Here is a 72,089-nt window from a genome sequence, read left to right on the forward strand (position 1 = left end):
AAAGTAGATGTGTTAGAAGCAGGAATAATGGGCAAGCAGATCTGAGCGACTTTGACAAGGTCCAAATTGTGATGGCTAAGCAACTGGGTCAGAGCATCTCCAAAACTGCAGCTCTTATGGGGTGTTCCCGGTCTGCAGTGGTCAGTACCTATCAAAAGTGGTCCAAGGAAGGAAAAGCGTTGAACCGGCGACAGGGTCATGGGTGGCCAAGCCTCATCGATGCACGTGGGGAGCGAAGGCTGGCCCGTGTGGTCCGATCCAACAGACGAGCTACTGTAGCTCAAATTGCTGAAACAGTTAATGCTGGTTCTGATAGAAAGGTGTCAGAACACACAGTGCATCGCAGTTTGTTGCGTATGGGGCTGCGTAGCCGCAGACCAGTCAGGGTGCCCAAGCTGACCCCTGTCCACTGCCGAAAGCGCCTACAATGGGCATGTGAGCATCAGAACTGGACCATGGAGCAATGGAAGAAGGTGGCCTGGTCTGATGAATCACGAGTTCAAGGTGTTGACTTGGCCTCCAAATTCTCCAGATCTCAATCCAATCGAGCATGTGCTGGCCAAACAAATCCTATCCATGGAGGTCCCACCTCGCAACTTACAGGACTTAAAGGATCTGCTGCTAACGTCTTGGTGCCGAGATACCACAGCACACATTCAGAGGTCTAGTGGAGTCCATGCCTCGATGGGTCAGGGCTGTTTTGGCGGCAAAAGGGGGACCTAAATCAATGTTAAGTGGTCTCTTCATTTTTTCCAGAGCTGTATGTATTAGCGCACAATGTTTCTTTCAACTGCTCTGTCGCTTTGCATTGTAAATTATCTTATTCCGTATTATGCTTGGAAATTGTTTAGCTTCACACAAACATTAACACAGAAGTGCAATTAAGTAACTAATTGTGAATATTAAATTAAACAATAAATATATACAGTGAGGGAAAAAAGTATTTGATCCCCTGCTGATTTTGTACGTTTGCCCACTGACAAAGAAATGATCAGTCTATAATTTTAATGGTAGGTGTATTTTAACAGTGAGAGACAGAATAACATCAACAAAAATCCAGAAAAACGCATTTCAAAAAAGTTATACATTGATTTGCATGTTAATGAGGGAAATAAGTATTTGACCCCTTCGACTTAGTACTTGGTGGCAAAACCCTTGTTGGCAATCACAGAGGTCAGACGTTTCTTGTAGTTGGCCACCAGGTTTGCACACATCTCAGAAGGGATTTTGTCCCACTCCTCTTTGCAGATCCTCTCCAAGTCATTAAGGTTTCGAGGCTGACAGATTTTCTATGGGATTAAGGTCTGGAGACAGGCTAGGCCACTCCAGGACCTTAATGTGCTTCTTCTTGAGCCACTCCTTTGTTGCCTTGGCTGTGTGTTTTGGGTCATTGTCATGCTGGAATACCCATCCACGACCCATTTTCAATGCCCTGGCTGAGGGAAGGAGGTTCTCACCCAAGATTTGACGGTACATGGCCCCGTCCATCATCCCTTTGATGCAGTGCAGTTGTCCTGCCCCCTTAGCAGAAAACACCCCCAAAGCATAATGTTTCCACCTCCATGTTTGACGGTGGGGATGGTGTTGAGTTGATGCCAAAGAGCTCAATTTTGGTCTCATCTGACCACAACACTTTCACCCAGTTCTCCTCTGAATCATTCAGATGTTCATTGGCAAACTTCAGACGGGCCTGTACATGTGCTTTCTTCATGGCGTAGTGTGTTACCAATTGTTTTCTTGGTGACTATGGTCCCAGCTGCCTTGAGATCATTAACAAGATCCTCCCGTGTAGTTCTGGGCTGATTCCTCACCGTTCTCATGATCATTGAAACTCCACGAGGTGAGATCTTGCATGGAGCCCCAGACCGAGGGAGACTGACAGTTATTTTGTGTTTCTTCCATTTGAGAATAATCGCACCAACTGTTGTCACCTTCTCACCAAGCTGCTTGGCGATGGTCTTGTAGCCCATTCCAGCCTTGTGTAGGTCTACAGTCTTGTCCCTGACATCCTTGGACAGCTCTTTGGTCTTGGCCATGGTGGAGAGTTTGGAATCTGATTGATTGATTGCTTCTGTGGACAGGTGTCTTATATACAGGTAACGAGCTGAGATTAGGAGCACTCCCTTTAAGAGAGTGCTCCTAATCTCAGCTCGTTACCTGTATAAAAGACACCTGGGAGCCAGGAATCTTGCTGACTGATAGGGGATCAAATACTTATTTCCCTCATTAACATGCAAATCAATGTATAACTTTTTTGAAATGCGTTTTTCTGGATTTTTTTGCTGTTATACTTGTCTCTCACTGTTAAAATACACCTACCATTAAAATTATAGACTGATCATTTCTTTGTCAGTGGGCAAACGTACAAAATCAGCAGGGGATCAAATACTTTTTTCCCTCACTGTATATATATATTTTCCGTAATACAAATTTGTATTAATCTATTTAAATAAATAACTATGTAGGTATGTAACTGAGTGTATTAACGGGTGGGGAGTTATCATTAAAATGTTTTGCATTATTTACAAATTTAACCACACATGCTCCTTGTAATGTGTATCGACAAGCAGGGAAATATTTATGAGTGCACTGTCAGAAGCTGAAATGACAAAAGATACCATACGTTGTGTATACTTCAAAAGTATTGCAAGTATCTGGAGAGAAAGAAATCTGCAATCCTGTTTTATCATTCAGAATCTCAATTTAGAACAAATGATTAGTAGTAGCAGTGGTATTGGGTCGAATTTTCATAGCTTGATGACAGTGGAAATAATTACATGTCCATAAATGTAGGCTTTAATTTTTACAATTTGTTGTTGATAAAGATTAAAGTATCTATATGCATCCTTTAACAAAGCATTCTAGGATCAAACAGCAGACACAAAAATGGTAAATGCTTCCCAGCCTGTATTTAATCTAGGGCATTTGATGTGTTATTCCAGCTAGTAAATCTGAAAGTTATCTGCAGTTGAAAGGGATCAGCCCGAGCCGAGTAACTGTGTCAGAGGTAGTTGTTTTGTAGCTAATGGAAGGTGTCCAGACTTTTCCTGTCAGACTGGCACCGTTTACAGCCTCTTTAATGAATCAAACGGAATGAGATTTGAGAAATTCAATAAACATCTAGCATAGTGGAAATCATTTGGCCTTTGTTTTCCACTTATGAAAGTCATCTTGTGCAAGTCGCTTTATTTACGGAGGCTAATTTCAAAAGCCACAAGGCTAAATGAGAAGAAAATCGCGTTGACGTTATTGTAGAGAGACAATGTGTGGCTGATTATAATCCTCAAGTTACAATATAAACCAAAATGATTACCCTCAAACGCAAGCAGCTTGCAGCATTCGCAGTTTACAATAAGAGTGGTTTATACCATGAAGCCTGGGCTACTAGTGGCTAATTTTTTCAAACATAAAGACAGATTGCACGTGCTTTAAACAAAATAAATAAATACATAAAAATAAACAATGCATATGTTATAAATTGCTCTCACCATTTACCTTGTTGAAACTTAACCTGTTGTAGCCTTAAATTAACCTGTAAACAGGAGTTTGATACAGACGCCTGACCCCATTAATATCTATATAGTATAAAGTATATTACCAAACGGATCTAATCCTGCACCCATGTGTTGTACTAGAGGTCATCTGCTTGGGAATAGTGTGTGTGTGTATCCAAACGTGTACACCTTTCACAGCCAATACTTGCCCGTCTAGCACATGGATTATTGTTAAGAACACACAATGACTGTTGGGTGCTCTGTAGGACACATCAATTCCATTGCAGAGGCTTCTCAGTTCCTGTGTGGTTGGGACAGCAGTCTCGATTACCCTTAGATCTGCAGTTCATTGATCCGTGCGGTGTGGAGATGACAGTGGCTGCCAATTCCTATTGTAGTATTTGGGAGAGTGCTGTGCCACCAGCCTTGATGGAGTCTACCAGCAGTGTGGGAGTGTTATGTTATGCAGTGGTTCAAGGAGAGGTTTGGGAACCCACTTTCCCCTTTTTTCTCTGCTTCAAAGCTGATATGCACACTTTACTTTTTAAAAATGTCAACAGTAGCGATGCTGTGCCATCTTGTAGGATTGTAGCATGCAATCTCATGATAAATGACCCAGAGCGCTCTGCAAGAGTTGGCTGCTTAACTTTCAAATAGTTTGGCAGATGTGATCTAATTACCGTGTACTGTAGGCTGCATGTGTGAACTACACCATGTTGATGTCTGGGGATATCTGTCAAATGATCATGACTCAGTGCCACCATCCATTTGCCACAGTTATGAGTGATAAACCAGCAATGTCTGGGTATTGTGGTTATACTATGTAAGGTGTCTTCTACGAAACAATGGCCTGTGAACTGGCCCAATAAAACAGAAATGAACTTCTCAAATTATGAAATGTTTGGTTTAGGTATTAATATAATTATTAACTCTGAACATTAAATATAAGTCTACAGGAGCCTGACCTTGCCCTCTCAGGTTTTCTTGTTTTGTCCAAAGCGCGCTCATATAGAGGTGGGTTTATAACTGAAAGACCACAAGAATCTGTTTCCTCCTGTGCTATAAATACTTAAGTGCTCCATTTTTATGTAGTTAAGAGGTGCCTTTGTTCTGAATGAATGGCCGCAGAGACAATTCTCAAAATGATCCAGGATTATTAAATCATGAAAGCTGTTCAGCTGCACTTCTTTTGTCTTTGAAGTCAGGTGAGTTTAAAAATTTAAAGTTTAAAATGTAAATGCACATGGAAACGTACCTTACATGTCCTCATAATGAGGCTTTATAGGAGCCTGAGTCGTAAAGATGATGGAGTTGCCGTATTCTCCGTGCTCTTATAAAGTGTGCATTTTTAATTGCTATTATTTAATTAAATTCAACCATTTTCTTTATATATTTTTTCAGACAAGCTTTCAAATGTCCTTAAGGCAACTATTTGCTTATATGTTTATTTGCAAATGTCTGGCAATTGATGTGAAGTGCCTAGCAATAGACTAATGTACTTGTCCAATAAAATAAATCGCTTGCTGTTGAGGAAAGGCAGTGTCGGTATTTAACGTGGCTGTCAGGTGCTCTTTCTCTTTAGCCCGGTGAGAAGTGATAGATTTGTTTTAAGAGCTGGGAAGAAACTTAAAAAAAATAAGTATTTAACTTCTATCCAACAAGAGCGGAACAGTTGTTATTTATTATGATGTAGCGCTACGGGTCTGTCAAGCAAAGAAAATGCTTTTTAATGTTTAGATTAATTATTGATCAAAGGAGCTGGCCTCAGATTGCTCCATCATGTGTGCTGACATAAAGGCCACAATACACGGTGTATTGCCAAGGCTTTGTCTCTGTAGACACCAATGGCACCCAATTTATCATTTTCTATTGAGAGCTAGTGAAAGAATAGATTTACCCCCTGCTTCTGCTGGGGGACTACCAAGGCACAGACCCCCACTGGGTCTTGGGGGAGGATTCAATTAAGCTGTCTCCACATAAAGGCCATATTAATCCACGCCCTCTTTATCTCAATATCCAGTCTCTATATGCAGAAACGCTGTGTTTGGATCTACCATTTTCATTCATTTTATGTACCCCTTGATGACAATTCCACAGGTTTAATAGTTTACGTCCCTCTTCCTCATGAAGGGATTAGGAAGATTGTGCAAAGATATGAGGGTTACTCAGCAGCTTTTGGTTGCTAAGGACAGTCTGCTATACTGCATTTTGTTTTTAAAGCTTGCATTTGATTATAAATCAAAATGCCTGTCGAAGATTTTGATCATTTTCTACTAGCAATGCAATTCAGATCCTTGTATACTGCGTTAAGTGTGGTAAAGTCAAATTGCTGCTTTTTCATCCGTTTTCCTTTTTTGGAATAAGTTATCTGTGTAAATAGCCATTATAGTCTTGTCAACTACCTCCTTTTAAAGACAGGATGAGTCAAGACAGTTTGTAATAGACTGCATGTCCATTAGTGAGTTACTCCAACAAGTTCTGAAATGAGCTGTCAGAAGCTAACCGTCTGCTCTGCCCTGTATCAGGAAAATCTTTTCTTCTGTTTTTTTCTGTGCTTTTGTACAGCCATTAAATCATACTGACTACAAAGTTTAAAATGAGTTCTTGCAATCTGAGAGTCATACTTCAGCTGGTTTATGATCCATCCAGCTGTTAAGTGACTACAATCCAAGGCTACAAGGCTAAACTTGTCAGTGTTTGCTTCTCTAAGCCTGTCTCAACCTCAGCTTCTCCATATCAGTTCTCCAGATTTAAGTGGCTTGAGCGAAGTTAATAAGCTGCCTTATTTCTGATTTCTTTGTACAGTTTGTTCTTGGACACATCGTATAAGAAATTAAAAGGCGTCAGAATTTTATGGCAAGATCAGTACTTTGCATTCAGAAGCAACTCCGAATCAGAAAAAGCAAATGCAATTATTAAAACTGATAATATTTTGCTTGATACTACTATTATTATTATCAACATCATCTCCACCAGTTACAGTAGTGGTAAAAATACTTGTTGTGGGTGAAGATGACACATTGTTACATACATGATTTAACATTGACTATTTTTGTTCCCAACATACGGTGACAATGTTAAGGAATGTAGCCCAGTGGGAGTGAAAGATAATCACTTTTGTGCTTCGTGGGGAGAGATGTCTGTACTATATAGGTTATACAGTGAGTGGCCTCTGTTAAAATAATTAAATAAATCAAATAAAGGACCCATCAAAATTACACTTGGATAACAAGTGCTTTCAACTGCTTGACTCCACTACAAATCAGATGGCAAAGTTGATTGCTGATTGCATGTTTCCACTCCTGGTTCTGATTTAAAGATATACTATATTTGTGTTATTATTATTATTATTATTATTATTATTATTATTATTATTATTATTATTAACATTTCTTATGCACTGTTGATGAAAAGGAAAGCATTTTTTCTATATGAAAAATAAATAAGCCCTAAGGGAAAATGTAATGTAATGAGTCCATTCCCATGCAGTGTGTGTGTGTGTATGTGTGTGTGTGTGTGTATATATATATGTGTGCGTTTGTGTTTGTATAAGTGTGTACACACTTAAAAGGCTTAATAAGCAATATTGACACAACTCATTTTCATAGGCCTCTTCTACAATAAATGCTCAACTGGGAAATGAAACATATGGAAACTACCCCTTTCTCTGTTCTTTATTGGATTCTGAACCCAACTGAATTAACATTTCAGCTGTGAAAGAGGGTTTGAGCAAAATGTAAACTCATGCAATCATCACAGCAAATATGGAAAAGTAATTATTTGGATTGAATTACACGTTATTGACACTGTGACAATTGAATCAAAATACATATTGCTCCACTTTCACTGGATGTAAATGAGTTACCAAAACCCTTTCAACCAGATAAATATAAAGTGACCCTATTGTGGCCATCTTAATAATAATTTACATAGTTATTTTGATACAACAGGATAATAATAAATGCATTTTACAGAATAAAATCATTGAATTTAACATTGCATTTTGGAAAGCTGTTTAATTTTATTAACATAAGTTTACTTTGTTTTGTAAGTTTAACAATGTGGATTTTTTATTTTAAGTTGTTGTGGTAAATTTATATCTATGTTTCGAATATTTTATAGATATTTCACTAACAAAACCTTGAAGGTCTAGCCTAATTGCTAATCTTTCTGAAAATAAAATTCTCTGTTTTGTAAAATGGATATTTCTGTTTTGTAGGGGATTTGACAAAAACTTTAAGTGTTAAATTAAATTAAACAATAAGCCTTATGTTCAAACATAACAGTATTGAAAATCAGTTTTATTTCAGAAAGAGACATCAATTACACCTTATAACACTATACATGTGTGTATTACAACCAAAAGTGACAAATGTGAAATATAAGCAGTCATTTATTTATTGAATTTCTATTTTAGTCTTTGATATGCTATACTTGGGGAAAAAAAAAAGGAATCAAGTTTAACACTGTGCTCTGAATGTTTTATTGGTATTGGGTAATACCAGCATTTGCAACTGAAAATATATTTTCTTGTCTGCATATAAGAGGCAAAACTGCATGCTGTAGTTTATATGTTGACTTTACATAAAAAAAGGTGCAGATTGGCAATTGTATAGACTAAATCACTATCCATTTAACTAATTCTGCACTGCATATTAAATATTCTAGTCTTACTTACATTTGTCACTATGTGGCTTTGCTGTCTATTAACTTCACTACTGTTCTCCTGTAATGATGTGGATTGCTAGGCAGACACATTTGAGACTCCACTGTTTGTGCATGTACAGGTATGAAACTGATTTGTCATGCACAAGAGGGCAACTGAAAGATGCATACAAACTTGAGATGTATTAACCCTTTCAGTGGTGAGTTCTAAACCAGCCCGCCTGTGCCCACAGAAGTTTTTTCTACCTCTTGTCCATGCTTAATAACTTAAAGTTTTCATTTCTCCCTGAGGACCCCAGTACTTCAGACGTACCTGTACATACTTACTGCTCAAAGGGTTAAAGCCTCAATCTAGTACCAAAGCCAAATCAAGCATGCAGAACTTCACAAATCATAAATAAACCTTTTTTGTGTGTCCCACAAAAAGAATAAAATATGAGCAAAAAGCATGCCATGCTGCTTGTTTGTCTGTGCTAACAGATTCCTCATATGTTTATCACACAGGATCTTCCCAACTCTCTGAGCTTCAAGCCAAACGCTGATGTTCTGAAAGTGAAGGGATCAGAGGGAACTGTCAGTTTGCCAGGTGAGGGTTATATGAAAAGCAATAGATGTCTTCACTGTTCAGAAAAACTGCTTATATTGTCATAAAAGTGAAAGAAAATTGCAGCCCTGATGTGAACCAGTTAGTCTCCAGCATGAGGGAAATCTCTCTGGAATCTCTGTCGCCACAGGGAGAACACGATATTAATAAAAAAAAAAGTTGCTGAATGAACTCACAGCTTGCAGAAAAAATAAGCCAGCTGGCCAGCAATGAATGTTCAGTGGAGATCTGTAAAAGTTCAACAATCTTACCACTGGGTCTATTGGACTTCTTTTTAGGGCGACATCTGTCTAATGAAAGAGGGTAAATATAACAGGAAAGCAGCATCTGACATTGGATTCATTAAGATTTTCCTGGTGATGTTACTGATGTGAATTTCATTATCATCTGGATAACCTCATGTATGTGGCAACTATTCTGTTTCATTCATTGGAATTGTTTACATCTCCAGTAAAGGTGTAAACATAATACACATAGAACATTTATTGAAACCAATCTTCAAATTCCCTAATGTTTTTTATTACGTAAAAGAGAAATTGCCTGCAGTCATGTGCAAAAATTGGTTGAAACTTACATGTGTGCTATATATGGCTGAAGTTAACCTACACTATATTTGTGGTTTTATCATGTGTGAATGTAGCATTTTTTTAGCATTCTAATGTGAAAACAGGTCAGGTACTGTTTTGTGAAGAGAAGTTTCCAAATTAAAACAAATTGTGTCAGTCAATGACCTGAATTGTGAGTTGGCAGGCAGTACATATTAAGCTTCTCTCCAGTTGAAGATATTGCTCCAGTGATTGTTGTTTAAAGACAGAGCTGTATTCAAAATGCAGATGGGGCAAATTTAAAACCAGATGAATATAAACTAACCAATACCGTGAGTCACGCAGAGACAGGGGGACAGAGAGTAGTCAGTCAGTTTTGATGTAAAAGTCAATAAGCCCTTGTATGTTAATGATTTGGTTTATTTCAGTCTTCATAAAATGTCAGAACGAGGGTGGTTGTAAAATTGTAGACGTGGTCTACCTATAATGGCTTTTTTTTTTTTTTCCTATATCAATGCCTTTCAGTGATATCTTCTTATCAGGTCTGACTTGATATCTTCTTATCAGGTCTGACTTGATGTCTGTTTGAAGACTATGTGGATTCAGTACTTTATGCTCTTTTCCCAGGGACAAGGCAAAAATCTTTCTTTTTATGTATATTATGTATCTGGGAACAATTGAATTCTGTTCTATTTTATTAATGTGAATGGCTTCCCCTCAGTACTGCAGTGCAATTTGGCGTTACTCTGTTTGAAAGTGCTCTGTTTGTAATTATCCAATTTTATATACACCATGAATCTTGCATTTATGTTACATGCACTTCCTGTTCAAATTCAACTTATTTTCCAAGGGAATCAACATTATATTTCTGAAATATGTATATGATAATCTAATATATAGCCACAGATTTTTTACATATAAAAATAATATTGTTCCCACAGCCCAGGTTAATTTCTTTCTTTCCCTGCACATTGTCATTTGTGTAATAAAATAATACAGAGAGACCGGTGACAGAGATACAGATGATTAATTAGAACTTCATGTTGCATTGATTCGTATGCATGTCTAACAAGACAATCAAAAGTATTTAGATAAAGAAGGTAGTCTTCATATTGGTTGTAAAATTGTAAAATTGCAGTAACCTTATAGGCAACTCTTGGAGACAGCAGGAAACTCTTCCACTGACAGTTAAGATGGTTAACTGTTTTGAGAGCATAGTGGTGGGGTCTGTACCAGGTGTATTGTGTGAAAGAATCAAGAGTACAAAGTGAGGAGTGAAGACACCTAAGAAAGCAGGCCCCTCCTTCTCCATCACAATCTTCCACTGGCAAAGAGACTAATACAGGATTTTATATGTACTCACATGCTTTTCCATTGGGCATTTCCCCTTTCTGGAATCATTGCCAGTATTTGTAAATATTTGTGATACAATATTCCAGGCAGCTTACTCTTTTACAGTTGTGGCCATAATGCTGTTCCTCCACTGTGGGCTCATCTTTGAGGTCTGGACCAATCCAAGTGTCAGCCGAGTCATAATTAGGATGGCCCCCACTGTTTCACACTAAAGCAGTGTTTTGCCATATACACAGATGGTCGCCAAGGACTCTTAATTGGTGATGTAGATACAGTATGTAGGCTGTGATGTACATTTGATCCTGCTGAATAAGAAGCTTTCTTCCTCTCAATCTAAAACTGGAGGTTAACACAGTTATTTGTTCATATAGTACATGCATAAAGATGACATAAAGAAACAATACAGCTTTATCTTATTTATCAATAAGGTTTATATCAAAGTATAAATATAAGTGTCTTTCCCTGTCTTTAAAAACGGTATGGGGGACGAATTACCACATGTCTGTCTGTCCATCCGTCTGTCCCCCGTAAATTACGCCAATGAATCTAGACATTTTATTAGGGACTGAGGCTGATTGTGTTTACTGATCTTTCCAAACTTCAGTCATATTTGCTAGATTCCTTCTCCTGCTGTAGATAAGGTTAATAATTGCTCTCTTCATTGTGCAGGGTCGGCTACTCTGCAGTTCTCGGTTTTGAGCAGGGTGGCAGTAAAATGCAGCAGCCGCACACTGAATCACTCAGCCTGTTAGTGAGTTAGGGTGCTTATAGTCGTAGGGTGAGACGGTTGAGTCATGAATGAATAATCAAGAATAATAATTATGCAAATAAAATAGATACGATTAGCTCTGTCTCTGGGAAATCAAAAAAGATATTAAGGATAAAAAAAAAAAACAGGTGAAATCAAAACCCAGTGCCTTTTAGATCTACATAGACATAGTCTTTCATTTGTTCAGCTATAAATATACATACATATGTAATGTATTGCCAATTTAATGGTGCATCGTGTAATAGCCCTGTGTGAAGAACAGTGAGAGAAGTGTCAGAGATATCCATCCTAATTATGAAATGTGTGATTGTTTGTACCCTCTGTTTCGAAAGACAAGCCATGGAAATTGCTGACAATCCAGCTAGCCATGCTTAATTAAATTTAAGGTCATCTTTGACACTTCATAAACTCTACTGAGAGGTGTTTTGTGTGTGTGTGTGTGTGTGGTGTTAATTGTTTTGCAGTGAGATACCTAAGGTGTTATTTAAAATGTCTGCAGCCTTGTTTCTGCTAGGCTTTCAGTTGAAATTTGTGATGCTGGTGATGGAGAGCCGTTGGGAGAGAGACATCCAGGAATATTGCTTCAGTGCAGTGATTGCATTAAGGATAGCCTTTTAATTGCAGATTGATTAACCTTAATGGGCTATTGATTGAATTAAGTGGAATGTAAATTGTTTGCTACAGCATTTTGTTTTCAAAGAGACTACCAGTGTTGTTGGCAGCATTAAAAGCAGTGATTTAAATGGCTATCATTGCTAGTCAGTACACTAATATTGTGTGTCATTCACTTTACTTTGTCATCTCCCTCTGGAGACCAGAACATTATAGCTTACTGTGTCCTTAAATAAGCAAGGATTACAATGGGCCTCTGTCAAGATAATCTTCACTTCCTTCTGTTTTCTTTTTTGTTTAAATTTGTACCATCAACTTTTCTCCTTCATGAAAACCAAGACCACAAGTCATACTGACATCATCTGAGCTACTCAGAGCTTTACTACTGGCTTCTAATGTGCACAATGGCTGTGTGCCAACCGATGACTACAGTTCTCCCAGTGATCTCCATCTCACTTGCTACAGCAACTCTGCACTCAGGGGAAGTGTCCAGTTAAATGGTGGCTGAACAGGTTAAACTACAGTTACTAGATTCAATGGGTGATATAGTCTCATGCCCTATCAGTATTACAGTGTATGTTTATAGCCTCAGACAGCCTTCATATTTCTTAATAATGCTTGGACTAGTTTGTAGAATTCTTTTCTGTTTAAATAAGCATCTAATCAGCCAGTTTGAACTTGCATCTTCCTTGCACTTAAGTCCATATAAAGAAAACCTTTAGTACCCATTATAGGTCTTACGTGAGAGTGAAATCTGTTAATATAAGAAGCTTTCAGAAACTGAATGGTTTGCATGATTTAAATTAGCAAGCCACATTACTAATTAAATTCTGTAGGAATTCAGTCATTCTATTATTTAATTCTGTAAGTCTATAATGCATTACTTGCCATCATTGTAATGAAAACTCTTTTCAGTGGATACTGTAACAGCATTTGGAGAGAAGAATTTTAATATTGCAGCTATGTAGTAGAATGTACTATTGCACTGTGGAGAGTTGTGGGTTCAGATCCTGGGTGGGGCAGTGCTGTTGTACCCTTGAGCAATGTACTTCACTTAGATTGCTCCAGTAAAATGCCCAGCTGTATAAATGGGTACAAATGTAAGTCGCCCTGGATAAGAGCGTCTGCTAAATGACAAATAATGTAATGTAATGTACTGTAAAATCTGTATTTTTCATTTTCTATTTTGGATGGGTCAGCACTGTCAACTTAAAGGGGTAGTTTAGCCGACTTTTGAGAGTCAGTGTCTTGTGACCATTAGCTCCCAGCAATTGTGCTAAGCTAACAAAATTGTAAATTCAAATTTCTTCAAACTGGACACACAGAATTTAAAAGGTTTCCATGGATTCATATGACTATGGGTGAGTACGCAATCAGACTAAAATGCCAAAATACCGAAGTATCCCTTTAAAAGAAAACAAGACCTTTTCCATTGCTGTGTGAGATCAAAAACTAAAGTTGTGCTCTGCAGTCAAAAGAATGGTGGCACACACACAAATTACAAATATCCAAAGGAAGCAAATATATTAAAACCCCATTGGTGTAAAGAATCCTTTGTACTACCTTTAATGTATTACTTGCAGTTGAATTACAATGCTTTCCCAGTATGTTCCCATTGCCTGAAGATTACTACACATTTCTATCAGTTCAGCATAGGCAGGGTTGAAACCATGGTCTCCAGGGGAAAAGCACTAATCCACTGTGACATGTATACTTGGGGCTTTAAATATGAATGAGGTGATCTTCATACTGTCCTGCGCTTGTACCTGGATCTACATTTTAATAGGCTAATTATTGTCGTGGCTCAACGAGTGGGCACAGTGAATGGTTTTTGCTTAAGAAAAGGAAAAAAAAAAAAAAAAAAGTAAAGAAACTTGTATAAAATAAATGGGGAAACCAGTTCTAATCCTATTTTCAAGAGTCGTATGGCATTGTCTGAATGGAACATGCCGCGCATGTGACATGGCTGATAAGATGGGGCTCTTACGGCTCTGAGATGAACAGACCCGAAACCAATCTTAATCATAAATTCTGAATTACAAAACCCCACTACTGGACAGAACCAGGATATTAGCATAAATCAATGTGTTTATTCGTATATATCCATCAAGTATGAATTATTTTGGGATTCCTCCTTCATTCCAGCTCCACGCCAGCCCACCGAAATTTCAACCACTAGTTTAATTGACAAAGCTTTGTATCATTTATCCACTTAAGGTCATGGGTAGGTGCCTGCTGGTACACAATGGCACTGTACAAAACCAGGGCTCTGCATTGGAGTGGTGAATGTGGTAGTCCCACTAATACCCATAAAGCACTGTGGAAACTTATGAGTTAAATGCAATACAGTCAGTGATCTCAGTGCAAGATTATTAGTCTAATAACGCATGTCAGGTCTCCTATAATCACACTACCAAAAAGTTCAGTAAATGTCAGCAACAAGAACACTGATGCTGGTTTGATTAATGTGTGTTATGAAAGGTGAATTATGTTGGTGATCAGCATATTATCTCTAGATAGAAGACCCTTCTAAGCGATTGCACATTTGTAACAATTACAAATATGGACACCTTTATTTATTTATTATTTATTACTTAAAACATGAATTAATACTTCCATTTTTACACCTCTTGTGTTTTGAGTTGTGGGGTGAGCTTGCAACATTGCATGTGACCTTCTGGCCTAGAGGTGAGAAGCCAGAGGCATAAACAACTGATTCCTCCCTGCCGTTTTGATCAGTTAGTTAAGGGACTGTTTGCCTCTAGACATAACAAGATAACTTTAATCATAAAAAATAATGGCCTTCACCATAGAATTGATCTTGGTAGATGTTCTTATCCAAAATGAATTGTAGAAAAAAATACCTGGACTGAACACCAGACGATCAGGTTATGTTTAATTGGTACAGACATCCTGGCGATGTTTTGAACTATTTTAATTGTAATCCTCCCTCTGTCCCATCCACACATCGTTTAAGGGCAGCATGAAATAGAACAAAGAAGATTTAACTAGGTTTGGGACCTTTTTGTCATTCAACTAATCTAGTAGTGTTTTTTTGTTATTATTATTATTATTGTTATTTGTTAAGTCAGATGTGTTTTTTGTCTTCCTTTTAAATGTTTCCTGATACATACATAGCATATCAATAACAACATAGACATGCCATCATATAGGGGAACTGACCCAGTTAAGCCCACTTGCTCTTTTATTTCGAAATATTAATCAGTTGTTACTGTCATGTTACTTTTTATTTGGAGCCAATCACATTTGTTGTTCTTGAGTTCTGTATGACTTTGTGCCACCACTGTGCAGCAGTATTTTTAGAAGTCACCCCAAAACTTTGCTTTATGAGGGGCCCTCCCAAGAAACAATTTTTCTGGTATTTGGTGACTAAACTTGGTGAATATTGGTAAGAATTGTAAAATTAGCAGATGAATAAATCAAATGAAACCTTATATGATGAATTTGCTTGGTATTTAAAAGCACTCTTTTGTATTTGAAAATATGTGTACTGACTATGTTTCCGGAGCGAGAGCAGGACACGTGCGAGAATGATGGTCACACAGATGGATGCAGTAGAACAACAACAATTGAGAAAAACTGTTGATGACCATAGTAAATCAAAAAATGTTAGATGCTTCTTCAGATAAAACAATATATAATGTTCTATCTATTATTATAATCTACAAATTTAATTGTTCTTGACATATGGGCTTAAAAGCAACAGCGCCCTTGAAAAGCATATTAGCACATGGCTTGAAAGCAGAACAATTATTTAATTTGTTCTACCAACAATAATAAACATGGTGTAAATTTTAAAAAATAATGTGTTTTATTTATTATAAAGATATTACATGTTTACATTAACTCTATACAAAATATTGAGGTTAATTTCCCATGGACCAATCTTGTTCTAAATAAGCTTTTGACGCAATAAAAACAGCACCATCAGTCAGAAATATCGGCCATTTTAAAGCAATCGTTTGACAGCCAATATAGTAATTTTTTTCCATTTTGGCTTGATACTGATCGGTGCAAAACGTAATGGATGAAATCTGTGCTGCCATTCTTGTGTTAGCAGGGACGAAATTTGAGATGAGGAATTCCATGCGAAACTATATGTGCTTTTTCCACGGCTCTCAAGCCAGAGAACATTCCCTGTCCCTGGAATATTCCCTGTGAGCCAGAGCCGGGTGAACAGACAGGTGTCCACAAATCATGCTCCTTATTCTGACTTCCACAGCCCCAACAGCCCTGGCTCCAACCGAAACAACCAGCACACCAGCAGAGCAAACTGCCTCCAAGTTGGCTACAAGTGCAACAAATACATATGATGGAAATTAGTCTCAGATCATATAAAAATACAATTTTAATTGGTTAGGTTGGTTATTTGAGGTCTGAATTCAATAATCTATCAAATATGAAGTGCTTAATCAATACAGTTTGAAGTATTTACTGTTAAAACTCTTATGGGCTTATTTGGGACACGTGGGCTTAAAGGGTACATACGTAGTTTATAAGCCCACTCCGGACTTTTCACTTTTGCAAATATTTAGTCAATTTATGACAAAATCTACCACAAGTGTTTAGATGAGAGATTAATATTTGATTTACTACCCACTGTTTAAAGGAAGCAATTCAGTTATTTATAAGAAAAACATGTAAAACTTAGATTTTGGTGGATTTAATTCGGTAATTTCCCTACTTGTTTGTTATAAATATGTTACACCCCATTGGTCCTTCAATTACCAAATATAAAAGCAGTTTATGATGTAAGTTTGTCCAAACACCTGTCACTTTCAGACCTGACCCATGAGACATGCACTGTACAATTCTCGAACTTGATTCCCTTTTCATTTTGAGAGAGGCTCCCTGTATAAATTGTGTTAAAAAATAATTACAATATAAGAAGGCTGTAAATTTCTAAATGAAGCTCTAAAGTATTTCTTCTGGACCATAAAGCAATGACTCCATCAAATCCAAGCTCTGTGTTTAATTTGCTTGCAGGTCTGCAAAACAGATGGTTTCTTGTGTGTTTGTATTCACAGTAATAAAAGCTATTCTCATAGTCATCCCCCAGCATCCCCAGGCAAGGGGAGATGTGCCCTTCTCATAAATGGCATGTAGGAATATTGTATCCTCCTTTCAAGCTTATGTAGGTATAGCCTCAGGTGAGCTGGAATGGTACAATATAATTTGCATTTAGTTATTTGACTGATAATAATACACACCAGCCGGCCAATAAATGGATATACTTCATCCAGAAAGTAGTGAAAAAATAAGAGGAAAGAAGGATGGTTCAGTGCATCCCATGCTTAATTCAGCTGTACAAATAAACTGGAATGAATTAAACTCGGGAAACTCTCCATATTTACTCAAGAGTAGACTTTATTGCCACCCCTTTTTCCAGACCAAGCCCAAGGTCTGTTGGACTCGCATTTTCTTCTCAAAGCAAGCCTTCTGTTGGTGCCAATGGCAAGTTGTTGGCATGACATCACATTCTTACCTGCTCTAGTTGGTCTGTGGTGTGTTCCAAGAACTATGAAACTAAATATTAAACCACCTTTTTACACAGATTGAAAGAAGCCATTTCAAATGAGCTTTGTCTTGAGCAAAAGGCTTAGTAGGGGCTGCTCTGGTGCATTACACTTGCACCTACAAACAGATGCAGAAATAGCTAGAAGCTAAACCCAGCTGTGTTTTAGATTCTCCCTTTCCCCTGCACAGCTTTGATTGTTGATTGTGCAAACACAAATGCATCCTTTATGTTGACTCTGCATAATGGCATGATTAATACTGCAATGCTAATAAATGATACGCTACAAGAAATTGAATTAAATCTCCTGGATAAAATCTATAATTGATTAAAGATGTCTAAGCAGGCTGGAAATCACATTTGTAACACACCCAATACTGTACCTCATTTCAAATATGATTGTAAATCATGCGATGGTACTCTGTTTTTCTTCCGCCTGCCCTGATATATTTGATCTAGAATTATATTTTGATTGAATGGGTCGAATATTTAGTTAAGCAACTGATCATTTCATAACAGAAGAGCTTTTAGATTGGCCAAATCAAGCACAGAATCCCCTTGGCATTTCTACAAATGTACAAATGCCGTTTTATTTGGGACATAGCAGCAAGAATAGTGTCTATGAACATGTCCTTAAATATTCAGACCCAGATGACAATTAAATAAGCTATTGTCTGGTTGGCCAAACAATTTCATTTGGCAAACTGCTTGTGCAGAATCTTCATTTACTGCAGCGGAAACTGTTTTTAAATATTTGTTTTAATATGTTTTCTTTTATTTTATTGAGGATGGCGCATATGAGTGAGAACTTGCTGGATTTATCTAGCTGCAGGCTAGTTTTTTTTCCCAGATATAATAACATTTATTCCCAAAGCCAAACCTCCAGTGATTCTGTCATAATGAAAAAGAAAAGGATTTAATTTATTTCTTATTAAACATGTGCAATTAGACTCCTTTAGTAATATTAAAAACAAGCCATAACTAATAACAACAACTCACTCATCATTATCAGTGTTTGCTTTCTTTTAAATTACTTTTGTTATCTTCCAATATCTGTGTAGTGTTTTGTACGTAAAGCACTTAATCTAGGAGACCAGTTAATGGTAAGTGAAATACACAAACATTCGCCAGGAATATGTGGCTTATGAAAATGCACTGTACGTGATCATTATTTCCATTCTTAATTGTTTCCTTACTTACACAGCCTTCAGGTTAAGTGTTCACCTACTTAGAGTGTAAAGACTGATTTTTGTTCCCTTAATGTAAATATCCTTGTGAGAAAGTGTGACAAAAAAAGAGGATGCAAACAGTATACGCCTAAGGTTACAAGATTTCCAGAATTTTAAACAATAATGTTTTCTGTCTCCTATGATTCAAGCAGTTGCAAATATTTCAATTGCAATCAAAATGATGGAATCCTATAGACTGATTACTGCAGTTGAACCAAGAAGCGATAAATGAGAATACATTTGATTTGGATTAATCTTTGTTAACGTGAAAGGAATTCCTGATGTTGTAAAATTACCTTTATAATGTGTTTCATTAATGAATTCACGTTTATTCTCAATCAGTCTGTCCAAACGTGAGCGTGTATGCAGCAATATAGTATACATGTGTGTTTGTGGGGTGTGAGTCTGTCAAATGCTGGAAGTACATTTCCATTGTCTGGATTCAAACACATACTGCCTTGAGTTCTCTTCAGAACTGATATACGTGTGTGTGTGTGTGTGTCTCTCTCTTTGACATTATTATGCTATAATTGCTAAAAGCTTAATAAAAAAAAAAAGGAAATAGTCACTTCACCCAGGTGTTTTTTTTTTTTTTTTATATATATAACCAGATTCAATATCAACACTATAAATTATTGAAGAGAAAGAAAAGAAAAAAAAGGTCCAGATAATATCCTTTGAAGGGAGACCAGAACCCTGGGGACTTAAATATCAATAGGCCTGCTGCCTCTACCTCTAAGCAAATATGGTATATTAAATATGAAAGTCCTATTAGCTCTCATCTAATTTTCAATGAATAAGAATTACTTTCTAGCCATGTCTCCGCCAGCTTGGATTGTCCTCAACCCTCCATCAGCCCTTTGATTGCTTGAAACCATGCCCCCCTCCACATACCCTCACAACCATCGACACAGTAAGTATGAGCATGTGTACGCATTATACATTAGATAGTTCGCTTTATAGGTTGCATGGATTTCAGCCTTAGGCTTTGACTTGAAATGCGCTGCCATGAAAACCCCCTTCTAGTCTTTCCAGACTGCAGGAATGCAATTTAAAAAACAACTGTACCATTTCATTTGGATTTAGTGAAATTCAGAAAGGGTTGCTTCCAGTCATAAGCGGGGATCCAAAAAATTCAGCCTGGTCTTAATAGTGTCGACCACGTTGTGCAATGTGGTGGTTGTGTGACATTTCATTAGCAGGGGCTGTGTAGCCTCTTGTTCATGCTGGAATGATATTAAGACATAATGTCAACTTAATATCCAGTGTTCTTTGAGGTTGTTTGTATTCATTCAAAAACACAGGACTTTAAACCTTGTTCTCGCGAAGCAGGTTTGTAATAAATATTGTAACAAAACTGGTGATAATTAATGTCACATAAAACACATAGGGCTTTGTATTTTCATTTGTAATGCAGCTAGTTAAAGAAATCTGACATTTTCTGAGGGCACCAATAATGGATGAAGAGAGTGGTCCAGCCCAGACATCATTTAATCTCAGAAGTGGTTGGGCAGTCCAACTCTCCTCAAGCCAGCGTCAGTGTTTAATAATAATTAAAAAAAGGAGCTCAAGAGCTGCTGTAAATGACTAAATGTTGAGTATACAAGTCACAGACGATACCCTGCCACTATATCAAATGATAAACAAAAAAGACCTTCTATGAACATTTTTCTCATTATGGATCTAGTTTTTTCCTTTCATACTTTGAAAACGGCAATGAACAGATGCTCCCCTTTTCTTAACAAATCGGTTTACACATTTACCAGTCAGAGAGGCTTCACTATTCCCTATTATGGATAGAAAGCAAGCACTGATCTCCCCCTTGATGCTCTAGCTGTAAAGAAACTTGTAAATGTATACAGTAATTCCCAGGGGGTAGCCTTGAAAAATAACTTTAGGAACCCATTGGACAGTTTTCCGTTTCCATAAAAGCAACGTTCTAAACACCCGCTCCTGTAATTGACTGTGGACAACCAACATCTTTGACATGTACAAAATGGTCCCAGAGTTTCAGGAGTGGCAATTTGTGTATTGCTGATCTCCATAAATGACATGCCTGTATGATACAAATTGCTCTGCATGCTACAGAAATGGTTAAACTGCTTCTTTTGAGGTCTTGTCTTCATCTTTGAATCTGCCTGCAAGTGACATCTTCGTCCACTCAATTTGAGCAGTTTAATGTGTTATTATGTAAATGAGGGATCTCTGCTGCAGAGGACTACTGTACACGTACTTGTCAGGTTTGTCACACAATTTATAGGTGTTTCCCTGTGATACCGACCCTTCTATTTCTACTGTTGGTATTTGAAAGGATGGCAGTTATTCACTGAAGACTGCACAGATATGAATAATTAGTAAGTATTCTCTTGCAAAGTGAGCAAGAAATCGAACTAATTGAGAAGCTGCAAATGACCCATACCGCCGCCCCCCTGCCCCCTGTTCTAAAGACATCCAGGGAAACTGTTTCGGTACATTACCATTATTGGAATTGGCACCATCTGAAGTTTTTCCATTGTGATAATTTTTATTCTTTTAACAAAGTACTCTCTTGCTGTAATAGTCTTGTAAATATGCCATCAATGTTGGTTGATCTCTCTGCTGTATTCTGCCTGGACTATTGTGCCGAATAAATAAGCAAAATGCAATTTATTCTGTGCTGTGAAGGTTCAACAGCTCTCTCACTGATCTGTGACAACCATTATCATATTTACTGTCAGCATTACACACATAAGTGTGCGGGTGATGCATTGTGAGTATTACATACTGATAAAGCCATCAATAATTCTGTGGGTCCCCTTCGCTCGGATGAGCCCACACAGGATGCTGGCAGGGGGAATTGACCAAGTGCCAGATTTAAAAACACTGACTGGATAGGGGTCGCTTGAAGTGACTGGGTCCATAATTCACCCCCTCCAGAAAAAAAAAAAGATGGACATACTAATCCTCACACGCAAGCTTGGAGTTCCCCCAGTTAAGGAGAAGGCCTCATTCAGTGGACCTGAGTTATGACTTTTGACAGCTCGTATAAAACATTTACTACCTTATCATCTGGATTTAATTCATTTTTACCATGATTAAATTGAAAAAATGAAATAAAAGAGGTGTTTTAGTGCTGTGTGGCTTCCTAAAGAAAAATTGCCCGTGATCACCGCTGGTTTAGTAGGCCACAATGAAATAATAGGGGATGAGACGAGACGTGTTGGTCGACTTGCAAAACCCAGGTGGAGGTTTAAAAAATATGCATTGAAAAGATACACAGTTTACAAAACAACTGTCAATGTCTTCCCTTGTAACTCAATTATTTGCGTATATTGTGTCCATGTATTATTATTATATACATTTAATTGTTAAATATTTTTTCTTAATTTAATACAGAAAGCCAAAAATAGTATGATGAAACAATATAATGTTGTTGTTGCTGGTAATTTAAAATGACCATTCTTGCAAAGCAGAACGAGTTTCTGAGCTTGTTTTGACATTATTTAATTATTTTCAATGATGCCTCCAGTTCTTTTAAAGTACATCCATTGACTGACTGAAACTAAATTTAATTTGGAAGCTACCCTAGCGAGACAGCATGGTGGATTTTTTTTTTTTTTTTTTTTTAATAATTGTGGCCGCCTATGGTTTTCCAATCAGAGCTTTACACCTTTTTTGAATAAATATGAATACTTGAATTTAGCAAGTGGTGAAATACTTGACTTGAACAGATTACAGTGCCCAGAAAGCCTAAGATTGTTTTTCAATTTGTATTTTTTTTATGTACTCGGCAAAAAGAGGTATGAGTTTTTTTTTTTTTTTTTTTTTTTTTTTTTTTTTTAACTTGGCTTGCATTTAAAACCCTGTTTCTGATACTAGCTATTCTTCTGTTTATTGGTACTGTGGTACTTGTCTTTCAAAACATATGGTAGAGCGACTTATTTCTCTTTTGGACAATGCAAGTTCCCTTTGGCATCCTGGCTGCTCCCCAAGTGACTGGATTTCATTTCCATCATGTTATTACAGATTTACAATTTAATTTCCCATATACTACGATCTCAGAGACTGTGCTGCTTTAGTATTTGTGCTGCTCTTACATGTTTTACCCTCTACTTTCTAAGACATATCAAATATGTTCACTAATTTATCAGCTATCTTGGAAGATATAAGATTGTTTATTGAAGTATTCTTATTATTGGACTTGAATGATATCCAGTGAACACTATGCTCATGCTATGCTATTTGTGTCTGACTCGTAGCGATTTGCCACATTTGCTGAGCCATTGATTGGGAGTGTGGGAGTACATCTCATTGAGATAGGGGGGCTTGGCCCTAAAAAACATAATAGTGTCGCCAGTTGGTATGACAGTGCCCTGATAACAAAAAGCCAAGGAAGAAGATCAGCTATTCAGATCAGATCTGCAGAAAAATAAATTACAAATGCTGGACTTGACACCTGTTTTGTAAATTGGGCCATGTATTGTTTCAATTTTTTTATAAAGTATTACCTCCTACCTACTGGAAGGCAACCAACATGAATAATTGTGAGTAGAAAAAGTGAAAAATTGATTATGGAGCAGAGCAATGCGAGGCGGGGTCGGGCCACTGCAATAAAGCGCACTTAGGGCCTGGTGCTACGTGATATTTCCCCCTTGTTGTCAGGAGTGTGACTGCTCGTGGTCAATTACTGGGTAATCATATCTATCATAGTACAGACTCTGCTCTTCTCATACGTCAAAAAGCCAGGGAAGACCATGCAACAGGGACAGACTGGATAAAGATGAGATCAGCCAGCATCCTAGCTCTTGATTGAGGGGATCATCAGCTCCTGAAGTTTCATTTAGACATAGGTGCTTTAGGTGGCACAGGCCCATAAATCCTGCCACGCCATGTCCTTGAAACGGAGCGCGATGTATTGATGCACATCACTCCATCATCATTAAACACCGGCTCGTTTCTAATAGAGGAAAAGTGGGTTTTGTCCTGTTTCTTCCTCTTCTATTTCGATTCCCGTTGGGTACCTTTCTTATGTATCAGGGTTAACCAGGCGTAAAAGATACAATTATTACTTGATTTTTAAGCTGCTTATTAATATGCAGCTCTTGAAGGAAGGCTTTGTATTTTACTTTTGTTTAGTCACAGAATAAGCAGGCTTCGTACGGGTGCTTGAAATCCTTGAAAATGCTTGAATTTTAAGGTGGTATTTTCAAGGTTGTGAAAGTGCTTGAATTTTGAATAAAGTACTTGAAAGTGCTGGAATTTTTAAATGTGGTAATCACTGTCATAATAAATCTGATTAAATGAATTAACTGCAGGATATAACTACAGTGGTTGTAGAGCCAGTTGATTGATTGCTTTATGCCGCGGCCAGTGCGACTCCTGTTTGATGCGCTGCGAGTGTGAGCCGCTGAGACAGCGCGGCATCAGCTCCCAATGTTGCAAATATGCCGGAAAGCTGCCGTTTTAAACAGAGCTGGCTCGATAAAATTGAATATAAACTATAGTTAAAACAGGGTCCACATTTGTCCACATGCATTTGATGGTGTGACACTTCCTCTTTCTGTGCACAGCAGCGTCGTGTGTGCGCGCGCACTGTGCACTACGCGTGAGTTCGCCCCCCGCGCTTTTTGCATTTTTATATATTTTTTTAGGTTGCTTAACTTTCCTTTGTGTATTAAGACTTAACAAAAATAGTGTATAGCTTTTCTACAAGTATATAATATAATAATTGTGCTTGTGGATTTACATAATCAATGTAAATTAGACAAAAGAAACATATAAAAGTACTAGAATACAACAGAATAAGCCTTTATTCTTCAGACGTGCACAGCAATAAGCACAACCGCAACCAAGAGACGGAATAATAATAACATTTGCATATGTGTATTCAATTGATCATTGTACACAAAATACAGTCAATAAACATGGATTTAATTACAATTAAATAACTAGAAAGATAGATCGATAGAATATGCTTTTTCAGAGTTGAAAGGCAATAAGCATACCGGTACTAAACAGTTTCTACAATTAGGTCATCGCTTAACCCTAGCAAAAACAACATAATGTGTCCAGTACAAGGTATTTACAATGCATATTGCCAGTATGTGCACATGTTGATGGTTTAATATTAGTATTCAATTATTATAATGTGTAATTCCATTTAAAAACATAAAACGGCACAGACCAGCCGATACTAATGCAACGTATTTATAGCTGAGGGAGATTCCGTAACATAAAGACCGTCACCGTTTACTAGGTTAAGGATATAGGAACTGAAGAGAATAAACATGGTGATGTGAGCATGCTGAATATACATGGATTGACTCGTAGAGCTTTGTTATGCTCTATTTTACATTTGCTCGTTGAATGTACATGGAAGTTCAATAAAGAAAATTATTGATGTAGTTTTTTTATGTTTTGCATGTTTAAAACAATTGTCACTAAAGCTTTCATTCAGACTGAAGTTACTGTGTACTGGTGTTCACTAATTTTGACTGATTGCAAGATAAATTTATATTGATTTAATATCAACCTGATTTAAGCCAGGTAACAGCACAATGCCAAGTGTACATGAAGGCGCTCATGAAACATGTTTGGTGTTACAGCATAGTAACATCTAATAGTGTGGTGAAATTATAATTTCATGTGCTTAGTTCAGTGCAGCAAAGTGTGCATTTTAGATGAGAAGGTTTAGTTTACCAAGGCTGCGAGGTGCAGGAAAAGCTTTGACCGTGCACCTTGAAAGTACTTGAAAACTGCTTGAATTTGACTTTTGAAAAGCTGTATGAACCCTGAATAAGGATTTGTGGTTTTGAATCTATACTCTAGCCTAATAAAGTGTCCAGGAGTGAATGGGAATGAATATCGTGTATATTCACCATCTCCAGTTAAAAACTACCTTGTCTTGAGTGAGTGTGGAGCGGATCTGAGTGAAGTGCTTTAGTCTTTGTTGAATATATACATTGAAGTGGTGCTCTTTCACATAGTCGACAAGGAATTCACATTAGTGTATTAATCTTCAGACATTGCTACATATTTCATGAAGTTCTGTGTACAGCCTAGTATGTAGTTGTTTGTTTTGAACACCACTGTTTCAGTTCCTGTCAGTCCTGTGTTTATTTCCGCATCCTATACATTACTTCAGATGTGTGTGGTACCTCGGAGACTAACTCCTGAAAGGTCGTGCTCACAGCTCCTTTGTTACAGAACAAATAGTCGGTTTTAGGGTCGGATGTTACGCTGTTATGTATAGGTTCGGGTGTATACAGCAATATTTTAATCAACTTCTTTAGTATATCACTTGTATGTTACAGGTCTGTTTTCTGCACCCAGCTCTTTTCATCTTCCAAATTATTACAAACCAATCCAAAAATAGTCAATCTGTATGCAATATTATAAATATTAAAGGAATAGATTAAAATGTTAGCAGAGTTATTATACTATTATTTTAAGCTATAAATAACAGATCGCTTTTGGCATAGCTCCTAGAAATGGTGCCACAAATTAATTGCTGGAGATAAGCAACGCTGCCTAGGGAAAAAAAAATAATCTGTGGATGTTAGGAATGTGATAAAAATGAGGTAACAATTAGCCTGAATCAGGCTTAAAAAGACTATGGCAATTATTTTGAGTTAAAAAGTATCAACAGTACTGTAATGAAAATGCATTGCCACGAGGGCACACTGAACACATTAAGCAGAGACAACATTAACCCGAATTGTCTGCTATCAGATAGAAACATGCTTGACTAGCTTAAATGTGTCTGAACATGGTGACATTTGACATTTTACTTAGTATGATAAATGATAAAGAAGAATGTGTTTAATACATATTTTATATCAACAATCAATAGTAATTCACTCCTGCAAATTTGGAGAGTACCTAAAGCAGCAGACTTGATACTTTTTTATGTTAGCCCATTGAGATCTAGGAGTTCTTGACCTGATAGGTATAAAATGCTCTGATAGTATTCTCTGTTCTTCAGTTACCTGATTGTAACACGGATGAGCAATATTAAAATCAAGCAGGGATAGTTTGCCCTTGGAATACCGTCTATATCCGAGTTGCATTAAAAAATCGACTCGATAAATCACACATTGTATGACATACATTTACAGCATGCTGTAGCTTGAAGTCTCTGCGTTCTTTCATTCAGGGATTCTTGTGGTTTTTCAAAAGCAGGTGATAACATTTTTACTTACCTACAGAAGTAGTTCACACTGATGGTTATGTTTTATGCAAGGATAATCATTACCTTTATTTTGGTTATCTGATTATTATTCATTGTGCCTAAAACGTCAACAGTGTTCTTGCCTCCGACCATCCCTTTTTGGGCAATGTCTAAATTAATGATAACCGGGGGGGTACATATATCTAATAATGTGGATGCTGAGATGAACAGCAGTTTAATTTAAGTTTTAAAATATTGATATCCTGGGGAAATAAAAGTGTTACCAAGAAGACTACAGAATATATGGTTTACAATAGCTCCTAGATTTAGTGTTTTAGTATATGTTTTTAAAAGTAGGCTATATCTTCTTTCAGTGTATTGTAAAATAAATAGTGTTTTGTACACACCAGATATATGTACAGTGCCTTGCAAAAGTATTTACCCCCCTGCAAAGATTCCAGTTTGTTGCCATCTGATTGAGGTGAAAACATTTGCAAGGCACTGTATGTATCGATGTATGTACATGCATATATATGTGTATATGGATATAAATGTGCTTGACTAGGATCGGAGTGAGATGAAGGGACAAATGAGGCAAAGGAGCCCTTCTGGTGAAACATTTAACATTTATTTATGTCAATGTGCTAATGATCTAGTAAATTATATTCTGTGAATAGAAAATGAAAATATCCAATCACATTATGTGGGAAATGTTTCAATTTGGTTTGGAATAAACATGTCCTTCTCAGAGCTCTCCATACAGCCAATCTGTAAACTTGCCTTGCTTGGCTAAGACTGCCTAAATGGATCACATGAAAACCAGCTCTCTCTCCTTGCCCAAATGATACATTGTGCCAGTACCAGGGAAGAGGAGATTATGTGAAGGTTTTGTTTGTGACTGCACTATAGCAAGCCATCAGTTGCTTCAGCCGAAAGCTCAAAACTCAATTTACTTGTGATACTAGAAAAGCTCGTGAGGAATAAGCCCATAAGTTGAAATCCCAGTCTTTTCTCAAAACACTCCAATACCCTGGTGTCTAATGTGAAGCGTATCATCTAATTACATTGAGTAACAGGATGTTTTTTTCCTTTTCTTTTTTTCTGACAGGTAATCCAGCCACCTTATATTCGCTACATTAACTAGCATTGTCAGTCTTACATTGCCTTCTGTACATCTGTGGGCCAAACAGCTTGTGTCCATTCGAGTAGAGCTTTGTTGCCAGGCTGGGTTTTATTAGGTTTGTTAGATAACCTCTCTGTTTTGCGTGGCAAAGGCATCTCCCGGGACGCTCTTTAGACACTATGCATTCCGTAAGATAACAAAGAAAAAAACGACTGCGGAGGACTCGACATGAGCTGGGAAAATAATGGCAAAGGAAGGCCCCCGCCTGCCCCTCTCTCCCAGGCTACTCCTCAGCAGAGTCATATTTTAACAACATCTCCCACTGGGGCAAGGCGGTTGGAAGTACTTATAATGATTATGATTAATTTCATCAGCTCTCAGTTCACTTTTATATGTTCTTTCTCTGTCTTCCTCTCTCTCTCTTTCTCCTCCATGTGCGGAAGGAGATAATTTTTCTCCTCAAGTAAATCCAGTATGACAGTTTAATAGGTTCAGACATGCATGGGTCTAAAATGAGCCACTAATATTAATACCCTGTTGACCATCTTTGCATTAAGCAAACGGGGGATACCCTCGACACAAAAGACTAAATGCTATCATATGGGAGAGCGACTGTCATGTTTAGCCAATTGTATTGTTTTTCAAATTTGTTTTTTAGAAGTTTTAAGAGGCAGTTTATTAGAACGAAATGGGTGGACGATTTTATTTCCAGCTAGCCAAAAATAATTTGGAAACAAATTGAAGCAGATGTGCTCTATCATTTTTCAGAATGATTATATATGTTTTATTCAATATTAATCATTTTAGTATTGGCTATCTGGTTCCCAAAATCAAACCCTGAGTCCTCTGATGTATTGAAATTGATTTGTTCCATGCAGGCACTAATTCATATAACATATAAAAATGGTGCTGAGTGTCTCCACTGAGGTTTTTTCTTATTCAGTCATGTCTCGTTTTATCAGTAAGGGTTGTATGAAAATGTTCAAATCCCCCCCACTAAGCAGTACAGCACTAGCAGCAACATTTATTGTAGCATATGGAATTCATAGGAGGTCTACCGCCCCAAGATACAGCCAGGCCCAAACCTGCTTAGTTCTCGTGTCCTGATGAGATCAGAATTTGAGGTAGTTAGCAACTTTTTTTAAAATAAGTGTGAGAGAATGTTCTTCCTTATGTACATCTTAACAAATCTTAGGTTGATTGCCTATGCTGCAAAATAACTCTTTAATTTTAAATAAAATGTTTTGTCTAGTGATGACTTCCCCCCACTCCTTTTCCAATGCACTATTTAATAAGTATGAGACCAGCTGTGTTTCTAAGGTTGCTGTGGCTTTGGTGCCCTAAGCTCTTTTTGAACTGTGGTTTCTGAAATCCCGAGTGAAGCTCAGGAGAAATACTTAATCTTGTGACCTCAGACCGAATGCAATGCAGACACATCCCAATTAACAACTGCAGGCTTATATCTTTGCAAAACAAAATGTGTATTAAATTAATGTAACGCTACAGACCCTACCATATTAATACTATTCAGGAGTTATTGAGTTAGTATATTGAATAATTTATACAGATTGATCAATTTAAATATTTTTTGACTTGGTTTGTATCTTAAGTTTCCATGGTATGTCATACTGTGCCCAACCTCCTAGAATACTACATACCTACTGAGTGCAAAATAAGTCCCTGTTAATAAATGTTACAGAAACTGCAGATGACACAAAGTAACATGTGCAGATGGATTCTTGGAATAACAAGAAGACCTAGAAAATGAAGTGAATGGATCCGGGAACTGTCATGGAAAAGAGAAGCTGTAGACCAATGCAAGTTGAAACATCTTGGGGAGGCCTTCACCCAGCAGTGATTATATATATATATATATATATATATATATATATATATGTGTATGTGTATGTGTATATGTGTGTGTGTGTGTGTATATGTGTATATATATATATATAGATATGTGTATATGTGTATATATATATAGATATGTGTATATATATATGTGTATATATATATATATATATATATATATATATATATATATATATATCAGAAAATGAACTCTTCCTGCACAGGCTTCTGAATGTCACGTTAGCTGCTGTGATCCTTTATGTTCTAGAACATCTATGCTAATTGTTGACATTTAAAATGCTCTTGTGTAATTTATGTGTAGACATCAGCATTATTGCAAATTTGACTCAATTATAATTATGTCACGTTTCTTCTGCATAGCAAGTAGTAGCATTTACTTTACTTCCATATATTTTTTAAAACTTCTCTTTTATTAGTTAGTATCTTAGTATCTTCTTAATTCAGGAAGAGCCAAGACGAAAGGAGAGATTTGTCCATGATTGTAATATATATATATATATATATATATATATATATATTATTTATTTATCAATTTCAAAGTGATAAATGTTCTTAAGACAATTCTGTTCTCACTGAAACAATCCATTAGCAAAGAATTTGAAGAAATAATTTGCATTTAATCAAATTATTAGGCATTTTCCTTTGCTTAGTTAACTATTGAGATGCATTGCAGCTTTAAATGTGTAAATGTCATAAACAGACATGAAGGAATTACATTTTGCTAGAAAACTGAAAGAGGTTGTAAAGCACTCATGTATGTGGGTTTCAGGAGGGATTTGCATAGTTTAATAAGTGTCACACAGTTTCTATGTATGGCTTTATGAGACCTTAATCTAGTGTCTTCTGTGTTTGCACATCCAGAGATAATGCAACTGTATTGCATTCAGTGCTAAAAACGATATTTGATGGCATTATATTATATTCAGATTGCAGCCTAGTTCAAACTAATTTCTGATTGTATACATACCTTATTATTATTTTATTATATATATGTCAATTGTTTTTAATAATGAATGAATACGATCAGCAGGAAGTCTTAATGTTTATAATTTGGAGTCCCCCCTTAATTGTAGATTTCAATTTTAATGCCCAAGAGAGCAGTCTAATATTTTGCTAATCATGTCCGTGAAAATGCAGCCTTTTTGTTTACAGGACCACGTTAAAAAGGCCAGACATCGCAACAAGGGCCCTAAGTGTACATGAAAAAGCCCTTTGAAGGTTACTAGACACACTAATGGGTTCCTCTCTTTGATTCCTTTTGGGGCAGTGGATGTTTATTTAATTGTTAGTGCAGTCTGTAGCTTTTAAAAAGAAAGCATAATTAAATGCATTGCCTTTTATTTTTCAATGTATTAGAGCTCAGTATGAAACCACATTTAGTTTGCTGTTTCCATCCAGCTGGAACTGCTCACCCTACACAAGGTGCTGTGAGAATTCAATGGCACTTTGCTCTTTGTCACTTAATTGGTAGATTGTGGATTGGATACGGATTGAATTCAACATAATGAGCCATTGTAGATGACGACAGTCATTTGAGCACTCCCAAAAATGTACAGTGCTACGGAATGTTATGCTTTCTTAGTGGAGGTATCCAAATTGACTAGAAATGCATTTCTCTTTTTTCTTTCTTTCTTTTTTCCCCAGTGGTCCATACTATTTCTTGTAAGCAACTAACCTCTACTGGGAGAATGCAGTGTGGATCAAATTGTAAATTAAAGGCGTTTAATCAAAATATTAAGTAATTATCTAAAAGAAGCTCTTCTAAAATGCTTTCTAACAATTATCCTTAACATAGTAGGCCTAAATAGTCTTGGCACAGGTTATTATTGTGGTATTATTAATTTGTCGAAAATCTTGATTACTCTCACTATGCATTGGCTAGAATGGGTAGAATTGTGTACATGTTGATTTGTGTTGTTGTCAATATCACAATAAGACCTTTTTGATCAGGTGTGCCTCAGCATGACTTTTGCTGTCTGACGTGTTTTAAAAGGAACTAAACTGTGCCTTTGTTTTATTGATGAATTTTAAATATACTGTGCATAAAGGAAGTGATTTAACTCTTCACATTGCTACCTGATGTGTGGAGAAAATTTACATTAACATCAGTTTCTTTACGCTTTAGTGACCTTTATAATGATGACCTAGAGGTTAATTCTGTGTGTAGTGTGCAGGAGATGCACGCTTTTTCATCTTGAGGGTTTTAGGATTATTCTGTTATTGAAATAAACTGTGCTACTGTCTCAATACTTTTGTACATGTTATTTATATTTATTCCTGTTGTCAGTTAACGTGTCAACACATTATTCATGATTAAAAAAAGAAAAAGATAATAGCAATGTAAAAACTCAAAGGTGTCCAGGGCCCATCAGCTAATTAAAACAAGAAGCTGTGAGTGCAATGCAATCTAAGAATAATAAAATTCAAATCTCATTGGTTCCACTTCAGCATCTACGTGTTCATAAAACTTTATACACAGAAGCATCTGTGTTCAAATTGGGAGCTGAAAAGACAGCGTAGAGACACTAATTCAATTGAGGTTCTTAAATGTATTATACCATGGGCCTTCATTTGCCTGATTCCTCATCCATTTTAAATGTCTTTCATATAAAAAAGTTTGCAAACCAGAGATAAAGCCACTTAATTCAATGAAAACGGGGCTGATAGGCCACTGCTGTAGAGATTTGCTAGACTTTACACACATGCAAACACACAGTTTTTATTGTTGGTACTTTAAGCGTATTAAAGTATATCCGATGTTCGTCTTTATTGTTGTGTAGTAAAGAACAATTGGTCTATTAAACTTTCATAATTGTATTTTCTAAATGACATGGGCAGATATATAAAAACCTCCTTTTTAAAACTGTTTAACTAAATGCAAGAACCAGTGGTTTTAACGTCTGTGCCGTAATAAAGAATATTACATTTTTAGGGTTCTTTGTTGTCAGCGTTTATATATTTCCATTATATATGGTTTTAAAACTGTAAACCACAGTCATTAAGAGTCATCTACATTCCTAGCTATCACGTCAGCAACCACATCAGTGGTAGATTAAACAGCTTATTTTTATTAGGTTTTATTATTTATTTATTTATGTAGCCAACAGCTTGGAAGGTTTTGTTTAAAAAAGGCATAATTACCTTGTCAGCAACTGAAATGGATGCTTTGTTTTTGCTTTGCATCACTAACATCTTCACCATCATCATATGTAAAGGGGTGAGTCAAGCTATGGAGCGGAAAGATTTTAACTTAATTACAATTAATAGCTAATTATGCAGTCTAATTACAGAACACACAAACATGTTAAATTGCATTTAATAATAATAATAATGATGATGATGATGATGATGATAAACATCATAATGTATGTTTATGTTAATTGTGAATCCTGGATATTAATAATAACAGGAGGCTAGGTGGTCCAGTTACAAATGGAGGACGTGTCAAAGGGAGATTGAATAAAAGACTCACTGTGTCACGCTGAGCACGTTACTCTGAACCCTATCCTTCAGATACGATGCAAAACTGAGGTCGTTTTCAAGCGCAGATGCAGTTAATGCATAGTTCAACCCACCAGTGATGTGAATATTCATATATTTTTTGTATACAATTGAATTGAAAAGACATTCATTGAGTATGCAGAAATAACACACATTCTTTTCCAGAAGGTTTTCTAGTTTTTATTTTATTTTATTTTGCATTCAGGCAGTGGAAATTCTGTATCTCTTAGTATGAGGATTTTATTAATCAAGCTTGTGTTTTTAAACTGGATCAAGAACCCACAAAAACCTTGAGGGCACAATACCTAAAGCATGCATCATTTATTTGTTGACATTCAATGACAGATGAAAAATGCAAATGATAAATAGCAAAAAAGAAATACACAGAAAAGGATAAATGTAGTCTTCCCTTCTCAGCATATAGGTTTAATTTTAGTAGTTGTATCTCTTGAATTCACTCTGTATCGTAGGTATTTTGCTGAAACATGCCCTTTAGAGCACAATCAGTAATGATTCAGGAAGAATTGCAGAATCACATATTCATTTTAGGGCAAGGGTGCACTAATGTTCCAATAAATGTGTAATGTAGTTTCAAAGGATTCATGGTGAAGTTATTATTTTGGGACTGAGAGGTGAGACAGGCAGAGACAGAAGATATTTCCAACACTAAAAACAATTAAATATATAGACTATATACTATTTTTTTGGGGGGGAAAACAGTCATCCATTTTTTGGACAGACGCATTCTTACAGAGGCCTTACATTCTAGGACTAAAGTCATTCGTTTTAATTTGGTTTTATAAACAGCACCACCACTCTCATTCATAACGGCCTAGATTTTAATTACCATTAATTATAATTTGCATAAAGCTTTTAGCAAACAATTCCTGAAGCGCTTGTAATAATTATACATGTAAATTATGGTAAGCTGATCAACGAATGAGCACAAAAGCATGCAAAAAGTGAAGGCTTTGAAGCATCAGATAAATAGAGGTCAAACTTTAAATGCTAGAGATGTCCAGCAGTAATTTTTTTTTCTTTTCCATGCACATGAACAGCTTGCTTCCTTGTGCATACCAAAACGTGGTCTGCAAATAGTTCTGAGTTTTGTAATTAATCTAAGGTTGATAAAAAAAGTCATGTAATCTATATTAATTAAGTGTTTTCATAATTACCAATTACCAGCTTGAATTGGTTTCTTTCTATTTTTTTCGCGTTTGATGCTTATCCTAAAATTAATGTATACAGAACATCTTGCTCTGAGGTTACGCTGTTCTTCGGCTTGTAGCGAATTCTGGTAGCATTCAGCATTGAGCTTTTTTCTTACTCAAATCATATTTTTTTTTGTCAGCCACCAGATAATTACTATAATGATGTTGTAGGGACTCAATTGCCTGCCTCTTATTTTTTGTATTAACAAGCAGTCTAGGTATCCAAGAGTAAAAACCTCAAGAATGGTGATTTTTTTTCTCTGTATACTTGAAACTGACCTCAGAAGTCTGAAGCCAGCTGTACAGCAAGCACTCATTTTCTATTGGGTTTATTGCTATTGTTCACAGGGCTATCTAATGCTCTTGCAGCTTTGTAGCAGCCCAAAGTGAAAGGAGATGGATACACGGTGAGAAATTGCACCTCGAATTTACTCCAGCTCTTCCCTGTGGGATAATTCAATGTTTTAAAGAGAGTAAACAACAATGCCACTTATGTCTCTGTGAAGCCGTCTTCTCTGCCAAGGGCAAGTTTACCATAACTTCAGCGATGTCCTCCATCCTGACAGCTGGATTGGGGGGGTTAGACAGTGTTAGACTGAACTATAGACTGAGGAGATGAAGATAGCGTTTTCAAAATCCACTGATTTCTTCAAGTGAAACTCGTATGGATGATTAATGGGACTGTGGTGGGTGATATTAGGTGTTCATCATCAAAAGTAATCATCCATTCTTACATTTTCAAACTTTTCTTACAGCAACCTCATCTGCGGTTATCTTTAATTTTCTACCAGTATCCACAAGGTCATGCCAAGTCAGCATAAAATATTTAATTATGCTATAATATTAATATGAATACTACTATTAATACTTCCCAGTGTTTAGTTTAAAGGTTTTATATTACTGCATGCATTGTTGCACCAATCGCACATCTCATGCAAAACCCATTATGGGCCAGGCAGCATGGAAACAGTTAACAGTCCAGTAGTTAAGATGAATAGTGTTGTGTATTGCGCTTCTCCTTTCTTCTATTTCCCATCCACCACTGTGCATTAACAGGGTGTTTTCCTGTGGCGTGTCAGGGAATGACCCTGGAATGAATAGCTGGGAAGCAGATTGGAGCCTGCTTGCATATGGAAACCAAAAGTATAGAGTAGGATATTACTCGCAAGTTCAAAGCAAAAATAATAACAGTCCATGAAGCCAGTGCTATGTTGCCGTGCCCTCTTCAAGAAGCACCATTAGTCACTGGGAGCTGCGGATGAGTGATTTATGAACCGCAGACAAGCTCTTTCAGACTAGTGCTACCTGATCTGAATATTTATTCACTGTCAGGGCTTCAGACAAATGGCCCATCATTCGGAAATGATGACTACATAATGATTTCCCAGAGATCAGCAGAGGAGCCCTTATAAGGCAATGCCCTTTGCTGAAAGAACATTGTGACCAATTTGCAGTGGACTTATGAGTTGTTCTCATTGCTATTTTTGTTTGTTTGCTGGTCTTTTTGCCTATTCACTTGTAATCTAGGAACACAAAAATAGCTTTTCATGTTATAGTGGTTTGCTTTGGTTCAAAGTTTGCAAACATGATCCTCTTGTGATGGTTATACATCCAGGAAAATATGACTGGAGATTGTAATATGGGTGCCTCTGTTCAACACCCAATCTTTAATGCATTGGAGGCTTACAAAAGCAATAATTGTAAGGACTGCAACTCGTAAATGCAGACACAAAGCCTCTGTCTGAGCAAAAAGAGTACTTTATTTATTCCCAGGCATCCAAAGGTAGCACATTAAGCTCATATTTCTGAGCTGATTCTGGGGACCTTTAGCATGTTTTCTCTTCCTTTAATTAATTACTTTTAATTACATAATCAACACTTCTAGCTTCTAAAGGCAAATTAGTTTGTGCAGAAACCTGATGATGTTGACAGCAGCCAGAACATGCTGACTGAAGTAATTGAAGTAATTCTACTTTCACTCAGTGGTCTCTTTGGAAATCAATATTTCCCTTGTAGTTCTTAAAAATACCCTTAATCGTAAATAAGTGCCTCAGGGATAGTTCTTGTGTGTTGAGTACCCTGCCAGGGATAACCAAATCAGCCCTTTTTGATTAGTATTTAATTTTTTGTTTTCCAATTCTGAAATTATTATTATTATTATTATTATTATTATTATTATTATTATTATTATTATTATTATTATTATTATTATTATTTCTTGGCAGATGCCCTTATCCAGGGTGACTTACAAAGAAATTACAATGTTTTTTTTTTTCCTGTCACAATACCAACTCTAAACTCTGTTCAAAGCTATGTGAAGATGTTCCACGGCATTCATTTTTATTCATATAACGGAATGAATAAAAGGTGTTCTGCTTCTGGAACCCAACATTGTGTGTTTTGTGAATTGGTATTTAAATAGTAGCAATCAGGCCCAGCAACTAATCTAAATCTAAAAAGATTTAAGGAGTACTACCCCCCTATGATGCCTCCTCAAAACTATTGAGAATACACGTACAGAGTCTAAAGATTTAGCCCTCTGCTTTGTGACCTATAAATCGCTATCATCCACACTGGCTCCACATCAACAGAAGAGCAGAACGTAGGCACTTTTCTGTTGAAGCCTTGGTTCTGCTATCTGCTTCCTGTTCAAGCATATTGCAATCCTTTGCCACATAGACTGTGACTGCTGTTTCTTGCACTTTTATTTTTGCTTCTTATAGGGTTTTAATGGATGTGTTATTGTTGATTTTCAATCCCCCTGGATGAAAGTGTCAGATAAATAAATGGGAAATGAAACTAGTAACCGGAGATCAATGAAGAAACAAGAACAGCACATTAGGTGGTGTTCGCTTTTAGTGATGTTTTACTGATTCTTAAGTTCCCCTGTCTTCTTAGATGGAATCACTTTTAAAAGGTCCATGTAAGATTGTACTTATGACGTTGGCATCTATTGTTGTTTTAGTTTTCATAAAATATGCTTTTCTGTTGGAAAACATGTTAGAAAATGCTTTTCCTGTTAATGTGTGTTACTAAACCAATTTTATAATATTGGTTGACATGTTATCTGCTTAGGGATTGAGACAAAAGCATAATGGAGTGCAGTATCCTTACAATAATAAGTGACATCTGCTTAAAACATGTTAAAACACACTATTCAGAGATAAATAAATAAATACAATAAAAATAAAACAGTGCATCTATCAATGCCAGGCTTTTACCATCAAAGTGACCTGCTCTTTGTGGCACACAATGCAAAAGCCTTAGGCAGGCAATACATCTGACAGTAGTGAATATTTTACACGCTAATAATACTATCTTTGTTGGAAAGGAGCCATGTTTATTAATACATATGCAAAGATATGATAAATGGCTTAAAAAAACCTTTATGTCAAAATCTGGACAGTAACTATCGCACATGTGACACCTGTGGAAGTGCATTTACCTTTACACAGTTGCAGCCAGGTTATTAGTAAGTTTTTATACACCCCCCAATCTAAACACCCTAATAATGTTAGTTATATATTGCATTTATATAAGATATTGTTTTAAAATGTGTACCCTTGGATAAAGATGTCTGCATAATAATAATAATTAATATGCAAAATAAGAATATAGTAACATACAATATTACAAAACTCATAGTGGCCCAACATGCTGAACAAAGACTAAAGAATAAAGCCATGCATGAATTAGGCTACACTATGTTATGATCTCCTGCCGTGCTTTCTCAGTTGTGCAACTGGAAGATTGCTTGCCCGTAGCATCTCTACATTCATGTTATTTAAAATCCTTTCTCTGTCTCCAACATGTCCATTGTGTTTGAAGGATCCTTTAAGACATCTGCAGGACACACGGGCATTAGGACTTGAGGAGATGCCCGATTCCAATCTGTGCTGTAAAGTTTGATAATATTCTTCCATTGGGGTCCCTTAATCCCACATCATACGAATTTAGACTTAACAGAAACAAAGATCACCAGCTCTTGCAGGGCTCTGTTTTAGATCACCCGACTGAGGACAGCAATTAAGGCTTGGGTGTTCATGGCTTCCTTTAAAGGAAACTAGTGATATGTCATGCTATTGTTTTCCCCATGTACAGCTTTCTTATTTACAACTGCAGCCAAGCTTTTACTCAGCGTACCTCTCGTGTATCTCTGTGAAACACAGCTCAATTTGTACTTCCTTGCATCAAACATTGTGCCTCTTTGTAATGCACTGTATAGGTTAATTTCGTTGCAACCCAGATAGTGTCCTGGTCAAAACCTTTTTTCTATTTTTATTTTTTAGTGTATTTATTTATTTATTACAAAAATATTATGAAAGATCCATTTAATCTTAATTAAAGTTTCCTTATTTGTTATGCCCTCCCCTGGATCCCTTCCAATACAAAAATTCAAACTCCTTTTTGAGCAATATGATGCTTTCAGCAATATAAAGAAGTCCAACTGGGTCACAAATTTAGAGGGAGAGATAATTGCCCATAATGACTAAATTATCAATTGACAATACACAAATAGTGTTTGTGGATGCTGTGTTTGTTGTAACTATGCAACACTCTCTAAAGTGTGATGAATGGAAGTTACACATCTGTATGTGTGTGTGTTTGTGTGACATTGTTGAAAGGGTGAAGATGTTAAAATGGCACTGGGCTACATTTATTGCAAACAACAAAACAAGAAAACAGGTTGCCTATGGACAGACAAAGTTAGGATCTGAAGAGATGAAAAACAAACCAGAAGACTACATTGAAAATGGGAGGATGAGATCAGTAGTTTTCTTGGAATAACACTGTAGATCCAAAGTGGAGAAATCTTGTTGATTTTTGTTCATTGTTGCTGATGTACATTTTCATCTCTGCTGAAAAGCAGGTACAGGAAGCATTCTGATATCAGCCTCTGTTTCCTAGTTTGTGGTGGTTAACTGAATGAATGCACCTCAAAGTGAATTGTTTGAGTGTTTTGCTTGCACCTACAATTTCTCTTTGGCACATTTCCCTGTAATTCTAGAGACGTATGTTCCATAGTAAAATGAAAAAGGGTGGGATGATTTGGAGAAGAGGTGGAAATGTTAGGTACCTGAGAATCCATTGATTCTTATAGAAATCAACTTAAAATACAATTAAATTGACAGATTGATGGTTTATTTACTGTATTGCATTCATAATTGACCTATGGATAGCTGTGAAGAATTCTGTTGGTCTGTTATTCATAAGATAGTTTTGGAAATGTATTGGCCAGGAATTGCCGCTCTATTGTTTTCATGCTTGTTTAAAAACTGCTCCACTGCAGTGTAAGGTTCATTAAAGCTCTAACTAGATTCCATTAGTAGAGGATTGCATCTTGTTACAAATGTATCCCCACCAAAAAAGTCCTTTAGATTTAAGATGTATTTAAGTTAATTATTTTTTCTTGATTATTTGAAAAGTCAATACAGCAATCTTAATTAGAATTGCCCTTAAGCTGCCCTTCTCGTTATCTCTGACAGCTATAGACTTTTAATTACTTGGAATTGTCCACTACCGAATCATCACGTTAACATCCTATTAACATTCAGCCATTCAAAAAGTCCATAGGGTGTGTGCCAAGGGCTGCATATTTATTTTCTGGAGTTACTTCAGCCATGGCATCAACAGTAAAGACCAAAGTAGCTTCATGTTTCATGAACCCTGACTAATGGAAATCTTGTTAAACATAATACTAATATTAGTATAAGAAATATTAACTTTACTATGCTGTCATCCCAAAATTTAAGTCATAAAAACTGATATTCTGTTTTGGTATCCAACTTGCTCCCTGCAGAGTTTAATGGAATATCCCAATGCATATTTAAGTAAAAGTCCAATGCTTAATTTATGTACAGTACATGGTGAAAAGTATATGGAAACCCCTTCTAATTACTGGATTCAGCTATTTCGGCCACACCCATTGCTGACAGGTGTCAAGCACATAGCCATGCAATCTTCATAGACAAACATTGGCAGTAGAATGGGCCGTACTGAAGATTAACTTTTAACGTGGCACTGTCATAGGATGCCACCTTTCCAACAAGTCAATTCGTCGAATTTCTGCCCTGCTACAGCATATAGTGCTATGTAAGTGCCATGTAAGTGCTATTGTTGTGAAGTGGAAACATCTAGGAGCAACACCAGCTCAGCCACGAAGTGGAAGGCCACACAGTCTCACAGAATAGGACAGCTGAGTGCTGAAAATCATCTGTCCTGGGTTGCAACAATCACTACCAAGTTCCAGACTGGCTCTGGAAGCAACGTCAGCACAAGAACTGTTCGTCGGGAGATTCATTAAATGGGTTTCCATGGCCGAGTAGCCGCACACAAGCCTAAGATCACCATGTGCACTGCCAAGCGTCGGCTGGAGTTGTGTTCACCGCCATTGGACTCTGGAGCAGTGGAAACGCGTTCTCTAGAGCAGTGGTTCTCAACCTTTTTTTAGCGAAGGCACACCCAGACACTTGGAATAATCCTAAGGCACACCACATTATATAATCTTAAAACTGCAGTTTAATCACAGATTGTATTGCTTTATATTGCTAATTGTACATAGGCAATCATGACTGACACAAATACAAAATAGGCCTACCATTATAAACTTATCAGTCCAATTGTAATGGACAGTCTGAAACAAATTGATGTTTAGACTTGATTTTTCGAACAGATGTTCTGTTGCAATTGCACCATCTTGTTTCAAGATAAACAATGTATCCATATTTTTGAATAAAGACTGACTAAAATGTAACAATTGACAATCTTAAACACTGCAATGAGCACTCCTATTCAAATCAAGAAAAAAACACTATAACACAACTGAATTAAGCCAATGTAGCATTGTATTCATTTAAAATTATTAATCAAAGTATTAATTCAAATAAAAACTTGTTTAACTTTATCTTGCTAACTAGGCAATATAAAAGCCAAGAAAAATCATGTCAGAATACTCAAAACTGAAACCAATGTCTTTAACAGGGTAAACATATATATATATATGTGTGTGTGTTAAAATAACTTATTTAAATGGAAAGTTTATTAACAACGTACTGTACTCATATGTGCTTGTGTAGTAATTGAAGATTGAAGTGAAATAAATTTAAAAACAATTGGTTGACAAATACTGTGTGTGCTGCTATTCTTAGTCTGTTGTGAAAAGTAATAAAATCAATACAAAATATCAGTGCAAGGTATGCCTGTTTTGTGGCACAGGTGTTTACTCTTTGGGGGAATTGTTGACAGTGAGTTCTTGCTCCACAGATTGCAGCCTCTCTTTGCTTGTTCTTGATGTTTTGAGACCTTATTTGCTCACCTGTAACCGTTCGGTTGGTTTCAAAAGTGATGTGCTGTTGTGGAGCTTTGGCGCTTGCAGCTGCATAGCAGATCCTTTTTAGAGGCTGGCTGACATAATTTCCTTTTAGACCTTATATACTAAATAAATGCCAGCCTAAAGTATGAAGAATAAAACATTTCTAAAAAGTTAAGTCTCTTACGATTATAATAAAATCAATGTGTTAATCAATGTGGGGGGAGACATATTTTGAATGCAAATGATGTTGTAAGTCACATATATAAAGTATAGCCTATATATTTAAATACAGACGTGCTCAAATTTGTTGGTACCCTTACAGCTCATTGAAATAATGCTTAATTCCTCCTGAAAAGTGATTAAATTAAAAGCTATTGCATCATGTATATTTGCATGCATTTGGTATGTCATAGAATAAAGCAAAGAAGCTGTGAAGAGAAATGAATTATTTCTCATTCTACAAAGATATTCTAAAATGGCCTGGACACATAATTGGATTATAGTGAAATTCCAAACTAATTAGTTTCTTTAATTAGTATCACACACGTCTCCAATCTTGTAATCAGTCATTCAGCCTATTTAAATGGAGGAAAGTAGTCACTGTGCCGTTTGGTATCATTGTGTGAACCACACTGAACATGGACCAGAGAAAGCAAAGGAGAGAGTTGTCTGAGGAGATCAGAAAGAAAATAATAGACAATCATGGTAAAGGTAAAGGCTACAGGACCATCTCCAAGCAGCTTGATGTTCCAGTGACAACAGTTGCAAATATTATTAAGAAGTTCAAGGTCCATGGAACTGTAGGCAACCTCCCTGGGCGCGGCCAAAAGAGGAACATCGACCCCAGATTGAACAGAAGGATAGTGCGAATGGCAGAAAAAGAACCAAGGATAACTGCCAAAGAGATACAAACTGAACTCCAAGGGGAAGGTACATCAGTTTCTGATCGCAACATTCGTCGATTTTTTTAGTGAAAGTGGCCTTCATGGAAGAAGACCTAGGAGGACTCCACTATTGAAAGAAAACATAAAAAAGCCAGACTGGCTTCTATGAGTCCTGATCTGAATCCTATCGAACATCTATGGAAAGAGCTGAAACTTGCAGTCTGGAGAAGGCACCCATCAAACCTGAGACAGCTGGAGCAGTTTGCTCAAGAAGAGTGGGCCAAATAGGTGCAGAAGTCTCATTGAGAGCTACAGAAAACATCTGATGATGTGTAGTCAGTCATCAGCAAACATTTACCATAATTTCTTTATTTTGTCAATTTTGGAAAGCGATTTAATTAAATTTTTAGTTAAAATTTGCTTCTGTGCCACGGTATACAGTAAACTGCATAACGAGAATAAAAATTAACCGAAGCATACTCAAATGCAGCATCACTTTAAAAAATACTTTCTATTGGTTTAGAGGGTTTTAGTAAAACATGTTTTTATTGGTTAATAAGCCCTATGTTTGTCAATGGAATGAGTTATGAGCAACATTGTATTAACTAACTTGAGTTTACTATTTCAAACGTGAATGGGGGTTTAATTTAAATTTTAACATTAGCTTTTAAGTCATTTTTATTCTTTTTTTCACAGAACACCTGCACCCATCCTACGGAACACCGGTTGAGAAACACTGCTCTAGAGTAATCAATCACGCTTCACCATTCGTCTGACTTACGAATCTGGGTTTGGTGGATGCCAGGAGAACGCTACCTGCCTGAATGCATAGTGCCAGCTGTAAAGGTTGGTGTAGGAGGAATAATGGTCTGGGGCTGCTTTTCATGGTTCAGACTAATCCCACTGAAGGGAACTCTTAACACTACAGCATACAATGAAATTCTAGTTGATTTTGCACTTTCAAAATTGTAGCAACAGTTTGGGGATGGCTCTTTCTTGTTTCAGTATGACAATGTCCCCGTGAATAAAGCGAGGTGCATACAGAAATGGTTTGTCGAGATCAGTGTGGAAGAACTTGACTGGCCTGCACAGAGCCCTGACCTCAACCCCATTGAACACCTTTGGGATGATTTGGAACGCCGACTGCAAGCCAGGCCTGATAGCCCAACATTAGCCCAACATCAGCCCAACTACTCCACACTCTCATGTGACAACATATATTCTATATGCAGTCTGCAGTCTTGTAGCTCACAGGAGCATTATTGGACCAGAAACCCTGGTGGGAACACCTTCCATAACCTGGGGAGTAAACTGTTGTGGCTGTTGTTGACATCCCACTCTTTTATCTCAATCAACTGAACAACCTATGTACTGGGACTCTGTATAGTGTGGATGCAATCTAACTGATGCAGATGTAGTGCGGAATTCCTGGTCTGTAGCAGAAAATAAATGAATTGTAGCTGCCACATTTAAAATCAGAAATTAGGTAAATCATACCAGCAATTAAGCAATTATTTGGGAACGTTGTTGTTTAAACCTTGTCAAAATACTATTTTTGGAGACCAGCTTTGGGAGATATAAATGAACATGCAGGACTGCGCAAGCATTTTGATTCTTGGCAATGGACCAAGCAGAAAGAATTGAACTCCTCCAAACAAATGAATTTAAAGAAAGATGTGATAATACAGCTCAGCTGCAATCAACAGCTGGCTGCTAATTTGCACATCCAGTCTTTCTTGAAATATGGTGGTGTTTACGCCTTAAAATATTACAGTGACAGTAATGACTTCTTTTTAAAACTAATCTTTTAAAAGGGGGATTCAACACAGGGTTTTCAACAAAAGATCTATGTTCTATTTTCATATGGCAAAGCAATCATATTATAAAATATTAACTGTATTTGCTAATCGCAATCCAATGGGTTGTTTTGCCTTTTGCTCTTCTCTTCTACTTCCAAATACACTGTGATGAAAATAAAATGGCTGTGCCTAATATGCATCTGCTGTGGAATTTTATTTATGCATTAAAATAACATAAGCAGTGTAAATGATCCAAAACCATACCCGAACTTGGATTTAAATTCCTTGTGATTCAGTTTAAGAATAGGCGTATTGATTTGTTTGAACAAACTTAACTGAGATACGACTCCTCGAGAACCCCACAGCACTATAAAGATTCCTTGTGAGCAATCGATATCGGTAATTGTTGAGAGAGCATATTTATTGATGGTAAAATGGTTATGAATTTGTTGTGATCCATCTGACCTGGCAAATGTTACCCATGGATGTACTATCAATAGGTTAATCTGAAAGAAAACAAAGTCAAGGCTCTCAACAGAAGAACAAAAATATGGTTTTACCTTTTTATAAAATGCTTGTGTTCAATATCAATCACACAAATATATGGGGTTATAAAAATATATACAAATATTTTTATTTATTTTAGAATAAAAATGTACCCACCGGTATTTATTCAGATTATACTTTAATTGTTCCTTATAAACAGAACAACCCTACTGATCTGGAGAAAATAAAGAATAAAATAATCCATGACACCAACAACTTTTTAGAGTTACAGCCTGGAAAACATCCAACCCGCAAACCCCGCGCTTATATACGAATCAATCTTCCGCAGTAAAACAACCATTTCATTAATAACGCAATAGGTGGCAGCACCAGTAACAAGCATCTGAATACTAGAAATGTATCACGTAAGCTGAGGTCATTCATATAGTGTCAGGAGCAATCATTCTGGATACATAGATTTACAACGAATGAACAAACTAACCAACCACAAAAAAGTGCATGACTGCGATATACAAATTGCAAATTGCTGTCAACAATGTACATAAATGTGACACTTGTAGTTTCCCAGTATTGTGTGCTGTAGTTTGCCTTAGGGACTGTACCCATATCTTTTTCAAGCTTTCAATAACGTGGAATTGCAAGCAATTACTGTGTCTTGATGACACAGTACACCTCTCTCCACCTCTTTCCAGAATCACCGTCCTGTCTCCCTTCTCCCCTTCCTCTCAATGTGATGAAATCCAATGTAACTCAATGTAAAGAACAGAAGATGATAGACCACAAGCAGCATGGGAAACTCATTCCACACAACCACACGGATTGAGTGTGTGGTAAAACATCTGTGTGTGTTGGATCTAAAACTTCGGGCAAGCAGTGGCCTTAATTACTGAAGTGTGAAGATCTGTGGCTTTCTTGCATGTGGTAGTAGCCAAGACGTTAATGACTGAGTTCTGGTTAACACCTGAAACTGTCAAATTGAGCTGCTTTTGTGTTTCGGGAGCTTATTTTAATCACTGCAAAATAAGAAGACTAGAGTTGAGAGCAGTTTTCTTCAGTAGTTGTCGCTTTTGGCTGACCTGGTGATTTATATCATCCATTTGTTTTCCTTTTCAAAACAATCACTGAGCATTGAGAAATATGTTTGAACTTGCCTTGCACATGACCTGCTATTATAAAACAGATTCATAGATCAGTGCCAATTGACTAGTAGTGTTTCCATTGTCTCAGAACAGGCCTACTTTGTTTTATATATGACAACATGATGTGTTATTGTAGCTGCCATAATGGTCTATCTGCATAATGTCAATCATTAAGAAGAACAGAAGGAATAGTTTGTTTTAATTGGAACCAATAGGGCTTATAGTAATGGCTACAGCAGTGGTCTCTCTCAGGTGTTTCTGAACTGTCCTCATATGCAGTATCTGCAAGAAAGATAAAGCCAAAATGCATGTTTCTCTGAATTATCCTACCAAAGACATTATCTCCCCTCATGTACTAAAGGTTGTGTGCTAAAGTGTGAACAATTGAGAGAGAACTTTGTACCATACACACTCTCCCACTATGACAAAAAGGACAACACAACAGTTTTGTGTGACAGTTACATGTTCAATTGTTGTTCGGTTGTGTTCTTCTGTCCTGAGGACTATAAGGAATGAATAACACTCTTGTTTTTTTTGGAAAGGATAACTTTCCTTGTGTGTGTGAAAAAATGCCTTTAGCGTTATGTTCTCTCAAACATACTTTATCTGCCTGTAATTGTTTGTGTCATTCATCAATTATGCTGTGTTATGATAAACTAAATGCTTCAATTAATCCTGTAAATATTGATTTAGTGCGAGTTTGATAAAAAATGAGTCAGACAACGTCATGTGGCATGAAGATTTCAGTCTGGCAGTATTGACTGATTCGCCTCATTGACTCCAATTACAAATCCCTTTAGGTTACATTAAAGGGATCCTCAATCATTTCTCTGAAGCAACACCAAAATTTTTATCTTAATATTTCCCATTTTCTAAACTAGCAGGCCTGTATAATTTATCAGCTCTTTTTTTCCCACATCTAAAGCTATTAACACCCATGAAGTAAAGTGAAATGAGACTTGAACCATTTACATCATTCTTAGATTAACATTACTAATAGCAATGTGCTTCACGTAGCCTTTCCAGCTTTGCATTCAAAATGTAGGAGAAAACAGTAGGTTAACCATCTATGATAGCTCATTATTATTCACATTAGGCCAAATTTATCAAGGTCTGTCCATGCAATTTTAACCGTGAGCATGTTGTTGATAAATAACACTGAAACCTAGTAATGCTGTGAAATGTAAAACAACTGCTGCTCACAAAATACAATTAATACAACAAACTTTAGATTCTAAAATCCACCTCTTGGCATTGCAACCTGTAATGCTGTAGTTTGGATTTAAGTTTAGATTCTGCTGCATGCTTGCCATTTAATCTTATTATACTGTAGTTTGATCTTGTACTGTATTTCTACATCAGCATAACCTTTTGCATTGTGCCTTATTATGTTAGGTTTGTTCTCATAGCACTTTTGTAACTTTTTTTTTTACTTCTTCCAAGGTGACGAAACAAGATGGATGTTGCAGGGATACTGGCAGCTTATTGTGTGAGAGATTTGGTAGACAGGATAGGATGTTGAATAGCTAATTTTAGAACTAGGGTCAGTGTATGGTCCAGCGGTATCTTTGCTTTATACATTATATTATATAGTTATGTTGGTTACAAAATTAATGCATGCAATGCTTTGGAAGGAATGACTACATTTGAAAATCAATATAATACATATTTTTTATATTCCTGTATTATGAATTAGTAATAGATACTTCCCAGAACTGACAGAATAAAATATCCATTTCACTGTTCATTTCCTCATTTATTTAAAGGCTGAGAGAGTTTTTTCTTTTATTCTTTAAATGAGGTCATCATTTGCAGTGGCCACTCATGACAGATGAGTTTGTAGTCTCAGACAGTTTCAGATTGTACTGTGCAATCAAAGAGGGATTAAAACCTTCAGAAACTCACTGAAGCATTGCTGTCTTCTGTCTTTTTGTTTCTGGTCAAATTCCAGGTAGGGGATTGGATTGATTGTGTATTATTGTTTGCAAATCCTCAACCATCAGAGGACCTGAAATGAGTGATTTGTTCAGCTTTAAGTTTAACGGACAGCATGACCTTGTGTCACCTTTGACCTTCAGTGGTTAAGGACAAAATATATCTGAATATGTGATGAAGTGGTACATTTTAAACATATTGCACTCTTTGTATTATTGCTTTTTTTCCAAAGTGTTGATTGTATTTATATGTACATTAATTATTGTATCAGTATTTATTAAATTAATTATTAATATGCTCTTTCTAATAAAAGGCAGACAATATCAATGCCATGTTCACTGAAATAACTGGCCTATAACAAAGCGTATTTACGTGTCCTTGAAAATTACATTTATGTTATAATTATGTCTGGCATCACACACTAAGATTAATAGTAACCTATGAGTTATTAATCTAATATTTGCAAGCCTGATTATACTACTAATGGGGCTTTGTGAAACCTGATATTGCTGTGTATGAGCTTGTCTGATTTGATTAACTATCTGTTTAAAACATGGGCGCAACAGCTTGGAATGCACTAGTTTCTAGAGTCCACGAGTAGAATCATAAAAATCAGTTTTAAAAAATAAAAACTTAGTGACTGCATTTTGAAAAGCTTGTAATGAAATACTCACAGATATGCAAAAGTGGAACAATGTACCTAATGTTTCCTTACATCAAAGGGTACTATTCTTTAATATATCATGTCTGTATCTTTAATCATTTAGGAGCCAGATGCTTTTGAAACCAAGATGGGCATTGTGCCCTTGGATCTTCATTTTTTGTTGGCTTTCGGTAGACTAGAGTTTGATTCCTTTCTGAAAATGAAGTCCTTTACAGTTCTATATTTCAGTATTGTCAAAATCCCTTATAGCTTCCATATGTTGTCTCTTTAAATGACTAAGAAATAAATAACAAACGGTAAATGTTTGTCCAGGGGTTTATTTACAAATGTTTAATAGATCACATTATTTCCACATTGGGAGCCTACTACATTGATCAAATATGACAAAGACGCTTCTGGCCTCGTATGCTGTTTTCTACTGGAATTTATTAAGCACTTGCACATTTTGCATAACGATGATCAATTCCCTACTAGATCTTTTTTTTTTTTTTGAAGGCCTATGCTTAAATCAGAAATTAATTACAGTACCATTGATAGATACGGGTACTATAACAAATAAAACCTTTAAGATCATGGAACCAACCCATTTCCTGTCTGGAAGAGAAGATTGATGATCTGGAGCAAAGGTTAGCTTTCACTTTCACTCCTCTGTAATGATGACTGTGAGGTAACATAGATAGATGGAACCTCCATTTTTATTTTTGGGGGGGTTACAATGAGTTTAGGTTGCATACTTAGGGCATGACATGAAGCATAACAGACAAATGATGAATGTTGGACAATTAAAGGGGTTTGTTATGTGACCCGATGACCTGTCAGATCTTACTGAATTTTAATAAAGTGGGTGAAAAGTCAAATGATCAATGTGCATTAATATATGAGTGTAAACAATATGTGTGAGAATGTTCCTCCTGACCAAATTATGGGCCAGGGTCAGAAATATGAAACCTTTGGTCTTCCCAAAGTACAAAATTAATTCAGAATGATGTTTCATGACTATAGGAGAATACTAATGAAAGGGGCCCTATGTCTTTTGGGGTAGATTTGCCATTCTAAATAACCTCAACCCTAATGGTACCTAAGAAAGTTAATTGAGACGGCCAGTGAGGACAAAATAAAATGTTGTTACATTGGCTCCATCATTCTGCTTCTTTGTATTTTCTGTTATGTTGGAATGTATCCCAAAGTGTAAAAAATAAATCCCCACATAGGTTTATCTATTAAAATAACTACAAATAGCATAATATTATGACTTTGTAAATGCACACTTATTCAGAAGTTATGCAGTCACAGCTTTCTCATCACACATATATTTAGGAAGTGCATATCCAATATTTCATTTCTAAGAAGAGCATTGAGCCACAGCCATACAAAATGAATGAATATTAAATACTTCCAAGCAATCTTTAATGTTTTTTAGGCAGAAGAACAATTAAATTGACTACCCTGAGATATCAAATATATAGAATTAGCAAAGGGGGAAATAAAAATAACATTACTACTTACATTTGTAGGTTTAGTACTTTCCTTGGAGATTTCCAGAAATAACTAGTGTTTAATTATTTTCACAGCAGTAATTGAAAAATACTGTTTCTGCTAAGATGATCTTGAAATAAATGCAATAAACGGTATCTTGTTTTATTGCAAAACATAAATGAACAGTTATGTGTATAATAAATACACTGAAGTGCATCAGACTTTATTAATCTGTAAAGACAAGTGATGCAAAAATTTGAAATTATATGAAATCAAATAAAAATATAACCAATTTCAATTAACTGTGAGCTATTATATTTTAAAAAACAAATAGAAAACTGCACATTTAAAGTGTTGATATAAAGCAATGTGAATACATGTCTAAGGATAATGTGTGTGAGATGGTTGTTTTGTTAAACTAATTCTTCCCACTGCAATTAACTGAAAAAATTCAACTTGAGTATGGGTTGGAAGCATATCTTGGTGGCATTGTAGGGAACTCAGTGAAAGAAGTTAATAGCTATTCAATATGTAAATTTGTTCACCTTTCTCCTAAAGAAAAGAGCACCGGCACTCTTTCTTGTTAGTTCATTTTCCACACAGGGGGGTCTGCTGTGAGAGCTGTCCTGTGTTGGTATTTGCACAATGCATCTGCTGTTCTGAAGAGGCCTAGCGCTGCAACAACAGCCTGCTTGGATAGGATAGCTCATTTACAGTGGATAAATGTCAACAAGGTTGCAGACTTTTGTTCGTCTCTCCTTTGAGAATGCAAATGACCCCCTTATCTCTTTACTGGCCTTTTATTAAAACAACAGCCGTGGCATGACTCATAAATAAACAGATGTAGGACAAGGATGATGCAATGTCTTCATGCTCTTGGCATTGACACCCAGTCACCAGTTGTCCCTCTGAATGCCACCAGTCCCAGTTGAAGCGGGTGGCATTATTTTGACAGGTATCAGCAGAGGAGGTGCTGCTGACCTTTACTTAACTAATGGCTCTTGCGTTGTTATGTTTCATCATTCTCTGCAGAGCTTGAAGTAGCCCTGTATTTATTACTCTTTGTTTTAAATTAAATCTCAGATGGCGTCCATTCATCATTGGAAGCAGTGACCTTTACGAGAGCAGATAACTTGTTAAAGCTGTGGAGACAGTCTCCAATTAAAGGAGCCGACCTTAGTGGGAGACTCCGTGAGATTGTACTTGCGGTTGAGTCGCAGGAACGGGGAAACCTACCCTCTTTTTCCATTTTGAGCTGTTTGAGGTCTCGCCTTTGCTTCAGTCTTCTACTTGTTAAGACATTTTAACACAGTTCATTCAACAGGAATCCTTGTGACTTATGCTGAATTTCTGTTGAACAAACTGGGGGAAAATATTGTTAAATACGTATAATCAAATAAATAATATAAAGTATATTCTCTCAATCACCTAATATTCAGGGTATGAATAATTTCAACTGTGTTTTCAACATGGAACTTGCTTAACCTTCAAGCTAGATGTGACAGTGAATGGAAATTGAGGAATGGAAGTAAAAGCACTTTACAAATGTAAAGGCACAGAGAACAATTACACGCAAGGTTGGAGCACTTTAAATTGAGGACGGTCTGCCAGGGGATATGTTCTTAAGACTATAGAGAAAATGTCAATATTTGGTTTCTCAACTGAATCTTGGGGCCAGTTTCCTATACATTAAAGAAAATCGGAGGCTGGAGTGGAGGTTGATCCTACTGCTGCAGAAAGGAAGAGAGAAAATTACTTCAGAGAGCTCTATCGGCACAGTTATTTTCAGGGCAAAAGGGTATGTGGAGTTTTTCAAAAAGGTCACACAAAGACTCTAGGGGAAAACTTTATAAGTGAGTACAAAGCAAGTGATAAACACTGAGAGTTTCATGCTGTTAAAAAGTACACAATACAGTAGAGAAGGTGTATTCTTTGAGATTTACTTTTTGATGAATGGCCCTTTTAGGCAAGAGACAGTTTAAGAGGACTTTAAAAATCACTGGTTGGACTATACAGTTGAGTAGTATCATTCATGTATGGCAGTGTGCACAATTTCTACTTCATTGGAGCTTTTTCCAGTTTATCCTAATTGGTCAATTTTAAAGGTTTGAAATGGTAATATAGAACATGCATTATCACTTTACTATTAAGCAATTATTTTTGCTTGTATGTATGCACTTTGCTCTGATACTGTCATACCATTAAGCAGTGATAGTTGGTTATTATTGCTCTGTTTATGATTAATTACCACCCGAAGTGATTTCTATTAATTTGTTAGGAGTTGAGGCGAAGAGTTGTGAAGACTAATTAGTTTCCAGTTGAAACCGGCTGTTTGATCCTATCATCAAACTGACAAACAGGTCCTGCCTATCCGCATCATTGCATTTTGACTTTGCTAGTCATAATATGGTGTGATACATGGCTGTGACTGTTTTTTTTTTTAAGATGTGTAGACACAAACTCACATGGCCCTTGAGTTGTATCCAGAGCCAATTTGTTCCCTGATATTCTATTTTATTTTTTATTTTTAAGGTTTTAAGTGAAACATTTGAACAAAGTACTTTACCTTTTATAGAAGTGGATTCTAAAATAACTCCCCTCCCCCTACCAAAAAAAAATATATATAAATAAAAAAATAGGAAGTTGTATTGCTACATGTGTTAGTGTAATTACCAATCTAATGATTTCAAAGTGCAGGAATACAACTACATTATCCTAAAACATATTACTGAGCTAAGTAGGCCTATATCACAAAAAATGCGGCGTGCATCCTAGTGCCTCGTGTAATCTATTTATCTCTATCATCTGCCTGTCATCTGTGTGTCTCCTACCTTGTCACCCAGCACAGTAAACCAATAATTGGGCAGGAAGATTCTTTTCAAAGCATTGCTCATGACTGCATTTGCAATGTAAAACACTCCGATCCCTCACTCAGTGTGCATATTAATTAACGGCGGACCGATTTTTGAGAGTGCCTGCTTATTAAGCAGAGATGTGTGATTGTGTATGTGGGAGAATAGGCTTGTCTGTCACACGTAAAATTGTCATTTTCATTTGAAGTGAGCACTGGTGTGTAAAATGATTGATTATATTGCACTTGGACTTTGCAGTTACTTCATTACAGTAAGTCAGGCTGGATTTTCAGCAGGTGCCCCTCCCATTCAAAACGGAACTGTCTGCATGACTGATCAGAGCAAAATCACTACTGCACCAGGTCCATGACTTGCTAAATCCCTCATACAATAATTTTCTTAGCCCTATGTGACTAATAACTGTCTAGTTGACTGAGTGTATGGATAGTAGAGAAATCTGGAATATCAAGACAGGCCCTTGGTGTTTATTGTATCTCGATCTTGTATTTAAGTGGGAGAGTTTATTTTCTGTAAACCTCTATTTTGCTAGGAATTCTTCTTCATATTCTTCATCATCATCACCATCATTGTGATGTTCCAGAATCATGCAATTATCATATTTAAGATGAAAATGCAGGTTAAGGAAAGAAATCGCAGCGACAGCAGAATTAATTAAAATGAGTCCTGTGGATGTGGTCCATTGTGCTGCGGAAAACACTGTCTCTGTCAGTCAGAACTATATTGCCCATTATTAAATTGCTATTTATTTAATGTTTACTGTTATACACTAGATTTAAAACAACAACAGCAACCACCAATGTTAGCACTTGGCATTCTTTATTATATTTCTTAGTTGTTTGCTGTCTTATATGCTGGTATTCGTCAAATGCCTTGGCAGTTCAAAAGAGTATTTGTTTTGTTGTGGATGTTAAAATGTATTATTGATAAGTAGGGTGACAAAACCCACCAATGGGAAGAAGTGCATAAAATTAGCTACCGAAAATATTGAAAGCTATGTTGTATGTAAATTGGAAAGTTAATTATAATTCTGCTATTTTGCATGTTTTTTAATTAATGTGAAAGGTGAATTTACATTTATGGCTCCATATAAGCATCCCTTCTCCCCCATTTGACTTTGAAACACCTAAAGGCACAACTGTCTCGCCAACATCTTTTCATCTGTGACTTCAGTGTATTTGTGTGTTTGAATCAATGGGGCATTCCCCGTTTTCCCTTTCCCTTTTACAGCTAATTCCTTTTGACATAAAAATCATACATTAAGAGTAATGCCTAAATGAGTCTCTTTTATGAGATCACAGTCCATTGGCTAGAACTAGGTTTTTAAGATCATAAAAATATATATATATATATATATATATATATATATATATATATTGTTAATCCCAAAGTAGCACGTTGTGTAAAAATTTCAATATGAATTCTGGTTTGTTATTAGTCCCAGGTGATTTTTTATAATAAGTGGTTTAATGGGCTGAGAATCAGTACAGACTTCAATTAATGTCACTGGTAGAGCAGTTGTTTAAATCTGACACTTCTCTCTTTTGTAGGTATAATTATGCTTGACTTCTTTGCTGTGTTCTGAATAATTTAAAAAAGATAAATTGAAAAGTAGTCTTAGCAATCAAATGTGTGTCTGCATGTGAATAACAAGGAAATGAAGAACACAATGTAAGAGAATACAGTAGCCAGGTTTAAAATCTATACACAATGTTTGCAAAAGCTCTTAAGTAAAGCCAAGAATGTTTTCTGGCTTTGGCATGAATGTCTTTTCCTAACCAGCATTTGCTTAAGTTGCACTTCTAAAGTGTATTCTGCAGTAATTAATCCGCAACTCTTTAGCCATGGGATTTGGACTTCATTAATCTGCCTCAGAAGCCTGAGACGGTGAAACAATGGCAATAATGGGCAGACTGCGAGCCGCACTGATGAAAGAAGAGCACACACCTGCTGTTCAGTTTTTGGTAACCCCTCTAAAACTCCACTTTGCTGCCAGTTTTAAGGTGAACAGGACAGATGCCAACAGAGTGGCGAGCCAAATGGCACTTGAAATGTGTGATGTTGAAGAGCATCTTGGTAATGAAGAATGCCAAGTGGCATGCACACTATTTTCTGCTACTTGTTATATATTTCATCATATTGCCAGCCACACTTACAGTTTGTAGCTCAAATAACCTGTTTAAAAATATTCAGTGGGCATATAAATCAAACTGTAAACAAACTTGTGGATAGGGTATTTAATATAAAAGTTTTGAGGTTTGTTTTGGGTGATTAAACAACACCTTAAACACAGTAATATGAATATGATGAAGTCTGAAAACTCAGTTAAGGAATATGCACGTTCATACTAAGACTTTGAAAAGCAAATCCAGAAATTTTGGAGAATAGTGGCCTTTACAAAAAACAATTCTGATGATAAATGAGTTGCTATAATCAGTGCAACTGATAATTGTTAATTGACATTGTTAGTGTTCTTTTGTGTTTGTGTGTGTGTGTGTCCATCTTGCTGAGTGATGTGATTATGCAAACAAGGTTGGGTAAGTGTACATTTGGCAGGAACTGTAGGCATATGCGCTGTACCAATTCCACTAGACCCTACACAGGTGTCTTCACAGAAAGCTGTTAATGTGCTTTCCATAAACAGGAGGAAATTAGTCTTTATTCTTCAAACAGCAATACATTCACTGTGGCAATTTGGCTGGGACAATCACAAGATGCACGGCACTGTGAAGGAAGTCAATCCAAAATGTGGCAAACAGTAGGAAATGCATTTCCAAATGTCACCAAATTCGTAAAAGGAATGAATTTCCATTTATAGCTGGAAATGTTTTGGTTTAGACATGGCTATATTTGCAGTTCAAAACAGTGTATTGGTAATTGCTGCTTTTATCAAGCCATTGACTACTTGATATGCCATATATAAACTACATTTTAGGAAGGACAAAGCATACTCAGAGTCCCATGAACAGAAAAGATAATCTTGGTTAAATGGGCTAAACTTAAAGAAGGACTCAGATGATGCTTTGCACAGGTTATTTAATTTAATTTTAAACCTTGTTACCACGATTGAGCCGTCATGGAAATCATGGCAATTGCCTCTTTCCAGTTGGCTTTGATAGTTTGGGACCAGACCAAGCCTACCATGTGTTGTGTTGCCACTTATCTCACACAGTCAATTGGCAATATTGGTTGGAGATCTGGCCCTCTCAACTAGTTAATAAAGAAAAATCAGTGTAAAGTATAATACGTCAAAGTGCCAAATTCAGAGTTTGATACATTATTTTAACAACATGTAAAAGACTTTGAGCAAATCATTATGACTTCTTATTCCTGGTATACTGTGTATTTGTAACAAGGAAAGACTCCCATACAGAAGTCTTGCTATAGCAAGTATTCCTCCCAAACATGACTTAGTGAAGCACATTTAATATTGAACTTAAAGAAATGTTGTTTGTGTAGTTCTTCCATCAGATTCCTGGGGCATGTGGTAACGGCAAAGGGGATGTCCACAGATGAAGAAAGGGTCAAAGCCATTTTATCTTTCCCATAAGCCAAGAATCTAAGGACCTTCAGAGGTTTTTGGGTATGACAGCAGGATGGTATCACAGATTCGTCCCAAGTTTCGCAGTCATGTCAGAGCCATTAAATGATCTTAAAAGAAAGGGAGTGGAGTGGAATTGGAATGAGGTTGTAGGGAATCGTTTCTCAACCATTTTTGTTTTACCATTAAAGATATAGAAATGCTAGTGATGTGTTGACTGTAGAAGCAACAGAGGGAGAATGCTTGATTGTATATGCCTCTCGCTTGCTGTGAGGAACCATCCCGTGTCTTCAGCATCAGGAAAGTTTATTGGTTGGCACCAAAAGAAAAGACCCTGGAAGGTCCTAGAATGATTAGGACTGTTAAATCTCATCCTGTATCTTTGGCGAATATGCTACTTTGAGCACTAACCCAGATGACCCAGGCTGTTGCAACATCATTAGTTGTGATAGGCATGATACAAAGGGATAACACATTTTACAGGCTTAAAGTAGAAATTAGGAGATTGATTATTGTATTTCATATGTGGGTTTACAATGTAAAAACCCTTCTAATATAACAAATGTTACGATTGTTAAATGTTCCCAGTAAATGTGCAGCTTATTCACATTTCAAGTCAAATATTGAAGTATATAATGACATTTTTCTGCTTCTATGTTGTAATTTATTGCAAACTTCCCTTTCTTATTTTTAGCTCATCCTGGGAGGGTAATAAACAAGGGAATGTAGAAGAAAAGAAGATTAATTATGGAAAAGTCAGTTTTACCTAATAACATACTAGTGTTGAGTAGGTTTTTTCATTTAGTCTCATACATTATATATCTCAGTGGCCAGTGGATCTGCTTTTAAACAGGATTATTTCCAAATGATTACACTTGTTGTTGAAGCAGAGTCGGTGTGAACCTCCTGACTGTTACAATGCTACCTCATTTTGTAGATAATTGGTTGTCTCATGTAGTGTAATTGAGAATCCATGCAGAAATAATGCATTATTTTGGTATGATATTATATGAAATGATATGAAAGATATATTATGGTGTAAATGCAATTGTTTGTTGTTAGTATAGTATACTGATGATATACTGTATAGTTTAGTTGTGACCACAATCTGTACTGTTAACATAGTGTATACTCAATCAATTAATGTTGGTAATCAAATTATGAGATGAGAAATTGACATGGGTAGCTTGCTTTGAGACTACTCAACTCATCTCATATTTCATTATTATTATTATTAGTAGTACTAGTACTAGTAGTATTTATTTCTTAGCTATATTCCCTGCCATTGAAGAGTAGTAACTCCCATTATTCTAGTTGGTTTATAGCCAGGTATATGGAGTAGGGCAAACCTGGACCAGTGGATTTAAAAACTATATAGTATAAAAAACATTGTGCATCATTCTGCATTTGGGATCTATCCATGTCTTTAGTATTAGTTATTTATTGTCCAGCAGTTTTCTTTCATGGCATCTTTTTCCTAATGACACTTCTCATTCACTTCCCGTCCACTTCTGCAAGAGTCTTCTGACAGTGGCTACTTATGAAGTTCAATGCCTGATCTTTATTAAAACCCCTGTGTCTTACTTGACAGTGTGAGGAGGATTTATCTGCTCAAGAGACATAATAGGTGTGCCAGAGAAGCACTATTGGCATGGACTGTGATTTATAGATGCTGCCGAACAGAACTGCAATAACAAGAAGCCTTTTCCACCTTTATAGGTATAGAAGACACACAAACTGTCCTGCCATGAAATATCACACAACTAATTTCTCTCTCTCTATTTAAATCTTTATGAATCTCTCTCAATAAATAGAATATACAAACATAGCATAGTTCCAAACAGGACGAGGCCGTTCAACTCATTTTTCTCATCTGACTGCTAGCTGCTTATCAATCTGAGAATCTCACCTGGGAACTTGTGTATGTCTTTAGGTAAAATGTTGTCAGCCACTAAACAAGAATCATTTCCTGGCAGGTGACAACTGTTATTCTGTTTATTAAAAAGGGATTTTGTAGCTTTGTATCAAATTAACAAAACCAGTCATTGAATATGTAAAATATTTTTCCTCAAGCTTGCCAGTGTAATTATGAGAAACAAAGAAAAAAAACATGTAGATATTCCCAATAGTAATGCTATTCTCACCTCAGTCAGGCAGAGTGGAGAACGGGAGAAGCATGGGTGATAGCTCTCCTTTCTAATCAAACCAGGATTTGTTCGGTGGGAATGGAAACACCACTGAGACAGATAACCACGTCCAGCAGATATGTTGTACTGTGTGAGCCAATTTTTATTACAGAAAACCTACAGATGTACACCGGGGCTTTCAGGACTTTCTGGGTTTGTGTTAACACATTGGCTCCCTGCGTTCTCTCTCAACTGCATCAGTGCAATCCATTTTATATAATACTTTATTAAATGATAGGGTGGTTAGAGCTATGTTTTGGGGAGAAAAATGACAAGATTTTAGGATAGTACAGCAGAGCAGCATGCCACCCCAGCAGCTATTCCTGCAATTATAATATTTTGAGTATTTGAATAAAAGCTTTAAGGCACAGTGTAGCCTCTCAGATCCAGCAATTAACATCTCCATCTCCTCCAGGCCCTCACAGGCACACAAGAGTCTCATTTTCATGGGCCTGCTTGACAAACTCTATTTCCAATCAAGTCTTTACATTCTTTTATTTTCCTTGTAGATTAATTAAATATGTGATCTGATTTAATCTTTCTAGTCAGATTGTTTTTTTCTTTTTTCTTCTCCCTTCTTCTTGCCTCATGTTACATTCAGACTTCTGGGTATTTGTGCTGTGGTTGTTATATATAACCTATATCAGTCCACTGCTGGATGAAGGCCTCCCCAAGATGTTTTGACTTGCTTCGATCTATAGCTTCCCTTTTCCATGTCAGTGCTGTAAAGTGTATTTTATCCCTCCATCCTGTATGTGGTCATCTTCTAGGTCTTTTTTCATCTCTTGGGATCCATTCAATAGCTCATTTCGTTCATCTTTGATCTGTTCTTGCAATGTGCATAGCCCATTGCCATTTTAACATTTTCACTTTCAGTGATGTCACATATTTAGTTTGTTCTCGGATCCATTCATTTATTTTTCGATCTCTTGTTATTCCTAGCATATATATTATTTTGTGTCATCCCCAGTTTCTGTAACATTTTGACATTTCGTGACTAGGTTTCACAGCGATAAGTGAGCACTGGTAGTATGCAGTGATCAAATACTTTTCTCTTCAGGCATATTAGTAGATTTCCTTTCAACAGTGTGTTGTTTCTTCCAAATGTACTCTATCCAAGTTTCTTCCATAATATCTCAATCCGTGCTGATTTGTTGTCCATGGTAGACATAACCTTTGACTTCTTCAAGTACCAGTTGATTTGCTTAAATGTTCTTAATTTAATAAAGCTGTTAAACATGAATTTGATTTTACTCAGGTTCAGTTTATGGGAAATAAATCTAAAGCTCATTAGTCATCTGTGCACTGGCTGTGTTTTCCTGTCCTATTCTTTGCATTGATACAGAGGTATATATTCAAATAAATAAATGTCTTCATTTTTATATGACTCAAGCTTTATGTGACTAAAACCTAAAGTAAAACTACCCTGTTTTCAAAGACAGGTTATGTGTACAAAAGGTAGATACAAATCTTTGTAAAAATGTGGTAGAATAATTAAAAACATCTTTATTCATTATAAAAGAAACTTGCACAATTCATATATTTCAATGTCAGTGTAGATTTTGCATCAGTATGTTTTCCTGTTTTAATCTTTTTGGGTTGTTTTGTATTACTTCTAGTTTAGGAACTGCTTTTTCTAACTTTGGGTCTGTAAATTCAAATGTTATTTACATTTCATTATTACCTGAAGCTACAGCCCGACACCCATTCCTTTCAGAAAGATTAGCCAGTAGAAGTAGCTTGTAATGAGAGGTTCAATTCATTTTTACAAGAGAAGCTATTTGGTAAGATTAAATTTCTCTGAAAATAAATGTGACAGAAAATTCCATCTAAACTATTACCAGCTAGTAAAATAACCTGGCAGTAATTATATGAAGTGCATGCATACCGCCAATTAATTATTTTTTACGGACTTCATCTTTAATGCATGCGGCCTCACATCTTTTGGCATTATCGAAAACTGCTTGCTTGAAAATGACCCTGCTATTTGTACCGATTTTGTAGCAGGCAAGAATGTAAAATGTTCCAGCAAATTCGACCAAGGCATAAGAAAGCAGACTTTTCTCATCAAGAATATTGTAAAGAAACCCCCCCAAATGTATTTTTTAAAACCAGCCTATTAAGTATGAGGTTATAAAGAAAACCTTGCTATCCACATTGCCATGTCAAATGCTCAGCTGTCAGGTGCCAGATAAGCAGGCTGAAGAAATGCTTCCTTTTTCCCCTTTTGACCCCAGAAGCTGGGATTTAGTTCTCTGGAGGCCCTCAAAATATATTAGTTGAAAGGTCAACAATGAAAAGGAATGATGTTAGGTCCTGTAAGGGAGACCAGATTTCTACTATTGATGGATCTGTTCCAAAAAGAAATGCCAGAATGCTAATGTCTTTTCTCAATCCCCTGACTGTTACCTCTCAGTCTATTCCCATCTAAAGTGAAAATAAGGATTTTATCATCTGGATACTGCTTTCACTGCTAGAAATAATGTCTAGTGCAGTGGATTGGAAATGGAGTCATAAATATATCAGTAAAAAGAATCTTTGAAGAAGGACCTGGGCTGGTTTAACACTGGTAAATTGACAGTCATATAAAAATGAGGAAGAAAAAAAAAAATCTATATGCAGAGAATGGGAATTTAGATTTATAAATTATTTTCCCAGCATTACTACCCATTGTGAGAGCACTGCATAATGCAGCATCTTTATATCAATATGCCTATCTTTTCTGCTTAGATTATTTGACACACACCAAATAAAAAAAGTTTCCGAAAAGTGAACGGGAGAAAATGACACGGGGAAAATGCATCAGATTTGAAACCATTGCAGCAGCACAGAGCAATGCCAATTAGTGTCACTTGTAGAGATGCTCACATCAGCTTTATAAATTAATAAAGAAGCATTTTTTCATTAACATTAATAAAGATGAATTGAAAGATGAGTGTTTATATGATTTATATACAGTAAGGTAAAGTCATAGACAATCCTATGATACAAAGGTGACAAAAAGCAACACAATCCTGCCACAAGCGCCAATTTGGAGCTTTTTTTAACTTTTAATTTTAATAGAGTCAATTTATAAAAGACTAGTTTGTGTAAATAAAACTTCTCAACTTTGCCCCCCCCAGCCCCCCCCCCCCCCCAGCTCTCAGGGATTGTAACTGTGTGGCCTCAATAAAGATCACTTCAGCTACACGCATTCATCCGGAGAACACAATGAAGGCCGGCCTGTCAGCGCTGTTGGAGAACCCATTCCAGATTTATAGGATTATTTCCCTACTGTTGCTATTTAGCAGCTGTGTTGCCCAGATTACTGTAGTACACTGTAAAAAAATATGATTACATCATTGATAGTTTACTCTATTTTATTGCTGTTGTTGGGGCATAATGCTTGGTAAGTACTTTGTTTTACTGCTCATGGCATGAATAATGCATAAGGGCGATAATTTGTTATGTGTAATGGTTCCCCGTTCGGAGAACCAAAGCACTTCAAATGATCCATTGTCCTAAAATATTTGCAGTCCTAAATGAGAAATGAAAATTATTTATAAACTATATGGCAATTTCTGAATACCCAATGGACGCACAGTTGCGTGTGAAACATAATAAGGAAAACATTGACCGAAATATGCTGCAATACTCTTAACTCCAGTTACACCCTACATGCGTGCCAGCAAGATAATATAGAGGGCATTTTGGCAGTCCAAATCTGTAGTAAGGTGTAAATACAAGTGTATTGCATATCTAGTGCAATAAAGAATATGCTGAAATATGTTTGCCTTCTAGTATGAACATTTATATTCAATAAGCAAATACCTGTTTGTAAGACTTCACTTTTTAATTGTAACGAATGTGATGACATTTACGCCCACTGTAGACCCAAACATTGTCCCAGCCACCAATCGTAAAGTACAAAAATTTGTGTTAGAGGACTTCTTTGTTGAAGCTTTTTTTACCTTTTTAACTGAAACTTCTCATGATTTACCCAACGTTAGCGATTGGCGGGTGGGATAAAGAGAGATCATTGCACAGCTTGTGTTTAAGTCCATAATTTTGTTCTACTGTTCTTTTCTACAATGTATAATTAATATTTTATACTTGGATCTCAATTCGGTGTGTGTGTTCTCTGCTCAGGGCATTACCTTACTACATTTAAACCTCTTGAGTGATGTTTTTTAAAATGTCCCCCATCAGGACTGGCTTCCTATTCTTCTGAGGCAGATCGGGAGATTTGTTGCTGTGAGGAAATTCGTTCATCTCTTGGTTGTCATCATTCTACTGAAGATTTAAATAATTATTTCACTACCTCTTTGACATCTACTGCAATAAGTAAGACCTGATTGATTTATTTAGTCTTCTCAAGCTGTTCTGTTTTTGTAAATCAGTTTAATCAAATTTACCTTGTGGACAATTTTTTCTTTCATTACTCCAGACTTTGTTTAATTTCCCAAGGATGACAGGATTAAGAATCATCCTGTAGTAAATTCTGGTAAATGTGTGTGTTTGTTTGGCAGGGGACGGGGGGCTGGTCATGGGACTGTTAGGAAGAATAGTGGGCCGTGCGAGATCACATTTGCACAACACAACCTATATTTATTTTTTATAGTGTTCTTCAAATGTGCAAATTAATATTCAAAAGAAATATCTAAGGCAAGGATTATGTAAACAATACTTTGCAACCTTCTCTGGACTTTGTTTAATTTGACAGCTGAAAAAACTGGAGGCACTTAAAATGTTGACTCAGTGTTTGGATAAACAATTAGTTGTATTATAATCATTGCAATGCTGTTTGGTTAATTAATTCCATGGAAATCCAAAACTGCATTCATAATTTTAATTTAGTTAATGGTATTACTTTAAAATCCCACAGTCTGTTTCCTATTGATATTTTGACACTTTGTGTTTTAATTTTTATTTGCCAAGGTTCATTTCCTCAACATCATAAAGGTGTAGCATCCATTTTTATCCAACAGGCAAAGGGACAACACAAAACAATTGCCCATCAATCCACAGAGGTTTCTTTAAATTAATTAAACTTGCATTTATACAAAATAAGTTTTAAATATTTGCAGGTTTGATATTTAATTATTTCTTATTATTTCTTAATTTTCATATTTTGTGGTTGTTATTGTTGTAGTAGTAATGCATATAACCATTCTGAGTGGTATCCAGTTTAAATACGATGGCAAAGCCCATCAGTCATTTTTTAATGTATGCTTATTGTGTAATTTTGTTACCTACCATGGTAAATGTAAAGTTGACATGTTTGAATTGCAAGAACATGTTACATTAGGAACAGGAATTCATATAAAGATATCCTTAGAACTTAGAAGCAACTGAAAATGGCTTTTTAATTTAGACCTTTTAGTCTTGGTATCAAAATCATCAAATTGTTAGATTATTAGGTTAGGTAAAATGAGGTTTGATCTTTCAAAGGCTGTGTAACCTTTTACTTGCAGCAGATCAGGTTTAATAGCCACTGTTAATTGCAATCTTGTACTTCACTGTATCAGAGATGTGTTTGCAGGCAGTGCAAGTGGATACCGTACATGGTGCTGCATCTTAATGAGATTCAATTTAGAGAAACATGGATTATCTTTAGAACACAGTGTTGTTGTCCCTTGTCTTTTAGAAATCTGCAGTGAGAGATGCTGATCCCTTGCTTTGCAAACATTAATTGGATGTTAATAAATCTATGGTGAATGCATCACTTAGACCCAGAATACAGGAACCCAAACAAAATTAATGCTCGTGGGACAAATTCACAGAGCAAAAGACGCATTTCCTTTTTGACAGCAAACAAACTGTTTATCTTCTGTCACCCTGGCCTAGTGGACTCCCTCACAATTGTTTAGGCCACATGTTGTCAGCAAGCTAGCCTTCCAGCCTTTTCCAATGCCAGACTTTTTCTTACAGGTGTATGTATCAAAATACTGCAACAGAACTAATGTAATTCTAAGTACACCTGGTGAGTGTGTTAAATCTGTGCAGATCTGCCCATGGTATACTTTCTTTTTTTTAAACGACCTTTCAATAACCCAGAGGCATTTGTCCCACAGTTTAGAGAAACAACAATAAAAAAACGATCAGTTTACATTGTGAGTCAAAGCTTGGGGGCTCACCAAATGGCACATGTCTGTGGGCACATGGCCTTTTCTGTACTTGATCCAGCAATTTAAAGTAATGCCAGGTTTCCAAAATCATTAAAATACCACGGCAGGTGTGAGGTTGAAAAGTTCACAATGATGAAAGACAGCCTCTGTGTTTTTTCCTGGCAGTTTTGTTAGACCTGTGTCAGGGTTGTAACATTGCGCTCTTCATTTCCCAACTTAAAAGGAGCAATGCTCCCTTTTTGCCTGAAGGAAAACCATGGAAAAAATAAAGACGTTCGTTCTCAAATGCAGAGTTCTTCATAAAGTGGCATGTTCATACACATCTTTTTTTATATATTTATTTTTTCCTCTGGAGTCCTAATTGAGATATGCGAGAGTAGGAGCCTATTGTGAATAATAAATGGCAAGCTGTCAGCATGTGCACCATGTTTTTTTTAAGACCTTGTTCAAATTAATGCTACATTTTGAACAAACCTCGCCTATTGTTCTTGTGCTGTGTATGCTCGACAGAGAGTGTTTATCCCTGACATTATTATCTGTACCCTACAGCTGAGTGAATTCCCGACAAAAGGATTTGTGAGGAGGCTGAATAATTTGAACGTGAATGCGTCTATGGTAGAACATGAGAGGGGGCCTTATCTGATCTGGCAGCCAGCCCGTTGTATCTTTGGTTGAGGCTTGGGGCTGACAGAAGTAAGTGTTTTTTTTTTTGTTTTTTTTTTCTCCACCCACCCCATATGAAGAACACACTCTTCATTCTGTCAGGCTCTGAGAAGCGGTGGCAGTTTTATATCCTGTCAGTTTATTAACTTTGATGACTGGAATCCCATTACCGAGCAAATGATAAGCACCCAATTCAAATTTGACCGTGTTTTCTCTGTGACTGGCGCTTTTATGACCTTTTGGTAAACAACTGTGTCAAAGCCGCCTTACATATAACCTTGCAGCGAACCGTTGCCACCGAGATATGCCCTTGTTCTCACAATAAGGCTGTTTCGCATCTAGCTTGCCTCTATTAAATGTAGTTTTGCATTCCCATGGCAGACCAGCAACAATGTATATCACAGAACAAGATTAATCCTTGGGGACTGCTGACAGAAGTTTTACCATGGAAATGTGATGATGCAAACACAATATTTATAGTCTTTTATAGCAGTAGAACTTACAATAAGTATTGAGAATGTTCACATGGGCTGTGAAAGATGTGAGCACTGAAATTCCTGCATGTGAATACACAATTTAATTTAAAACATTTTGAGCATAAATTATAAATTAGCTTCAGTGGGGTGTTGACAGTGAAAGCTCTTAGTACCTATCATTGTAACACTCTGTAGGGGGAAAAAAGTTAAAGAAGAAAAGAAAGAAGCCACACCAAAGAGTCACTGCAATCAATAACACGATAACAGGGATTACTCTGTACAGCCGTGCCTCATTACAGGAACAATTGTTCACAAAGTGGCACAGCACTGTTGTTTGTTAAACCTTAAACCATTCCACGAAGAAAAAAGTTTGCTTTATTCATGTCTCTCTCACTTGTTCTCTATCACCCTCACACACACATGCACATTTATAAATGTTCATCAAAAGACACAACAGATAACGTTCTGCAGTTGCACATTGGATTGCAAAATCCAGGAAAGACATTTAGATTCAGCGGAATCTCAGATACGCAGCTAAAACAAAATAGTTTCCCCATCAATGAATACTTAGTAATAGATGCCTCAATTTTGGGTGGATCATTAAAAATCATCTAGATATCATCGTCTCTCAAGGAAATTTGACAGCTTCGCCAATTTTTTTTTGATTTTGCATGTGTATAACTCAAACCACAATAATTGTTGCCGAGCTTGTAGTATTACAACTTACAAAAATGTTCACTGGATGCCTGTTTTGGGCTGGTTTTCCCGGATCGGCATGATTGGTCACGCTCACAACATGATAAATAGGATCATCGGGCGTCATTTGTGTCAGAGCGAGGCTCAGTAGCCTCCTTTTCACAAGAGGTTTACATCATTAAGGAATTCCTTATGTCTGGGATACCCCATAATATAATTTCAACAAAGGTCCGTTGTCTTTCGATTTAGTAGCGGTCACAACGTTCGTAACTAAGTGGACATGACATTTGTTTCAAAATTTAAAATATCATTGTATCACCAGAGATTGAAATACACTTACAACTACTAATGGGCAGTTTATTTTGCATCCAAGGCCCTGAAAATTAGCAGACGTTTCATTACTCCGTGATCACTGTGCTGTCTGTAGGTGGAACTGAACGTTCGTAACCATGGACACGACAGGTAATGAACGTTACTGGTATTTTGTTAGCAAATTCCTCCGATTCCGATTTAATTAACTGGCTATTCTCCAACTATATAATTAGATTGGTTTATACAGATGACACACACACACACACAAATTCAGTCTTCTGTATGTGTTATTAAGACTTTAAATATCTCTCAAATAATCATACTCGGGAATGTCACACTTTACTGCTTTATTTTCATCCTTAATTTCGAACATTTTCTGTCCTATTTTTTTTAAGCAAGAATAAAAACACCACATTTTCTGAAGTATATATTTTATTCATATGTTATCTAGAGATACATAATTATGTAGTACTCACCTGCACCTGGGCTGTAATAAAAGAGGTCAAAATCCTCATATGTACCCACAACATCATATTTTAACCCAGTTACACCAAGCCGTTGTCTTTAATCTGACAGACACAACAGCTGCTGAAACGGCAGGCAGAACATCCAGCTAAAAAAGTAGAACATATCAGAATCAAAGCAGGTTTTAAACAGTCAGTCCTTATCAGAACCGCAAACAAACAAAATGCAAAAGGTGGTGTTCAGCACCACTGAGACAGTCTATGCAAAGGGCATGCAGTCACATCTGACAGCCATTAAAACGAGCGAAGCAGATAAGCATACAGCACCTGAAATTAAGCAAGATAACGGAAACCTGACAGATTCAAGGGCATTCGCCGTCTGATCCATCATATCCTGCCGTTCTGGAACTGTGCCACACAAAATCAGAAGCGAGGTGCCAGATTTCAGATGAGAATGGATAGGTGAACATGTGCTTTTCTCCTGTATGTATTACAGCAGTGCCAGCATTCCCATTTACATTTTCTCCTGAGTTGAACTTAGTTAGGTGTCTTATATTTTGCATTATGATTGCACAATGAACTGGAACAATACACATATATGTACAACTCTGATATTTAATGTATTGCCTCTCACAAATGGTTTCCCAAGTGTGTTTTTTGCTTCTGTTGCTGTTGTTTTCTTTTCTGCTTAAAGCATTTTGGCTCATTAACTAGTTAGAACCCCAAATGCAACTATGTATATTTCCCTATGTTTTCCAATAAACACAAGTGGTAGGTTAAGGTAGGTGGAGTTTATGTATGGAGTCAGATTAATTAAAATGCAAGCCATGGGGCTCGAATGAGTAATATGTTAATGTCCTTGACCTATGAATATAGTGTTGCTCGGAAATATCCCGAAAATCACAATTAATATATGCTGTCCAACTTCTTAAGAGCCACCAATGGTTTGTTTGAGTTATTGCCAGGAGGAGGGGCATTACAGCTGCGCATCTTGTAAACCAGAACGTTTGTGTTGTGGTGGTTACAGTTGTGAATGCATTAGGGCTTTTCAACACGTCCAATCTGGCATTGGCACATAGGATATCTACACTATAGTTAAACTAGGAAAATAACTCAGCTGTTGTCAAGCCCTGACACACTTGTGTGCTAATTTATTAACCCTTTCTGGCTGCAGATTGCTAGTTTGCATACCAGCAGCACATATAATTGGGTTGGGATTTAAGTCTTTCCCCACGCTATGGAGGCTTTCCATGTCTGAAGGGTAGGGGTGGTATTTATGTTAATGGAGCATGCAATTAGATTCCAGAAAGCAGAGGAACTGCATTGAAATTGCCAGCACACTCCAATGTAGGTAACACACAGCACTGAGCCCACATCTTCTGCAGCCGTCGTCACCAGCTGAATGGCAGGCTAGGTATCCCTCCATCGGCCCCAGTGGCAATTGTGATCGCTGGCTGGGGTTGAGCTAATTATAATTATTATAAAATAAGCTTTCCAGTCCAATCACCTGTCCAGCAGGCGGCTAGTGTACTTTCTATCTGATGAGAACATGGGGCCGGTGGGGAATAGAGATGGTATTGCTTTTGGTACAGCAAGCTGGTCAGCAAGCAGGCACTGTCTCTGATGGAAGCCCAGGGGGATGCAAGTGGCCAAAATGCCTTTAAACCCATGAGGGGTAATTTAGGAGTAGACAGACAGGATTTGCTGCATGTATTGCAGAGTGAAGTGTGGATCAGATAGTATCTCTTCTGATAATGATTATGTTTGCTGTTCTGTTGTAATGGCTGATTTGGGCACAGAAGACCATATTTATTGTTCCACAATGAGGATTAATAGGGCTAGAGGGCCGTGGATAGTTATGCTAAATAATATCAGGTTAGTCAAATTAATGTAAAAATCATCCATTTCAGTTAAGAACAATATCGATCTAAACCTTATACTACTAGGTTATTGGTGAATATTAATTGTCATAAAGCATTAGCTCTAAACGGTGTCTTTTGATAGGTGGGCATAGGTGGAAACAAAACAAGTATAAAAGTGGGAAGGGCCTATGGAAAATAGAGCTGTTGGTATAGGAAGCATTCTCTCTACAGTGATCAAGACATTGGCCTTTATTAAGCCCATTCAAGATTGTGCCATTTAAAATGCTCTGCCTTTTGCATTTGTATATGAATACACAAGGTCAGAGAGGTGCTGTTTGTGTCATGCTGTCTCCTCTGCCTCTTGGGACCAACTGACAAAACCCCTGGTTAACCTCCAAAAGCTACGTTTGTGTGGTGGTCCTTCACACTCTTAATTGGAAAGCGTTTATGCAGAGTTGACATTTAAATATATTTGGAGATTTCCAAATGAGCCCTGGGGGTATTTGTTGGAAGCACTTCATTCAGTTACGTTTTCCTTTGGACACAATTTTTGGGAATTCTCACTGCAACTGATCTACTCTTGAAAAATTACCAACACCTTTAGAAAGTGTGTCATATATTTTGTATACACTGTGTACTAAGGTGGTTTAAATGTCTATACTCATGTTAATATGAAGCATTACAATCATCATTACACTTACAAGATAAAGGGTAATTGTGGTCTAGTGCTGTTAATTTCCATGACAGGAATCCAGACGTGAGTGTGCCTCAAAGGTGAATTTACTGTACACAAAAATCCAAGGGTATTGGTCTGTTTATTATAAATATAAAGATACTGCCCATCTAGAAGTGTGCTTTTCCCAGGGGAAACTGAGACCCGCTGCTCTCGAACTAATGCAAGCAACGTGACTTTCAATGTAACCCTCTGCCGAAGCTGGGAAAGCAGTGGGTAAGGAACGCTCATTGAATGAGATGATCTAGGTCAACTGAAGGGCATATTCCACCTACGTTGTGATTGTGTCTAGGTCTGTGTAGGAAGGCTGAGAGACCTGGCAGGAGAGAACTGTATTTATGCAGGTTGGATTCCACAATTATATGTGGATGTACATTGTCTCTCATTAATTCATATTCAGATCTCCTTTCTGTCTTTGTAATCAAGTAATCTGGAATGTTATTACCAGAAATCTGTTTTCTTAATCTTTTTCAAACACAGGCGGTTAGTATTTTAATCTCAGTAGCTGAGTCTGGGTTCTTTCAGACTAAGACGTGCTCTTGACTTTTGGGTCATTACAGCATATTTGAGGTTTAGAATAAATTGATCCAATAGTCTCTCCATTCATTCCACCTAAGACCTATTTGTGTGTATTTCAGTAAAGGTAGAAGTAGATACTTATTTGAATTAAATTGCAATTTGTGTGTTGAAACTTACAAAGCAACAATCCAGTCTGAAGTGCAGGCATAATTATTTAAAGTGTTTGTTGCATGTATATAGATATAATTGTTCTATTTTTAAAATTATTAAGTAATGTGGCTCAGATGCACTCGTTTGTATTTCTTTCTGCTTTTTAAGATAAATCTCACGCTAGGAAAGTTGAATGCTTATACCATACTTTCCCCAAATTGAAATTAATTGATTAATAAACATAGATTGCAGACAATCAACCAACATATTTAAGACCCGAGGGTGAAATGTAAAGTGATTTGCTACCTGTAATACCAATTTTCTGCTCCTTTTAGACAGCCCTTGACACACTATATCTATGTATTTTTCTTTTTTCTTTTCTTTTTCTTTCTTCTCAAAATACAAAACAGTTAAATTTTTGTTCTGTCCAGATTTAAATCTTATAAAAATTGTATTGTTTCTTTTAATACAAAAACTCAGCAAATACCTAACAATAAGCAGAAGATATGGAAAACTTAAAAATCAATCATAGAGCGAGCTCACCATGATTATGATTTTTCTTTTTGATTAGAAGATTACTAAATTCATGTGTCCTCCAGTTTACATCAATTATTTTACACACTAATATTCCAAGAACATTTGGGATGTAGTTGCTATTGGGGTTTTCAAAGTGATCTTGGCTAAGGTGCTGAAATGAAAGAAAGACATACAATTTTTTGGGGGTAATTACACTTGTCAATTGTCCAGATTTTGAATGTGCACTCACCTTGCACATGGTATTTAGAATGCAAGAATTAAAACTGTAATTGAATTTTTAACAATGGTGAGTGCATTCTGGGGAGAAAATAATTAAAGAAGGAATAATGTTCCCATTTTAGCAGCCATTTAGTGGAAGACTAGTCATCTGGACAGGTATGTACACTGCATTTTAATTAAACTGTCCAGTGTCATTAAAATACATTGCCTACCTCTGTATTATTCTGTTGCAAGCAATGCAACCTATTTGAACAGAGGATAAAGAGAAGGATGGTGTCTTTCAAGCATGTGTCTGTTGGCTGGTATAGGTTTAGGATGTTGATGAAAATGATTTTTCACCATTGTTAGCAGAAGTATTTGAAAAAACATAAAAAC

The sequence above is a fragment of the Amia ocellicauda genome, chromosome 21, assembly GCF_036373705.1.
Source record: "Amia ocellicauda isolate fAmiCal2 chromosome 21, fAmiCal2.hap1, whole genome shotgun sequence".
Taxonomy (NCBI): Eukaryota; Metazoa; Chordata; class Actinopteri; order Amiiformes; family Amiidae; genus Amia; species Amia ocellicauda.